Raw genomic sequence first — 72,089 nt, 5'->3', positions numbered from 1 at the left:
TCCAAACTTCCTTCGGTACATCAAAACACAAAAACTCATAATACTGATCGCCACCAAACTTTAAGCGTGCGGACCCTACGGGTTCGAGAACTATGTAGACATGAACGAGACACGTCTCCGGTTAATAACCAATAGCGGAACCTGGATGCTCATATTGGCTCCTACATATTCTACGAAGATCTTTATCAGTCAAACCGCATAACAACATACGTTGTTCCCTTTGTCATCGGTATGTTACTTGCCCGAGATTCGATCGTCGATATCTCAATACCTAGTTGAATCTCGTTACCGGCAAGTCTCTTTACTCGTTCTGTAATGCATCATCCCACAACTAACTCATTATTGCTTTCAAGGCTTATAGTGATGTGCATTACCGAGAGGGCCCAGAGATACCTCTCCGACAATCAGAGTGACAAATCCTAATCTTGAAATACCCCAACTCAACAAGTACCTTCGGAGACACCTGTAGAGCACCTTTATAATCACCCAGTTATGTTGTGACGTTTGGTAGCACACAAAGTGTTCCTCCGGTAAATGGGAGTTGCATAATCTCATAGTCATAAGAACATGTATAAGTCATGAAGAAAGCAATAGCAACATACTAAACGATCAAGTGCTAAGCTAACGGAATGGGTCAAGTCAATCACATCATTCTCCTAATGATGTGATCCCGTTAATCAAATGACAACTCGTGTCTATGCCTAGGAAACATAACCATCTTTGATCAACGAGCTAGTCAAGTAGAGGCATACTAGTGACACTTTGTTTGTCTATGTATTCACACATGTATTACGTTTCCAGTTAATACAATTCTAGCATGAACAATAAACATTTATCATGATATAAGGAAATAAATAATAACTTTATTATTGCCTCTAGGGCATATTTCCTTCAAAATTTCCATTAAGGAAAGTCGTTTTGACATCCATCTTCCATATCTCATAATCGAAATATGATGCTATAGCAGGAATGATCCGAATTGATTTAGGCATCGCTACCAGTGAGTAAGTCTCATCGTAGTCAACTCCTTGAACTTGTCGATAACCTTTAGCGACAAGTTGAGCCTTATGGACTGTGACATTTCCGTCCATATCAGTTTTCTTCTTAAAGATCCACTTGCACTCAATGGCTCTAACGCCATCTGGCAGATCCACCAAGTTCCAAACTTGATTGTCATCCATGGACTTTAATTCGGATCTCATGGCCTCAAGCCATAACTCGGAATCAGGACTCTCCATTGCTTCTGCACACGTAGTTGGCTCGTTATTCTCCAAGAACAACACATTGCAGTCATGCAAATTGCATAACCTTTCTGACCTCCATGGAACCGGCGTCGAGTCCACCACGGGTTCCCTGGCTAATTCCGTTGTGACAGAATCACCTACCGAAATGTCCCCGTGTGGTTCTCGAATTTCTTTGAGTCGGACCGTCCTCCCACTAGCCTTCCGATTGAGAAACTCTTTCTCAAGGAAAACTCCATGTCGAGCGACAAACCCTTTGCCCTCTTCATGGTTGTAGAACTAATATCCCAAGGTTTCCCTTGGATATCCCACGAATATGCACTTATCCGATTTGGGTGTGAGCTTGTCCGACTGGAGTCGCTTGACATATGCTTCACATCCCCAAATTTTTAGAGAAGACAAACTGTGACTCTTCGCAGTCCATATATTATATGGTGTCTTACGTACGGACTTAGATGGTACTCTGTTTAGTGTGAAAGCTGCAGTTTCTAGAGCGTATCCCCAAAATGACAAGGGCAAATCCGACTGGCTCATCATTGATCGGACCATGTCCAACAGGGTCCGACTTCTCCGTTCCGACACACCATTTCTCTGTGGCGTACCCAAAGGACTCAGTTGTGGTACTATTCCATGACTCTTCATATGATCATCAAACTCCTGGCTCATATACTCACCGCCACGATCTGATCGCAGAAGTTTGATTTTCTTGCCGAGTTGATTTTCCACTTCGTTCTGAAACTCTATGAACTTTTCAAAAGTTTCTGACTTGTGCCTCATCAAGTAGACATATCCATATCTACCCAAGTCGTCGGTAAAAGTCACAAAGTACTGGAAACCACCTCTGGCCGTTGTGCTCATTGGTCCACATACATCACTATGTATAAGTTCCAACAGCTCGGACGCTCTCTCGCAACTCTTTGCAAAAGGAGTCTTAGTCATCTTACCAAGTAGCCAAGACTCACATGTCTTGAATGATTCAAAATCAAACGAAGTTAGAATTCCATCATCATGGAGCTTCTTCATGCGCTTTTGACTAATGTGTCCTAGTCGGCAATGCCAGATGTAAGTCAGATTTATCTCATTAGGCTTATGCCTCCTGACATTTGTCGGCGTTTTGGGAACGGGGATCCCCAGACTTGCCTGCCTGCGGCCCATGGTGTGGCTGAGCTAGCACGTCTATATGGCCCATCTTCATCGATGAGGTATTCAAGACCCTCGTTAGGGGCCAAGCCTCGCAAGGCGGACGACACAAGACCACCTCAGGAGCGGCCTTGCCTGGCAGGCTCACGAGGGGCAGAGTGATAAAGGGAAGGCAAACCTTGCGAGGTACTCGTGATGTGAGCCATGACGATCGAGACCAGGCGGGCGCCAGGCGGGCACCAACGAGCAGTGTCTTTGCTTCCTCTTTGGTGCCAAGGGGGCAAGCGCAGGGGCGGAGTACCGGGGCATCAAGGAAAGGTTTCCATATCGGTGCAATGACACCAAGACCAGCAGGACGGCAAGATGGAGGTCACCATGGAGCCCAAGATAGTGTCACCACCAGAGCCTTTTGCAGGCGAAGACCACTTTTGTCAGGATAAGTTGTACTAGCTGTCCCCTTTCAAACTGGTCGTTGTTGGCTCCCTTCCCGCTCAATATTTGGGGAGAGGACCAGGGCCTATATAAGTAGAACTATCCACCACAGTAGAGGACAACGAAAAAGAGAGCACAAGAACACCTCAACCTCAGGAGGTTGTTCTTCCCCTTGTACTGTTCATCATCAGCCCAAGAGACAATCCACCACCACCACACTGGAGTAGGGTATTACACCACAATGGTGGCCCGAACCAGTATAAATCTTGTGTCTTTGTGTTGCAAGTTCATCGAGTTCATCCGCAAGATCTTAGTGAGCTAGGGCGTTGATCGATAGGGAGAAAACCTTCGCGTGCACCCCAGTGTTCCAACCTCGAGGGTTTTGCCGGAACCCGTGATCCGACATTTGGCACGCCGGGTAGGGGTGTGCCGAAGCTTCCTTCCATCGCTCCGCACCCCGTTGCTCCGTCGTCTCCATGGCAGACGCTGGCCGAGCTCGTGCTGTGCGCCGGGCTGCCCTCGCCGCCCACGTCGCTCAGACGGCTCCCGTTGGTAGGCCACCTCGCCGTTCCCCATCGCCTTCCGCCAACGCCGCCACCGGCCCAGCGGGGAATGAGCAGCAAGCGTCCTTGCTGCACCCCTCGGTGCGGCAGGACGGCCGCACCACCACTCCATCGCTGACCCCGGCCGGTTCTTCTTCCCATGCATGTTGCCCTCCCATGGACGCAGGGGCCGCGCTCCTCACGGCGCATGAGCTCCTGCGCTACCGCCCGGTCGACGACCTCTACGAGGACTGGCTCGACCGCATCGCCGAGCTTGTTCGCGCCATAGGGGGCTCCCCTACGCCGACCCTCTCTCCGCCTCGCCCTCCGCCAGCTACGGGCGATGTAGCTCATGGAGCGCCTCCACCACCTCTGCCCCAAGACGGCACCCTGGCACAAAACGCGCGGCTCCACGACGCGACCCGCCGCGCCCAGTGCCTGCGCGTGAAGAAAGAAGCCGTCAAGAAGTCCCTCAATTGCAAGCAAACGCTCTGTCGCTCCTCACGCCACCGCGCCAAGACCGGCTGCTGCGGCAAGACTGTGCGCCACCTGTAGCGGCAGGGCGCGGACCCCATCAAGATCAAGCTCCACCCCCAAGGCGGGCCCAAGTGACCACAGCCGACTGCCGCGCTTTCACCCCCGAGGTGCGTAGCATCGCCTGGCCGGGCAAGTTCAAGTCGGATCTGCCTCCTCACTACGACAGCACCCCCGACCCCGCGGAGTTCTTGCAGCTCTACGAGCTGAGCATCAAAGTGGCCAACAGTGACGAGAAAGTCATGGCGAACTGGTTTCCCATGGCTCTCAAGGAGGGCGCCCGCTCCTGGCTCCTGAACCTGCCTCCAGGCTCAATTTCCTCCTGGGACGAAATGCGCAACCGCTTCATCGCCAACTTCCAGGGCACTCGCGACCGCCCCCCCCCCCCCCCCCGGGTCACGGGTGACCTGCGCCGCATCAAGAAACAACCAGGAGAGACCCTGCATAAGTACATTCAGCACTTCAACAGCGCATGGGTCAAGATCCCCATGGTGACCGACAAGGTCATCATCTTAGCATTCTCTAATGGCGTCCCCGACATCAAGATGAAGGAGGAGCTCGCCATCCATGAAGAGTTGTGCACGACCCTGGAGTTGTTCAACATCGCGACCAAGTGTGCTAGAGCTAAGGAGGGGCGCCTCTCCCTCCTCGAGCTCCCTGCTGCGGACCCATAGGAGAAGAAGACCAAGGCCAAGGACGTGAAGCGCAAGGGAGCAGCCGTGCTCGCAGCGGAATCAGACACCAAGCGTGGCAGAGACCAACTAGAATCATCCAAGAGCAGCCGTCCGTCTGCGCCTTCCACAACCTGAATACCCACAACACCAGCGAATGTCAAGAGCTCAGAGCCATTCGCGAAGGTCGCTTCAGTCGACGCCCCGAGCGCGGTGACCGAGGCTATGGCCGAGGAGGAGGACGTGGTGGCAGACGCTGGGACGATCGTGGCCCAAGCCAGGAGTGGCGTGACCGGCCTCGTGAGGACTGCTGGCAGGATCAGCCTCGCGAGGGCGCCTGGAGGGATCAGCCTCGTGTGGATCGTCCTCAAGGCAACGCTGGGCTCCCTCCGCTGCCGCTGCCAAGAAGGAATGATGAACACCATCAAGACGAGGGGGCCGGGGCTTCCAAGAGTCGCGTGCTATCGCCTGCATCTTGGGCGGAGCCCAGGCCCCAGCCTCGCAGCGTATCTTCAAGCAGTTTGTTCGTGAAGTGAATGCAGTCCTCCCCAAGCTTGAAGCCACATGCCCACTTAGATGGTCCCAGTACCCCATCATGTTCAACTCGGCAGACCATCTCAAGTGTGCAGCTACAGCTGGCGCCCTCCCGATGCTTTGCCCCCCAGTCACCAGCAACATGCAAGTTACCAAGACCCTCATCGACGACGGCGCAGGGCTCAATGTCCTGTTCGTCGACATGTTCGACAGCCTCCAAGTGCCATATGACCAGCTTCAGCCCACCAAGCCTTTCTCAGGAGTGACCGACGGTTCCACCACACCGATAGGGCAGGTCCGCCTCCCTGTCACCTTCGGGAACGCAAGAACTACCGCACCGAGCTCATCGATTTCAATGTCGCGCACATCCGTTTTCCGTACAATGCCATCCTCGGGTATCCAGCCCTGGCAAAGTTCATGGTGGTGACCCATCATGGCTACAATGTCCTCAAGATGCCGGGAAGCAGCGGGGTCATCACGGTCCCATGTGAAGAAAGAGATGCGGTGTGCTCCCTCGAGCGTGCCTTCCAAGCTGCAGCAATCGACGACCCCGACAGCAAGGGCGAGGGCCCTCCTGAGGAACTCCCCAAGAAGAAGAAGAAGTAGTTGCGCCGTGCAGGACCTCAGGAGGGTGGCGTCGCAGCCGGAGCCTCGTCAGGATCAACGCCCGCTCCAGGGGCGCCTCCCTCCATCGCATAGGAAGGCGCCCCCAGCGCCTTCTCGGGCAGGGCTCGGGGGCTTTCTTCTGGAAGGCCTCAGACCTTGCCCACATCACGAGGGAGGCGCTTGGGCACCACCTAGAGGCGTGCTTCGTGGCACGTTTCCCTCAGGAGGGCACAGGGCAAGGATCGCCCACCGTTCAGGAGTTCATCACCAAGACCACCCAGGAATTGCAAGACGCAAGGGCCATGCGCGGCGACCGCCACTCACGAGGCGCAGCTTCCCATCCAGGCGAGGATGCCGGGCTACGCATCAGCATCGACGTTCCAGGGCTCAACAGGGCCGCTTCTCAGGAGCTTTTCTGGCCTTCATGCGTGGAACGCTGCAAGGGCCCACCACACAGCTACGTTCGCATGCCCTTTGGCCTGCCGAGTGTGTCGTCCGCCTACCAGCGCAACTTGCGGCGCATCCTAGCGGCTCAGGAGGCTAGGCACCACGCCGTCCTGATGGAGATGGGGACTGTCCTCAAGGAACCACCTGAGCCCCCAGAGCCTCCCGAGGCTCAGGGCTCCGGTGGCTCGTGAGGAGCAACTCCTTCGCTGCGCACCTTCAGCTGCCCCAACTCTCCTTCATCAACATGACTAGGTGACACCTTTCTAAGTTCATTTAGCTGGGAGCGCCCCTCGGGCTGCATCATTCCCAGGCCGCATGGGTCCGTCCCTGTGGCATGTATCCCTTTTTATGTCTTTAGCTTACCTTGTTGGGAGCGCCCCTCGGGCTGCATCATCCCCAAGCCGCTCGGGCCTGACGCAGTGGCACGTATCTCCCATGCACTTATTTAAGCCTGCTACACTCATGTTTGATCTACCTATGATTACTACCTGCTCAATCGTCGCCTCCCACGGGGCCTCCTCACGCCGGCACAGCGCTGGTGCACAAGTCCATCCCTACCACGTCGACAAACCTGAGAGGTCGATCTCTAGCTCGCGGCACGCCCCGCGCACGTCACCTCACCAGGCCCTCAGTGCCTTCACCCCCTCGCGGAGCAACCAGCGGCAGGCTGGCAACCATGACGACAGATCGTGTTCTTCCTTGTGCTGGCTCGCAGTAATCTCACGAGGATAACACCAGGCGGCACCGCGAGCTCCCACCTCTTCTAAGTAATCCGCTTGCACGTTAAAAGGGGGGCTCTTGAGCATCATGACTCAGGAGCTCTTACTGGCTCTCTATCCCTCACCCCCTGGCCTTGACCACGGCACGCGACCTGGCATACCAGCGGCGGCTGAGCTCGCTCGAGGGTCGGGACCTGAGGACGTAGAGCACAAAGGAGAGCATTGAAAGGGGGAGGACTCATATGGGCCTGACCTAGCTACGCTGCGGATGTTCACGCACAGGTCTGGCACATCACGAAGAATTGACCCCGGACCGCCAGTTAAGTCACGAGCTCAGATCAACTAATCATTGGAACCTAGGGGACATGCTCGCCGCACCCCTGTTGCGGCAACGTCGCCTCCCTTTCTTATCTTACCACGGCTGCTTGAGCGCTAAAGGGGACCCCCTGAGCATCGCGCCTCAGGAGCTCTTACTGGACCTCGGGCCGCTCACCTCCTAGCCTTGACCACAGCACGCAACCTGGCATACCAGCGACGGCTGAAGCCTGCCTGGGGACCGGGACCTGTCAGCGTAGGGCAACAAGCTGTCGCGAGATTGGAAAGGGAAGATCGAGCCTAAAGAGGACTTGCGCTCACAAGGCTTCCATAATTGAGATAATATCAACAAAAGACATTGCAGACTCTTTACACGCCCCCACGGGGTACTTCTTGATTCCTCGCAGGGAACAAAAGACAAAAACCTAGGAGAATCCTATCTACACACCCCCGCGGCCGACGCCATCATCAACAGTGGGCCGTGGGAGGCCGGCGCCAACCCCATCCAGATCAGCGACGGCGGCAGCCGGACTTTGCGGCCCTGCTCAGGGTGCGGCGAGAGCTCGGGGGCACGTAACTGTCGTCGCTCGTCTCCGGAGTCTCGTAGAGCTCGGGAGAACCGCTAGACTCCCAAGAATCGCTACTGCTGGAGAAGCCACGAGCGGGACGCGCCTCATCCTGGCGCTCCCCTTCGGGGCAACACTCCAAGCGGCGACTTTCCGCGTCGAAGACCTTGAAGAACAGCGCGGAGGCGCCGTCGTACTCGAAGTGGATCACGAGGGCGCCCTCCGCATGGCAAACCCGCGCGACCTTGCCCCAGCCACGGGTCATCAAGATCTTGCCGGTGGAGACTGCTTCAACCTCTGCTCCGGTCGCCGGAGCTTCGCAGTCGGCATGCTGCAGCCAGAGTTCAAGAGGCCCCCTTGGCGGCATCACATCAGAGAAGAAGCACGGGAAGCGGATCCAGGAGCTTGGGGGCATCGCCGCCCACAGCACGAGCTCACGTGAGGAGTCCGCAGCATGGACTCCAGGAGCGACGGCGCTCGTCGCCGCGGCGCGTCGACCTTGGCCGCGGTGCGCGCGCCGACGCTCATTGCGCCTTCCTCCCGAGCCCCGGCTTGGGCGTACAAGGGCAGTGGATACCCAGGAGGAGGCCGCTTGCACCAAGGCCTCGTCACCACCTGCATCGCCACAGCATCGCGACGGTGGACCAACCTCTTCTTCGGCGGAAGCGGCACCGGCACGTCGAGGGGAACCTTTCCCTTCTCCTCAGCCGAAAACCTATGGATCGGCGCCATTGAAGTTGCTGCTAGCAGTGGAGCAGAGGAGGAAGAAGCAGGCGGAATGGGAAGAAGTGGGGGACGGGGGCTTCGCCCCCTTCCTCATTAATAGCAGCAGAAGGCCAACCAGTGCCCCCCACGATCACAGGTAATGATGGTTTTCCTTGCATGTCGCAGGGACTTGTCAAGATGGGCAGTTGCCGAGATAGCGTGGGGAAGCGGAGACGCCCACGTCCAACCAACCGCCACGCGTCAATCGAGGCCGCAGGCTTTTAGGGCCCGCGGCGCTCTGTGCTTGACCTTTGGCTTCGCCTCAAAGCCAAGCCCGCGTGCGCCTTGGGCCCGGGGGCTACTGTCGGCGTTCTAGGAATGGGGGTCCCCAGACATGCGTGCCTGCGGCCCATGGCGTGGCTGAGCTAGCAGGTCTGTACGGCCCATCTTCATCGACGAGGTATTCAAGACCCTCGCGAGGGGCCAAGCCTCACGAGGCGGACGACGTAAGACCTCCTCAGGAGTGGCCTCGCCTGGCAGGCTCATGAGGGGCGGAGAGATCAAGGCAAGGCAAACCTCACGAGGTACTTGTGACGTGAGCCATGACGATCCAGACCAGGCGGGTGATATGTCTCCAACGTATCTATAATTTTTGATTGTTCCATGCTATATTATATTCTATTTTGGACATTATTGGGCTTTATTATACACTTATATATTATTTTTGGGACTAACCTATTAACTGGAGGCCCAACCCAGAATTGTTGTTTTTTGCCTATTTTAGGGTTTCGCAGAAAAAGAATATCAAACGGAGTCCAAACTGAATGAAACCTTCGGGAACGTGATTTTTGGAACGAACATGATCCAGAGGACTTGGACCCTACGTCAAGACATCAACCAGGAGGCCATGTGTTAGGGGGCGCGCCTACACCCCCACACCCCCAGGGCGCGCCCTCCACCCTCGTGGGCCCCCTGTTGCTCCACCGACGTACTCCTTCCTCCTATATATACCTATGTACCCCCAAACTATGAGATACGGAGCCAAAACCCTAATTCCACCGCCGTAACTTTCTGTATCCATGAGATCCCATCTTGGGGCCTGTTCCGGAGCACCGCCGGAGGGGACATCGATCACGGAGGGCTTCTACATCAACACCATTGCCCTTCCGATGAAGTGTGAGTAGTTTACCTCAGATCTACGGGTCCATAGTTATTAGCTAGATGGATTCTTCTCTCTTTTTGGATCTCAATACAAAGTTCTCCCCCTCTCTTGTGGAGATCTATTCGATGTAATCTTCTTTTGCGGTGTGTTTGTTGAGACCGATGAATTGTGGGTTTATGATCAAGTTTATCTATGAACAATTTTTGAATCTTCTCTGAATTCTATTATGTATGATTGGTTATCTTTGCAAGTCTCTTCGAATTATCAGTTTGGTTTGGCCTACTAGATTGATCTTTCTTGCAATGGGAGAAGTGCTTGGCTTTGGCTTCAATCTTGCAGTGTCCTTTCCCAGTGACGGTAGGGGCAGCAAGGCACGTATTGTATCATTTCCATCGAGGATAACAAGATGGGGTTTATTTCATATTGCATGAGTTTATCCCTCTACATCATGTCATCTTGCTTGAAGCGTTACTCTGTTCTCTTGAACTTAATACTCTAGATGCATGCTGGATAGCGGTCGATGTGTGGAGTAATAGTAGTAGATGCAGGTAGGAGTCGGTCTACTTGTCTCGGACGTGATTCCTATATACATGATCATACCTAGATATTCTCATAATTATGCTCAATTCCATCAATTGCTCAACAATAATTTGTTTACCCGTCGTGAATACTTATGCTCTCGAGAGAAGCCATAGTGAAACCTATGGCCCCCCGGGTCTATCTTCCATCATATTAATCTTCCAATACTTAGTTATTTTTATTGCCTTTTATTTTACTTTGCATCTTTATCATAAAAATACCAAAAATATTATCTTATCATATCTATCAGATCTCACTCTCGTAAGTGACACTGTAGGGATTGACAACCCCTTATCGCGTTGGTTGCGAGGATTTATTTGTTTGTGTAGGTACGAGGGACTCGTGCGTGGCCTCCTACTGGATTGATACCTTGGTTCTCAAAAATTGAGGGAAATACTTATGCTACTTTGCTGCACCACCCTTTCCTCTTCAAGGGAAAACCAACGAAGTGCTCAAGAGGTAGCAAGAAGGATTTCTGGCGCCGTTGCCGGGGAGGTCTACGCAAAAGTCAACATACCAAGTACCCATGACAACCCTTATCTCCCGCATTACATTATTTGCCATTTGCCTCTCGTTTTCCTCTGCCCCACTTCACCCTTGCCATTTTATTCGCCCTCTCTCTCTCTCTCTCTATCCTCCCTCTCTTTCTCTATTTGCCTCTTTTTGCCTGTTCCTCGTTTGCTTGTGTGTTGGATTGCTTGCTTGTCACGATGGCTCAAGATAACACTAAATTGTGTGATTTTACCAATACCAACAACAATGATTTTATTAGCACTCCAGTTGCTCCTCTTACCGATGTTGAATCTTGTGAAATTAATGTTGCCTTGCTGAATCTTGCCATGAAAGATCTGTTTTCCGGCCTTCCTAGTGAAGATGTCGCTACCCATCTAAATAGCTTCGTTGATTTGTGTGATATGCAAAAGAAGAAAGATGTGGATAATGATATTGTTAAACTGAAGCTATTTCCTTTTTCGCTTAGAAATCGTGCTAAAGCTTGGTTTTTGTCTTTGCCTAAAATAGTATTGATTCGTGGAATAAGTGCAAAGATGCTTTTATCTCTAAGTATTTTCCTCCTGCCAAGATCATCTCTCTTAGAAACGATATTATGAATTTTAAGCACCTTGATCACGAACATGTTGCACAGAGAGGATGAAATTAATGATACGTAATTGCCCTACGCATGGTTTGAATTTGTGGATGATTATACAAAAAATTTATGCCGGATTGAATTTTGCTTCTAGAAATCTTTTAGATTCGGCCGCGGGAGGCACTTTTATGGAAATCACTTTAGGAGAAGCCACTAAACTCCTAGATAATATTATGGTTAATTATTCTCAATGGCACACCGAAAGATCTACTAATAAGAAAGTGCATGCAATAGAAGAAATTAATGTTGTGAGTGGAAAGATGGATGAATTTATGAAATTATTTGCTAATAAAAGTGTTTCTTCTAATCCTAATGATATGCCATTGTCTACTTTGATTGAGAATGATAATGAATCTATGGATGTGAATTTTGTTGGTAGGAATAATTTTGGTAACAACGCATATAGAGGAAACTTTAACCCTAGGCCATATCCTAGTAATTCTTCTAATAATTATGGTAATTCCTACAACAATTCTTATGGAAATTATAATAATATGCCCTCTGATTTTGAATCCAATATTAAAGAATTTATTACTTTGCAAAAGAATTTCAATGCTTTGATCGAAGAAAAATTGCTTAAGATTGATGAGTTGGCTAGGAACGTTGATAGAATTTCTCTTGATGTTGATTCTTTGAAATTTAGATCTAATCCACCTAAGCACGATATCAATGAGTCTCTCAAAGCCATGAGAATTATCATTGATGAGTGCAAAGAAAGAACCGCTAGGATGCGTGCTAAGAAAGATTGCTTTATAAAAGTGTGTTATTCTAGTTTCCATGATAATAAAGATGAAGATCTAAAAGTTATTGATGTGTCCCCTATTAAATCTTTGTTTTGCAATATGAATCTTGATAATGATGGAACTAAATATGATCCACCTTTACCTAGACGGCGTTCCCAAAATTCGGAGTCTTTAGATCTTGATGCTAAAATTGTTAAAAGTGGGATTGAAGAAGTCAAAACTTTAAATATTGATGAACCCGCTATTTTGGATTTCAAGGAATTTAATTATGACAATTGCTCTTTGATAGATTGTATTTCCTTGTTGCAATCCGTGCTAAATTCTCCTCATGCTTATAGTCAAAATAAAGCTTTTACTAAACATATTGTTGATGATTAGATGCAATCTTATGAAGAAAAACTTGAGTTGGAAGTTTCTATCCCTAGAAAACTTTATGATGAGTGGGAAACTACTATTAAAATTAATATTAAAATTAAAGATCATGAATGTTCTGCTTTGTGTGATTTGGGTGCTAGTGTTTCCACGATTCCAAAGACTTTGTGTGATTTGTTAGGTTTCCGTGATTTTGATGATTGCTCTTTAAACTTGCACTTTGCGGATTCCACTATTAAGAAACCTATGGGAAGAATTAATGATGTTATTATTGTTGCAAATAGGAATTATGTGACCGTAGATTTTCTTGTTTTTGACATAGATTGCAATCCTTCATGTCCTATTATTCTTGGTAGACCTTTCCTTAGAACGATTGGTGCAATTATTGATATGAAGGAGGGGAATATTAGATTCCAATTTCTGTTAAGGAAAGGCATGGAACACTTCCCTAGAAAGAAAATTAAATTACCTTATGAAGCTATTATGAGAGCCACTTATGGATTGCCTACCAAAGATGGCAACACCTAGATCTATCCTTGCTTTTTATGCCTAGCTAGGGGCGTTAAACGATAGCGCTTGTTGGGACGCAACCCAATTTTATTTTTATTCCTTGCTTTTTGCTCCTGTTTAGTAATAAATAATTTATCTAGACTTTGTTTTGGTTGTGTTTTTGTGTTTAATTAGTGTTTGTGCCAAGTAGAACCATGGGGAAGACTTGGGGAAAGTCTTGTTAATCTTAATGAAAAAAACAGAAACTTTAGCGCTCACGAGAACTGCTACCATTTTTATTTGGAAAGTGATATTTAGTTAATTCTTTTTGAAGATGATTAACAGATAAATTCCTCACGTTCAGAAATTTATTTTAGAATTTTTGGGGTTCCAGATATTGCGTTAGCTACAGATTACTACAGACTGTTCTGTTTTTGACAGATTCTGTTTTTTCGTGTGTTGTTTGCTTATTTTGATGAATCTATGGCTAGTAAAATAGTTTATAAACCATAAAGAAGTTGGAATGCAGTATTTTTAACACCAATATAAATAAATAATGAGTTCATTACAGTACCTTGAAGTGGTGTTTTGTTTTCTTTCGCTAATGGAGCTCACGAGATTTTCTACTTTAAGTTTTGTGTTGTGAAGTTTTCAAGTTTTGGGTAAAGATTTGATGGATTATGGAACAAGGAGTGGCAAGAGCCTAAGCTTGGGGATGCCCATGGCACCCCCAAGATAATCTAACGACACCTAAAATCCAAAGCTTGGGGGTGCCCCGGAAGGCATCCCCTCTTTCGTCTACTTCTATCGGTAACTTTACTTGGAGCTATATTTTTATTTACCACATGATATGTGTTTTGCTTGGAGCGTCTTGTATTATTTGAGTATTTATTTGTTATTTTTCCACAATCATCCTTGCTGCACACACCTTTTTGAGAGATACACACATGATTCAGAAATTATTAGAATACTCTATGTGCTTCACTTATATCTTTTGAGTTATATAGTTTTTGCTCTAGTGCTTCACTTATATCTTTTAGAGCACGTCGGTGGATTTGTTTTATAGAAACCATTGGTCTGTCATGCTTCACTTAGATTATTTTGAGAGTCCTACAAAACAGCATGGTAATTTGCTTTAATTATTTGAGGCATTCAAGATTAAATAAATAAAATTTTCTTATGAGTGTGTTGAATACTATGAGAAGTTTGAAACTTGATAATTGTTTTGAGATATGGAGATGGTGATATTAGAGTCGTGCTAGTTGAGTAATTGTGAATTTGAGAAATGCTTGTTTTGAAGTTTGTGATTCCCATAGCATGCATGTATGGTGAACCGTTATGTTAAGAAGTCGGAGTATGATGTATTTATTGATTGTCCTCCTTATGAGTGGCGGTCGGGGATGAGCGATGGTCTTTTCCTACCAATCTATCCCCCTAGGAGCATGTGCGTAGTACTTTGCTTCGATAACTAATAGATTTTTGCAATAAGTATGTGAGTTCTTTATGACTAATGTTGAGTCCATGGATTATACGCACTCTCACCCTTCCACCATTGCTAGCCTCTCTAATACCGCGCACCTTTCGCCGGTATCATACAACCACCATATACCTTCCTCAAAACAGCCACCATACCTACCTATCATGTAATTTCCATAGCCATTCCGAGATATATTGCCATGCAACTTTCCACCGTTCCGTTTATCATGACACGCTCCATCATTGTCATATTGCTTTGCATGATCATGTAGTTGACATTTTATTTGTGGCAAAGCCACCATTCATAATTCTTTCATGTAAGTCACTCATGCATCATTGCTATCCTGGTACACCGCCGGAGGCATTCATATAGAGTCATACTTTGTTCTAAGTATCGAGTTGTAATCATTTAGTTGTAAATAAATAGAAGTGTGATGATCATCATTCATAGAGTATTGTCCCAAATAAAAAAAATAAAAAAAGAGGAAGGCCAAAGAAAAAAAGGAAGGCCCAAAAAAAAGGGGCAATACTACTATTCTTTTTTTCCACACTTGTGCTTCAAAGTAGCACCATGATCTTCATAATAGAGAGTCTCCTATGTTATCACTTTCATATACTAGTGGGAATTTTTCATTATAGAACTTGGCTTGTATATTCCAACGATGGGCTTCCTCAAAATGCCCTAGGTCTTTGTGAGCAAGCAAGTTGGATGCACACCCACTTAGTTTATTTTTGTTGAGCTTTCATATATTTATAGCTCTAGTGCATCCGTTGCATGGCAATCCCTACTCACTCACATTGATATCTATTGATGGGCATCTCCATAGCCCATTGATGCCTAGTTGATGTGAGACTATCTTCTCCCTTTTTGTGTTCTCCACAACCACCATTCTATTCCACCTATAGTGCTATGTCCATGGCTCACGATCATGTATTGCGTGAAGATTGAAAAAGATTGAGAACATTAAAAGTATGAAACAATTGCTTGGCTTGTCATTGGGGTTGTGCATTATTTGAATACTTTGTGTGGTGAAGATGGAGCATAGCCAGACTATATGATTTTGTAGGGATAACTTTCTTTGGCCATGTTATTTTGAAGAGACATAATTGCTTAGTTAGTATGCTTGAAGTATTATTATTTCTATGTCAATATTAAACTTTTGTCTTGAATCTTTCGGATCTGAATATTCATGCCACAATTAAGAGAATTACATTGAAATTATTCCAAGTAGCATTCCACATCAAAAATTCTGTTTTTATCATTTACCTACTCGAGGACGAGCAGGAATTAAGCTTAGGGATGCTTGATACGTCTCCAACGTATCTATAATTTTTTATTGTTCCATGCTATATTATATTCTGTTTTGGACATTATTGGGCTTTATTATACACTTCTATATTATTTTTGGGATTAACCTATTAACCGGAGGCCTAGCCCAGAATTGTTGTTTTTTGCCTATTTTAGGGTTTCGCGGAAAAAGAATATCAAACGGAGTCCAAACGGAATGAAACCTTCGGGAACGTGATTTTCGGAACGAACATGATCCAGAGGACTTGGACCCTACGTCAAGAAATCAACCAGGAGGACACGAGGTAGGGGGCGCACCCTCCACCCTCGTGGGCCCTGTCGGGGTCAAAACCGGCGGATCTCGGGTAGGGGGTCCCGACCTGTGCGTCTAGGCCGGATGGTAACAGGAGGCAAGGGACACGAAGTTTTACCCAGGTTCGGGCCCTCTTGATGGAGGTAAAACCCTATGTCCTACTTGATTAATATTGATGATATGGGTGTTACAAGAGTAGATCTACCACGAGATCAGAGAGGCTAAACCCTAGAAGCTAGCCTACGGTATGATTGTATGATGTGATTGTTGTCCTATGGGCTAAAACCCTTCGGTTTATATAGACACCGGAGAGGGTTAGGGTTACACAAGGTCGGTTACAAAGGAGGAGATATCCATATACGCATTGCCTAGCTTGCCTTCCATGCCAAGTAGTGTCCCATCCGGACACGAGACGAAGTATTCAATCTTGTATCTTCATAGTCTAACAGTCCGGCCAATGGAGATAGTCCGGCTGTCCGGAGACCCCCTAATCCAGGACTCCCTCAGTAGCCCCTGAACCAGGCTTCAATGATGATGAGTCCAGCGCACAGTTGTCTTCGGCATTGCAAGGCGGGTTCCTTCTCCGAATACATCACAGAAGAATTTGAATACGAGGATAATGTCCGACCCTGCAAAATAAGTCCCACATTTCACCGCAGAGAGAATAATCTTTTCGAAGATCTAATGATGTTACATCATGGCCCGGTGATTATTCGAACCGTTTCTTTTAACCAGCCCCGCACATAACGCGAGGCAGTTTTTCGACACGTCTTGTCAAAGCAGATATCGTGTCCCCTTATTACGGGATTCTCATCAATACGGGCGTGGGTAACCCAACCGCGCCATCAATCATGGCGCTTGGGGGATAAGCGAGTTTTACCAGGCAAGTGGGGACGCTTCATTTTGTCCGCCCATATAAAGGGATAAGGATTCACCTTTCTATCCACGCCTTCTTCCTCCTCTGCTCATCCGCTCCCGCACACTCGAGCTCTAGCGCCCAAGTCCTCACTTCCATCTCAACCTTCTCCAACCATGTCCGGAGCGGGAGGCAAGTGGATGGTCTCCTCTGTCATGGAGGGAGACGTCAAGAAACTGAGGAGAGTCGGATACCTGCCCGACGATATCGCACACCGGCTCCCAGATGAGGGACAGCTCATCCCCACCCCCGAGCCCCATGAGAGGGTGGTATTCCTCACCCATTTCCTCCGTGGACTGGGATTCCCTCTCCATCCCTTCGTCCGGGGGCTCATGTTTTATTACGGCCTGGATTTCCATGATCTGGCCGCGAACTTCATCCTCAACATCTCGGCGTTCATCGTCGTGTGCGAGGCCTTCCTCCGCATCAAGCCCCACTTCGGCTTATGGCTGAAGACCTTCAATGTCAAGCCGAAGGTAGTGAGCGGCCGCCAGGCGGAGTGCGGAGGCGCCATGGTGGGCAAGATGCCCAACATCACATGGCTTGAGGGCACCTTCGTGGACACCATAAAGGGGTGGCAATCGGAGTGGTTCTATATCACCGAGCCACGCGACCCTGCATGGGTAGCGGCCCCCGAGTTCCGATCTGGCATCCCCATGCGGCTCACCTCCTGGAAAGAGAAGGGCCTGTCCTGGGGTAATTCAAAAGAGCTGACCGGACTCCAGTCATGTATTCAGAACATGGTGGATAAGAAGCTCAAGCTTGTCAACATAGTCCAGGTTATGCTCGTCCGCCGGATACTCCCATGCCAACAACGGGAGTTTACCTTGTGGGAGTTCAATCCGGCGCAGCACCGAACTCTGAATAGGCTCTTCGACACGACACATGAAGATGCCTGGAGGGTGCTGTTCAAGGGCGCCGCGGTCCCTCCCCCCATTACTGAGGATCGCGGATTCAGCGCGAAGCGCCACGCCAGTGCGGTAAGTTGTTTTACCTTTCAGAGGATACTTGTTTTCTATATAGATTGATTCTATGCGGGATCTAAACTCCCGTGCCGTTAGCAGGACTGGCAGAAGATGGCCGGACAAATCGACTGTCCGGCTCCCTTGCCCGAAGACCCTGCAGACGCCCTCCTGGCGAAGATGTTGACTCCGGCCCCTTATAAGGTGCCGGAGAAGACCCAGAAGGCCAAGGGAGCTCGAAAGAGTTCCCGACGCCAGGCGTCGTTGGACTCACCGTCTGATGAGTCTGCGGTGCGCACTCTTCCCCCGAAGATGAGGAAGAGGAAGAAGAGGCTCCCCCACTGACTAGGGGAGACAAGAAAAGGAAGGCCGCCTCAGCTGGGGAGGCCGGAGGGTCCAAGAAGGGAAGGATACTTCGTCTGGACAGCTCTACCACCGCCGACAAAAGTGGAGACGAGTGGTTGCCCAGGGCCAAGCCCCAGGGGAGATCGTAAGTATTCGGATACCAAAGTAACCCATATGATTCCTTTGTCGCATTTCTTTCCCTAATGCCGAACTCAATTGTGCAGGCCGCCCCGAGCCAATATTGAGGTATCCTCGGACGGCTCCCTGGGCTCGTCAGACATGGATAGCGATCCAGTCCCGACCGCCACCTCCCCTCATCCAGCCGACGACGCCGAGGTGCTATCTCAATAGGCACCAGATCAAGGGGGGACAGTCCCGGAGGCGCCTCAAGGCGACCTTCTAGACTCCGGGAGCCGAGGGGACGGGGTCCCCGAGAGCTCCGAGTTCGGCCCTCAGCCGAACACCGACCGGACCCTCCAACGGCTCCGAGCTCGGGTAAGCGGTCCCCTTCTAAGGGGGGTGAAACGCCTGTGCCGGTGACCTCTGTCCATCCAGAGGCGCCGGACACTATGTTGGAAGCGCTTCACAGCGCTTCCATCGAGGAGGAGCACCGCACTATCATGAGTGCGGTGATCCAGAAGGTTCAGTCCGCCAAGAGAGGATTGACTGAAGCCTGTACTAGCCTTCTAACAGGCTTCGAGGTAAGTGTTTTAAAATGTAGTAGAAATATTACCGCATAGACAGTAGCCCCTGATGCTTTGTTCGGTGTTCACAAAGAAAAGCCGAACAGAGGATCAAATGATATCGCAGGAGTCTAATATAAGTATGTCGATATGCGTATGTAGGCTTCGCTGCTGGCGTCCGCAGCACTAACTGCGGAGGTCGCCGTACTGAAGGAGGCCCTCGAGGGGTCCCAGAAAGAGCTCGGCCTTGCTAAGAGGCAGCTCGAGGAGAACAAGGGTAAGTAATACCCCATCTATATATGAGAAAAAGGACGCGATTGCTAAATGACAGGATCGACCCTGAAGCAAGCATTGTCCCAGGCCGAAGAGAAGGCGGCCCAGGAGCGCACCGAGCGAGAGAGGCACGAGGCTCGGGTGGGCGAGGTGCAGCAAGAGCTCAGGCTCTCGTGACGAAGCACGAGGCGTTAGAGCTTGACTTGAAGACACGAGAGTCTGAGCTTGCCGCGGCCCGTGAGAGCGCGAAGAGTGCCAAGGCCGAGGCCCAGAAGGCCCTTTAGGAGATTGACGCGATGAAGAAGGTAGCAGCGGGTAAGGCTTTCTATATGCAAAGCGAGCATGTAAAGGTGAATTACCGATTACTTACCCGAATCCGGAGATCTTCAGGAGCATTCGCAGATTTGCCCCGCAGTGTGTCCGATGCCGCACAATTCTACTGGGCCGGGGACGGGAGCTCGACGGAGAAGCTGTTCTGGTCTCAGTACACTGAGGCCGAACATCCGGTGGCATTGAGCGACCAGCTGAAGTAGATGGCCGAGCTACATAAGGTGGCCGATCAGGACATGAAGGGATTCATAGTCCGGTTGTGGCCTGGCGATGCCCTTCCGAACAGCTTCTTCGGCCTGGTGAGACGGCTTGTGGATGCCTGCCCACGGCTGGAGGTCATCAAGCAATCCGTCTGCATTGAAGGTGCACGCCGGGCCTTCGCCCGTGTGAAAACGCAGTGGGTCAAGCTAGACGCCGTGAAGCTTATCAAGGAGGGGCCGCCGGAGGGTAAGGAGAACCGCCACCTCGAGATGTACTATGAGGGTGTTCTGCCGGGCGCCCGTCTTATCGTGGATGAGTGTTCACAAAATGTAATATTTGAATCATACTTGCTCATTTTTTATCCTGTGTGATGAAAACTTGTTTCATATGCGCTATGCAATGCTTGTGTGAATTTAAAATATTACCTTCTGTTTGGCTATTTATCCAATCTGAGAGATGGCTAGTCCTCGGCTTCTGCCCCCATACCACGAGTGCTAGGGTGTTTGGGATAAACCTGAGCACTCTTGTTCCCATGTTTGGGTCCTTTGAGGGAGTTGCTCAGCACAACGAACAAGGCAACCAGACTAATAATGCTTTATCACTCTCACTTAGCCATAGAATTCTATAATTTTAAATTTTGGCGAAGCCCCTGGTATTCAGAAGGCCAAATTCGGGGCGCGATACACGCCTGTAGGCCGGACGGAGCCGGCCCTTCGCCCTAAGCGGCATAAGTCTTTAGGGACTCGAAAAACCTCGCCGAACAGCGACCAGTCTCTCGCCTTATCATGATAGTCAGTTTTAGCTTTCTCTACTGAGGTGCTCAGCCCGGCAGAACCGGGGCACAATCGCAGTAGTTCTCCTAGCGCTACCTTAGCCGATAGAGCGGAACATAAGGTACCAAAACATAGGAGCCGGGCAAACCCAACATTTGACCAAAGACATGATTCGGAGCTGATGCATATAATGCTATAAGTTCGGGGTGCCGCACTTGTGAAAGTGTTCGGACTTTTCACACCATATTGTGGGTACGTAAGCCCCTGGTGCATTGGCCGTACCAGAGTGTACGGTTGCTAGGCATCATTAATGAACACATAGATATGTATACATATAACAAAAAATGCGATAATAGTCGTAATGTCATGCATTGTATATTAAAAAATTGCATTAAAGAAGAGTGATACAGATAGTGTAATAAGCAAAAGAGTAGGACTATGTCCCTTCCAAGGGCGAGCTGAGGAATTATATGAAATATGTAATCCACCTGGGAATTCCGTAGTTGTCGGCCTCCTTGGTTGATGTATCATGTGTTCGGCAATAGAGCTGTCGGACAGTGTTTCCAGAGATTGAAGTCCTGAAAGAAAAGGAAAAATAACCAAACGGGAAGCCCCTGGTGCGGTTTAGGCCGCGTTTTGGGGCGTGCCGTAGTTGTGCCCCCCCCTCCCCACCTGTGCCCATGGTATTTTTAATGGGTAATTATGTACGTGCAGCATGAACAACGCCGTTGGGCTGGGATTGGGGTGGCCGCCGTATTGCTACGCGAGCTCAGATCGCGCCAGGCGGTCTGTTTGCTGATTGCCCCGAGCGCGCTTGAAAGTGTCCGGGCTTTGAAACGCCGAACTGGTAGATTGCCTTGAGAGGCTGCTTTGCGCCTCTGCTGCAAGGGCCGCGGTGTGCTCCTCTGTTCGGAGAGAGCGCTCTGTGTTTCCGTTGACTGTAATAACTCCGTGAGGTCCTGGCATCTTGAGCTTGAGGTATGCATAATGTGGCACCGCATTGAATCTAGCGAATGCGGTTCGTCCGAGCAGCGCGTGATAACCACTGCGGAACGGGACTATATCGAAGATTAACTCTTCGCTTCAAAAGTTATCCGGGGATCCGAAGACCACTTCTAGTGTAATTGAGCCTGTGCAGTGGGCCTCTACGCCTGGAATGACACCTTTAAAGGTCGTCTTTGTGAGTTTGATCCTTGAGGGGTCTACGCCCATTTTGCGCACTGTGTCCTGATAAAGCAGGTTCAGGCTACTGCCGCCGTCCATAAGGACTCGAGTGAGGTGAAATCCGTCAATGATTGGGTCTAGGACCAGTGCGGCGAATCCACCGTGACGGATACTAGTGGGGTGGTCCCTGCGATCGAAGGTGATCGGACAGGAGGACCAAGGGTTGAACTTTGGGGCGACTGGCTCCAACGCATATACGTCCCTGAGTGCACGCTTCCACTCCCTCTTGGGGATGTGGGTTGCGTATATCATGTTCACCGTCCGCACTTGCGGGGGAAACCTCTTCTGTCCTCCAGTGTGCGGCTGCCGGGGATGTTCCTCGTCATCGCTATGCGGCCCCTTGTCCTTGTTTTCGGCAATTAACTTGCTGGCCTGCTTGAACACCCAACAATCCCTGTTGGTGTGATTGGTTGGCTTGTCTGGGGTGCCGTGTATTTGACACGAGCGATCGAGTATACGGTCCAAGTTGGACGGACCCGGCGTAGTTTGTTTGAATGGCTTTTTCCGCTGACCAGGTTTAGAGCCTTTGAATCCGGCATTGACTGCCGTATCCTCAGTACTTTCGCCGTTAATGCGGCGCTTATGCTTGTTGCGGCGTGACCTACTGTTGTCGTCCTTGGTATCTGAGGTACCATGGTTCTTTGATATGTTGTTACTGCGAGCCAACCAGCTATCTTCTCCCGCACAAAAGCGGGTCATGAGCATCGTGAGGGCTGCCATAGATTTCGGCTTTTCCTGACCAAGGTGCCGGGCTAGCCACTCATCTCAGATGTTGTGCTTGAAAGCCGCTAAGGCCTCCGCATCCGGACAGTCGACGATTTGATTTTTCTTTGTAAGGAACCGAGTCCAGAATTGCTTGGCCGACTCTTCTGGCTGCTGAATTATGTGGCTCAAGTCATCGGCGTCTGGTGGTCGCACATAAGTGCCCTGAAAGTTGTCGAGGAATGCGGCTTCCAGATCTTCCCAACCGCTAATGGAGTCCGCTGGCAAGCTATTAAGCCAATGTCGTGCTGGTCCTTTGAGTTTTAGTGGGAGGTATTTGATGGCATGTAAGTCATCACCGTGGGCCATGTGGATGTGGAGGAGGAAGTCCTCAATCCATACTGCGGGATCTGTTGTGCCGTCGTATGATTCAATGTTTACAGGTTTGAAACCTTCTGGGAATTGATGTTCCATTACTTCGTCTGGGAAGCATAAGGGGTGTGCGGAGCCTCTGTATTGGGCTATATCACGACGCGGCTCGTATGGGTCCTGCCCGCTGTGTTCGGCCCGGCCGGATTTGCTTTTACTATATCCGGCGTGACATTTACCGTCTCATAGAGTGGTGCGCCCTCGTGATCCGTAGATCGATCTTGAATGCTTTGCTTTGTCCTCCAATATGTCTCGTAGGTCTGGCATATCTCCCCATGCCTTTTTATTTGGATGGCGTTGGGGTGGAGGCTGAGCTTTTGGCTGGAATGCCTCTCTATCGCAGCCACGAGGTGGCCGATCTGCCGTATCATACGCTTCTTCCTCCAGTCGGGGTAGTAACCTGCGCCTTGGGTAACTCTTGGAGGGACGATCGAGTTTATATTCCTCGACCGCGAGGACATCAGTCATTTGTCAGCTAGCAGGTCTTGATCAGCATGAAGCTGCTGCTGCTTTTTCTTCAGGATATTTGCCATGGCCATAAGCCTGCGCTTGAAGCGCTCTTGTTCGACGGGATCCTCTGGTACGGCGAATTCATCGTCGCCGAGGCTTGCCTCGTCTTCAGAGGGGGGCATGTAATTGTCATCCTCCTCCTCTCTGCCAGCCGCCCTCTCAGGAGAGCTGGCTCCTTCATCCTCCTGCTCTAAATCTTGCTGGAGGGGATTGTTGTTGTCTTCAGCGCTATCCGGAGTGTTATTATCTCCTGTGCCAGTATCACCACTTTTGCTTTGGCGAGACTTAGAGCGGCGCCGCTGACGTCGGCGCTTGGGTTGCTTCTTGGAGGGGTCATCCTCCGCTATCTCATCGCCGTTGCCTTCATTGGGTGTATCCACCATGTATATGTCATATGACGAGGTGGCTTTCCAGTGCCCTATAGGTGCTGGTTCATGTTCGTCTCCTACATTGTCGTCCATACCGTCGATGTCTTCGGAGTCGAAGTCGAGCATGTCGGTTAAATCATCGACAGTGGCTACAAAGTGGGTGGTGGGTGGGCGTCAAATTTCTTCGTCGTCCGCATCCCAATCCTGTTGGCCATAATCCGGCCAGGGATCTCCTGACAAAGAGAGAGACCTTAGTGAATTCAGGATGTCACCGAAGGGCGAGTGCTGAAAGATATCCGCGGCGGTGAATTCCATGATCGGCGCCCAATCGGATTCGATTGGCAGGGGCGCGGATGGTTCGGGGTCCGGAAGAGAGTCCGGCACCTTGGAGTCATGGGCCGTGCGGAGGATTATGCTGGTGTTTGGCTCGATCGCCGTCAAGACTGCAGCCCCTGAGGTGGTTTCTAGCCACCCTTCCTCGATTGGCGCAGTTGGCTCCGAGCTAAGGGTCGGAGCTGATGCGGGCGCGGCCTCTGGGGTACCGTCCGGTGGTAGAGCTAGGTCATACCCATCGCGACAGTGTGGCGCACCCGGCTGTGGCACGAATCCGTCCAAGATCAAGTCCCCACGGATGTTGGCCGTGTAATTCAAACTTCCAAATCTGACCTGATGGCCAGGGGCGTAGCTTTCAACCTCCTCTAGATGGCCAAGCGAATCAGCCCGCAGTGCAAAGTCGCCGAATACGAAGATCTGTCCGGGGAGAAAAGTCTCACCCTGGACCGCATCGCTACCGATGATAGTAGGAGCCATCAAGCCTAACGACGAAGACACAGAGGAACTCTCAATGAAAGCACCAATGTCGGTGTCAAAACCGGCGGATCTCGGGTAGGGGGTCCCGAACTGTGCGTCTAGGCCGGATGGTAACAGGAGTCAAGGGACATGAAGTTTTACCCAGGTTCGGGCCCTCTTGATGGAGGTAAAACCCTACGTCCTGATTGATTAATATTGATGATATGGGTGTTACAAGAGTAGATCTACCACGAGATCAGAGAGGCTAAACCCTAGAAGCTAGCCTACGATATGATTGTATGTTGTGATTGTTGTCCTATGGACTAAAACCCTTCGGTTTATATAGACACCGGAGAGGGTTAGGGTTACACAAGGTCGGTTACAAAGGAGGAGATATCCATATATGCATTGCCTAGCTTGCCTTCCACGCCAAGTAGAGTCCCATCTAGACACGAGACGAAGTCTTCAATCTTGTATCTTCATAGTCTAACAGTCGGCCAGTGGAGATAGTCCGGCTATCCGGAGACCCCCTAATCCAGGACTCCCTCAGGCCCCCTGTTGCTCCACCGATGTACTCCTTCCTCCTATATATACCTACGTACCACCAAACTACCAGATACGGAGCCAAAACCCTAATTCCATCGCTGTAACTTTCTGTATCCACGAGATCCGATCTTGGGGCCTGTTCTAGAGCTCCGCCGGAGGGGGCATCTATCACGGAGGGCTTCTACATCAACACCATAGCCCTTCCGATGAAGTGTGAGTAGTTTACCTCAGACCTACGGGTCCATAGTTATTAGCTAGATGGCTTCTTCTCTCTTTTTGGATCTCAATATAAAGTTCTCCCCCTCTCTTGTGGAGATCTATTCGATGTAATCTTATTTTTGTGGTGTGTTTGTTGAGACCGATGAATTGTGGGTTTATGATCAAGTTTATCTATGAACAATATTTGAATCTTCTCTTAATTCTTTTATGTATGATTGGTTATCTTTGCAAGTCTCTTCGAATTATCAGTTTGGTTTGGCCTACTAGATTGATCTTTCTTGCAATGGGAGAAGTGCTTGGCTTTGGGTTCAATCTTGCGGTGTCCTTTCCCAGTGACAGTAGGGGCAGCAAGGCATGTATTGTATTGTTGCCATCGAGGATAACAAGATGGGGTTTATTTCATATTGCATGAGTTTATCCCTCTACGTCATGTCATCTTGCTTAAAGTGTTACTCTGTTCTCTTGAACTTAATACTCTAGATGCATGCTGGATAGCGGTCGATGTGTGGAGTAATAGTAGTAGATGCAGGCAGGAGTTGGTCTACTTGTCTCGGACGTGATGCCTATATACATGATCATACCTAGATATTCTCATAATTATGCTCAATTCTGTCAATAGCTCAACAGTAATTTGTTTACCCGCCGTGAATACTTATGCTCTCGAGAGAAGCCACTAGTGAAACCTATGGCCCCCGGGTCTATCTTCCATCATATTAATCTTCTAATACTTAGTTATTTTTATTGCCTTTTATTTTACTTTGCATCTTTATCATAAAAATACCAAAAATATTATCTTATCATATCTATCAGATCTCACTCTCGTAAGTGACCGTGTAGGGATTGACAACCCCTTATCGTGTTGGTTGCGAGGATTTATTTGTTTGTGTAGGTACGAGGGACTCGTGCGTGGCCTCCTACTGGATTGACACCTTGGTTCTCAAAAACTGAGGGAAATACTTACGCTACTTTGCTGCACCACCCTTTCCTCTTCAAGGGAAAACCAACGCAAGTGCTCAAGAGGTAGCAGTGGGCGCCAAGCGGGCGCCAGCGTGCGCAGTGTCCTTGCTTCCTCTTTGGTGCCAAGGGGGCAAGCGCAGGCGAGGAGTACAGAGGCATCAAGGAAAGGTTTCCATATCGGTGCAACGAGACCAAGACCAGCAGGACGGCCAGACGGAGGTCACCATGGAGCCCAAGACGGCGTCAGCACCAGAGCCTTTTGTAGGCGAAGACCACTTTTGTCAGGATAAGTTGTACTAGTTTTCCCCGTTCAAACTAGCCATTGTTGGCTCCCTTCCCGCTCAATATTTGGGGAGAGGACCAGGGCCTATATAAGTAGAACTAGCCACCACAGTAGAGGACAATGGAAAAGAGAGCACAAGAACACCTCAACCTCAGGAGGCTGTTCTTCCCCTTGTACTGTTCATCATCAGCCCAAGAGGCAATCCACCACCACCACACTGGAGTAGGGTATTACACCACAACGGTGGCCCGAACCAGTATAAATCTTGTGTCTTTGTGTTGCAAATTCATCGAGTTCATCCGCGAGATCTTAGTGAGCTAGGGCATGGATCGGTAGGGAGAAAACCTTCGCGCGCACCCCAGTGTTCGAACCTCGAGGGTTTTGTCGGAACCCGTGATCTGGCAACATTTATGTTATAGACTGATTCACCTTCAAGATCTATGATAAATAACATGCAAAGCAATGAAACATATTATTCAAGTAAATAGAACAACCATTGTTCTTAATACTGAATTCATAACCTTGTCTCATCAAACATGAGGCAGGAATAATGTTTCGACTCAAAGCAGGAACATAATAACAATTATCAAGTTCCATTACAAATCCTGAAGGTAAATTAAGTTGCATAGTGCCGACGGCCAATGCAGCAACTCTTGCTTTATTCCCGACACGTATGTCAACTTCTCCTCTTGCGACATTCCTAGTTCTGCTTAGCCATTGCATCGAGTTGCATATGTGAACAACCAATCCGGTATCATATACCCAAGAGCTACTAGAAACATCAGCAAGATAAATGTCTATAACATATACAACAAGTGTACCTGAAGAAGAAGTCATACTTCGAGTCTTCTTGCCCTTCTCGGCAAGCCACTTGCTGCAGTTCCTTTTCCAGTGTCTGGGTTCCTTGCAATGAAAGCAAACACTCCCCGAGGTTGTCCCTGACTTAGGCACAGTGGCGGCAGTTAGAGTTGCCTCCTTCTCCTTGCCTTTTGCCTTAGCCCTTTTCTTGGACCAGCTCTTCTTGAACTTAGCCGAATTCTGCACCATCACCACTTGACGATGCGTACCTTTCTTGATATCCTGCTCTGCCACTTTGAGCATCCCATGCAATTCAGTGAGCTACTTTTCCATCCCATGCATATGGTAGTTCGAGATGAACGGCCCATAGCTATCCGAAAGAGAACCCAAAATTGTATCTATGGACAACTCATCCCCAAGTGGGAAACCCAACCGATTCAGAGCTTGCATGTACCCGATCATCTTGATCACATGCGGGCTTAGTGGATCACCCTCTTTCATCTTACAATCCATCAAGGACCGCCAGACATTGAACCTTTCGGTCCTAGCCTGCATTTGAAACATGCTCTTGAGGTTCTCGATCATATAGAAAGCCTCAATATTTTCGAACTGCTGCTGCAGATCGAGCTCCATAGAAGTCAACATGAGACAGTTGATCTCATTTGATTCATCAACGAGTTTCTGGTAGGCATTTCTGGTTGTGGCATTAGCATTATCGGCAGGTTCCTCTGGAAGAGGATTCTCTAGAACTTGCTACTTTTTCTCATGCCTAAGAACAATTCTCAGGTTTCTATACCAGGTGGTAAAGTTTGTTCCATTCAATTTATCTTTTTCCAGGATTGATTTCAACACAAAAAGGGGTAACTTGAGAAGATGGTGCCATTGATCTACAACAGAAATATGCAAAAGACTAAGACATGTATTCATGAAGAGTAATTCATATTAAACATAAGATCATTACTCCCACTAAAATCAACATCCTTCGGTTGATTCTTAGTGATTCAAGATCCAAGATCAACATGTCAACTAGTGAGCTTTTGCATCACCGCTAGAAGACAAGATCACTCGGTAAGCAACTCTTGCTAATCGTATCTCCATACGACTCTTGTTGTTGGGGACAGCTCATGCCGTGCCAACTCCTATGCCTCATGGCCCAAAACTGTTTTGATAGCCATGACAAGTCAACCAATGCTTCGCATGTAAGTGTCTGACACAAACCCATCACTTCAAGGAGATCTAGTGGCACCCTAATTTTAAAGGCCCACCACTAAATATACTTGACATGTGAAGGTGCATCAATTGGGGAGGCATATAAACTTGACATTCTTTGAGGGATCACCCTACTTAAAACATCTACCATGCAAAAGAAGGGTGCATAAAAGGGATAAACTTTCACAGGCAGTTTATATATGTGTGATATGATATAGCCTCCTTTTCACAGCGCATGGTGATCTCTATCTCCACGTGCACGGTCTGCCCATGGTGATCTCCATCTCCATGCATGGTTCTCCTGTGGTGATCTCCATCTCCACGCCATGGTATCAACCACCAAGTGTTACATAAGATACTATTCTATTACAAACTAATAGCTACTGAAAGTAAATTACATTACATGGCTTCTCATGTTGATACGCAAGTCATTAATATAATAATGGGACAACCATATGGCTCCTGCCGGTTGCCTCACTCATGACACACAGGTCATGAAACAATAATGTACAAGAAACAATCATGGGCTATACCAAATCACAAGCATTCCCTGCAAAAACAAGTCAAACGTTCTACCACCGAAGATAAAACCTCCCGAAACTCTATTTTCCAAGCGGATTTTGGCCTATCCAGAAGCGCTGAAATCTCATTTTGAAATTTCGCTGCTAATCCAACTTTTCGTTAGGTTCAATTTGACAGGTCGTGGAGCAAAACGGAGTTCGTATGCAAAAGTTACAGCCGTTTTACCGAGACCGCTCCAACAGATTTCAGCACTGCGGAAATCACATTTCCACGGTGTTGATCTATGTTCCGATTCGATCAATCTCATTGATCTTCGCGTGATGCATCCGGATTTATGTTCCACTTTCTACCCCGATGGCGGAAACCGACCAGTAGGGGTAACTCATGTCACGACCTCTGCGTCACGATCACGGAAATAAGATCACGAAACCAACCTTCAACACTGACGTGCGCGGCCGATCTCATCAACCCGCACCTAAACCGATCTACATATCTCATATGCATATCATCGAATCTATCACCACATAGCGGAGGCTCCGATGCCACTGTGGGAACACGCAGTACGCTACGCTAGTGCCAAATAAAATTTTCTACCGCGCACCCAAGATCATGCTGCTGGAAATAGATCACGGGATCGAGTTTACCACTAGACGTGCAGTCACCATGGCGGAAGTAGAGTTGGTGATGGGTGTAGACGATCTCCGGGCCGTCTCCTCCTAGCGTCGCCAATCTCCCGCGAACAACGAAGACCCATGAACGGTGATCTCCCAAGAACAGCAAAGACCCGTGAACAATGATCTCCCGCGAACGGCACCTCGCGGTTCCCTCGAACGGTTCATCCAAACACCGCAGATGCGATGCCTCCAAGGTATCCACACGTGCGGGGTGCAGTGGCGGGCGGTGGACTGCTAGGTCCGGTCGCACGTCATGGACGTAGGGAGTGGCGGTGGCTAACCAGGGTTAGAAAGATTAACCCTAAGTGGTGCGCCCACTCCACTTTATATAGTCCTCCGAGGTGGGCTCAACACTTGAGCCCACTAGGAGTCCACATCCATTTTCCACTCGAATCGGATCTAAATGGGTTGCAGCCCCTTAAGTGTGCGACCATATAGGTTCACGTACGCATGGACATGACCAAGTCGATAGTTGGTAGCGGCTCCTAGCAGAACGTGCCAACTCCCATGTGAGCGTAAAGTCGTTTGATGAACCTCAACAATGTGTCATATGCAACATTCCTTTTGCCTCACGATATTTTTTGTCGATCTCAAGGCGAGTACTTGTCACCCTTGTGATAGATCGACCTCTCTTCTCGAAACCGTGATACAGATTCCCGAACTGGGTTAACACTTAACCCAAGTCGCATGGTCATGCTTTCTGAATCTGATCACTTGAGAGGGCCCAGAGAATATCTCTCCAAATAGGAGGGGCAAATCCCATCTTGGTCAACCATGTCTCACAGCATGTCTCACGACTCCCCCGAAAGCTACCTTTATAACTACCCAGAAACGGAGTAGCGCTTGATAGACCATAAGTGAGTCGATCCTCATCCCGAGAACATGTGAGGACCTCAGGTCTAGGACATGGCATAGACATTGTACTTGAGACTAAGGATGACTATATCTCGTTGCGTCTCAAAGTGGGTCTGTCCGACTCGGTGATCTCCATCCCCGAGTCCATACTATCGGTTTAGCATCTCCATGCACATGACTTGTGAAACATAGTCATTAACCGAGTCGTATACTAGTCAAGGATATGTGTCCGCATAACCTTATCAATTAAGGACAATTATAGCAATCATCATACAATACATAGTTCCACAAACAAGTCACATACTTATTGATACATATCATTGATGATGTTCAAGGACAATACAAAGGACTCATGAATACATATGGAAATTTCTTCATCACATGATTGCCTCTAGGGCATATATCCAACACGAACATGGGTATATTGTGCCCCATTGTACTTGTGGTCTAGATCTTGGAGACCTGTCATGACATTTCCACAACTATAAATTCACATTCCCTTACCACCGTTAGGACCCGACGAAAATCCCTAAACCAAGAGAACATGCACCAGCTTTGTCAGCGGGAGCCGCCACCTTGGCAAAGCCGTCGATAACAACATGTGCCGGTTAGCCGATGGGATAGGGCGGTGAGCGGTATGAAAGAAGGTTGGTCCTAATCGAAACTTTTTTCAGTGTAATTATTGAAGCAATTCAAGTGAGTTGTCTTTTCTTTTTGACAGGAAATTGTCTTTCCACATATGCATATAGATTTTCTTACAAGAAATACGTGTGTTTTCATTAGATTGGTTTAGGGTTTTGGTAGTCTTCTTCTTTAGAAATGGCATCGTCTATAATAAGAAATCTTCGTTTGACAAATCTTGCTTCGTCAGATCGGTTTTAGATTTATCCTTTGGTCGCAGATTGGTTTTAGATTTTTCCTATGGTTGCCATGAGGAGGATTGTCCTCGCAATATCTATCCCGGCCGCTAAATCCTCGAGAACGACGACCTGTCTGTTCAGGGTTTTGTCCCTGGAATATCCATGTTGGCACTTTTGCCGATGTTGATTGATTATTTTAATGATTGTGTGCTTGCATCATAGCATTGGCATTGCGTTTCAAATTAAAACTATGGGAGAACCCTCGTTGGTATTACAGGTCCATCATTTGATACCTTTATTATTTTCCTACCACCGCCTTCGGAAAAATATCAGATTGTGTCATGAAGGAAGAAAGAGTTTGAAGAGTTCAAAGATTTGCTCTTTTTTGGACTTTGTTGTTTATGTATAATCGATGTAGTCAACTCATGTTTACATGCGAAAGAAGAGTTCAAAGATTTGCTCTTTTTTTGGGACGGACGAAGCTACGGACGAAAATTTGGTGAGGGTAGCGAGTTTTTTTCCTTGAAACCCTAAACCCTCTGGCGGCGGCCGAGACAATCTAGGGTTTTGACGTGGAACTCGATGTCTGGTCGGAGATTCATCGCCGGCGCGAGGAGAGTCTGACGGCTGGTGCACCGGCGATGCTTGCTCCCTGTGCTGCAGCGGGGGACGGTTCTCAGGCGGGTAGCGACATGAGGAAGAAGCTGGAGGAAGCCTTGGGAAAGCTTGACATATCTGAGGAAGAGGTGACTCCGCTTGTGCTTGATGATCGGACTGAGGGAGGTCCGGCGAAGTGGCAAGTGGCTGGTAAAGTTCTGCATCGAAATCCTATTCATATTCAGACCATCACCAACGCACTCCGCTCGGCGTGGGGCAATCCACGTGGTTGCAGTTCCGTTCTACGGGCATGAACCTGTTTGTAGCGGAATTTGAGAATCAACGAGATCGAGATCGAGTTTGGGGAGGTTCACCATGGCATATCAACAAGCATGCTATCATATTGGCAGAGTTTGATGAGTGCATGAGGCTGGATGAGGTAAAGTTTGATAGGCTACATATTTGGGCTAGGGTTATTAACTTACCCTACAATTTGAGGGATGAGCTGTGGTGGATGTCCATTGCCAAACAGATGGATCGGCATGCACAGCAAGTCAAGTTTGATCACAATGGGGGGTTCCTGCGTGCACAGATCTCCATCAAGGTGAACAAACCACTTAGAAGGTGGATTTTGATAGACTCTGCACGGAGGAAGAAGGTTGATATGTATGACATCCAATATGAGCAGGTGCCATATTTCTGTTTCTCTTGTGGCAGATTGGGACACTCTGAACTTTACTGTCCAACACCAGGTTCTAGAGATGAGAAATTTGAACTTCCATTTGGTTCGTCGCTTCGTGCTCCGGACGAATCAAGGAAACAAGGCTATGATGGTTTTTCTAAGGAACCAAAGTCGCGAACAGTAAACAAACGACGAGAAACTCTAGCACCAACAAGGACACCGGAGAGGAAGTGACTTCTCCCCACAAGAGCAAGGTGCAACCGAAGCGCAAGGAAGGACCAAATCGGGTCTACAGACCAGTGGCGAAAACTTTGCTCCTTACTGGGGGAGTAACAGATGCAGATGAAGTTGGCACAAGTAAAACTGATGAGGATCCAACTTCAGCTAGCAATGACACTGACGGGGAGGATTTTATCCGCGAGCAGAAGAAGAAGAAACCCACTCCTGAAAATTCGGCAAAGATCGCTTCGCGATCCTGCCCGTCCCAATGAGCTGTCTGAGTTGGAACTGCCGGGGGCTTGGGAACCCGAGGCAGTTCGAGAGCTTCGCAGCATTGTGAAGCTAGAAGGACCCACCCTCCTCTTTGTTATGGAAACAAAAATCAGTGCGAAAAGAGTTGAGGATTTGAAGTACACTCTAGGTTTTGGAGGTTGTTTTGCTGTAGACAGTGCTGGCCTTAGTGGCGGTATTGGTCTTTTCTGGTCTCGAGATGTAATCGTTGAGTTAAAGAATTTTAGTCAGATGCATATTGATGTGGTTGTCCAAAGTAATGATCAAGCTACATCAACATGGCGTTTCACTGGTATTTACGGGGCACCAAGAGCTGAAAGTCGTCACCACAGCTGGCAGACTCTTTGTTCCCTTCATGCAATACCTCATGCGGCGTGGCTGTGTGCAGGTGATTTTAACGAAACTCTGTTTGCCTCTGAGCACTTTAGCAGAGCAGAGCGGCCGGAGAGACAAATGCGTGCTTTTAGGGAGGTCATCGATGAAGTTTCATTACAGGATCTCGGTTGGTCTGGGACAGCATATACGTGGGATAATCGTCAAGCTGGCGATGCAAATGTCAAGGCCAAATTGGATAGGTTTTTTGCAAACAAAGAGTTCAGACAACACTTTGCGCATATCAGAGTTAGACATCTCCCATCGGTGGAGTCGGATCATTGCTTTGTAATGGCAAAAATTAAGTTGCACTCGCCTGGTAGGTCACGGACAAAGAAACAATTCCGCTATGAGAATGTTTGGCAGACTCATGTGGATTATGACCGTCTGGTTCAGGAAACTTGGCGGGGCATACAAAGGGGACCTACGCTTCAAGGGATTTCGGTGGCGTTGGGCGCATTACATCAGACTCTTGAACCATGGGGTTCTAGAGAATTTGGTGGCCTCTCGCGCACTGTCAGACAATTGCAGAAGAGGCTAGATCGCATCCGGTGCAGATCTATTGGCTCGGGGCCAATGGATGAGGAGAAACATGTTGTCCAAAAACTGAAGGAGGCGTTGCACCAGGAAGAGGTGTGGCTTTAGACAGCGATCTTGAGTTCCTTGGCTTCGTGAAGGAGACCGCAACACAGCCTATTTTCAGGCTCAAGCGGCACATCGTAAACGGATTAACAAAATATCCTGTCTTCGGCGAGAGGATGGCTCGGTCTGTTCGTCTGAAGAGGAGGATAAGATGGAAGTGCAAGCCTTCTATCAAAACCTATATCAATCACAGGGTTTTGCGGATGCGAGCGATCTATTATCGCATGTGCCTGCTAAAGTTTCTCAGGCCATGAATGATGATCTTGATAAACCCTACACGGCCGAAGAAGTGAAGGTGGCACTATTTCAGATGGCGCCTTCCAAAGCCCCGGGTGTAGATGGTTTCAACGCAGGGTTTTATCAGCGACACTGGGACCTACTGGGCGCTGATGTTACACTTGCAGTGTTGGATTTTCTTAACGGAGGAGAGTTGCCAACGGGGTTGAATGATACTTCCATCACCTTAATTCCCAAGGTACGCCATCCGCAGTCGATCTCACAATATCGCCCTATTGCTTTGTGTCCGGTCTTGTACAAGATTGTGGCCAAGGCTATTACTAACCGGTTGAGAAGCTGGATGGATTCTGTTATCAGTGAAGAACAAAGTGCTTTCGTCCCGGGACGCCTCATTACAGATAACGTACTGGTTGCGTACGAGAGCATCCACACGATGAAAAGGAGGAAGAAGGGACAGAATTATTCGTGTGCGGTTAAGCTTGATATGATGAAGGCTTACGATCGCGTTGAGTGGCATTATCTTGAAGCAATATTGCAGCGGCTTGGCTTCAGCATGATCTTTATTAGATTAATCATGAAGTGTGTCTCATCGGTACGACTTTCAGTTCGTGTCAATGGAGAACTACTACCTTACTTCACACCAACGAGAGGGTTTCGTCAAGGTGACCCGGTTTCACCTTATTTATTCCTGTTGTGTGCAGAAGGATTTTCCTCTTTGCTAAAATATTACAATAGAGGAGTTGTTGATAGGGGGCTGCGAGTGAGTTACAGATCTCCTTGGGTCACCCATCTACTGTTCGTGGACGACAGTCTTATATTTATCAATGCAAACAGTCTGAGTGCTATCCGTTTGAATGAAATTCTTCGAGTTTATGGTGAGGCTTCGAGGCAAAGTGTTAACAGAGAGAAAAGTTCAATATATTTCAGCTCAAACTCGCCATCAGAACTAAGGCAATTATTGAAGGCTACCTTGCACATCCGGGTGGAGGCCTTCAGTGAAAAATATTTGGGCTTACCCATCGTTGTTGGACGGATCACAAGCGGTACTTTCGATCATGTCAGCGAAAGGGTGCGTTCCAAGATCCAAGGCTGGTCAGAGAGGTTATTAGCTTGTGCGGGGCGTGATGCTTTGTTGAAATCGGTAGCTCAAGCAATTCCTACCTTTCCTATGAGTACCTTTCTGCTTACTAAGAAAGTTTGTAAGAGTCTGACCTCACCCAGGGCCAAGTACTTTTGGAGCAGTTCTTTTGACAAAAAGTTATTGCATTGGGTGTCTTGGAAGGACTTGGTGACACCGAAGTGCAAGGGGGTATGGGATACCGAGATCCCCACTTATTTAACCTTGCAATGCTTGGAAAACATGGATGGCGTTTTCTGACGAGCCCAAATTCCCTCTGCACAAGTGTTTTGAAAGGAAGATTTTTCCCCGACACTGAGTTTATGCAGGCCCTGGCGCCCAAGTCGGCTTCTGCTACTTGGAAGGCGATTATTGCGGGGAAGAAAGCTCTCAGCACAGGTTTGATCAAACCGTGTTGGAGATGGCAGTACGATCTCGATCTGGACTGATAAATGGATTCCAGGGATGATCAGCATGACACATGTTTCACGACCACTGAACTCTGACATTTTGCTAGTGTCCGAGCTTATTGATCCTCATACTTGGTCGTGGAGATAGGATCTGGTCAGAAGTAACTTTATTGCCACAGACGCTGCGGCCATTCTTAACATACCTATTCGGTCGGGCGGTGGCAATGATTCTCTTGCTTGGGCATTTGAAAAAACAGGCAATTACACTGTCAAATCAGCGTACCGATCTCTTGTGACTCAGAACGAGCGTTTGGCTCTAGAGGAAGGGACGGCTACCGGAACTTCATTGAGTGATCAACAGTTGTGGAAAGCCTTGTGAACGTTGAATGTTATCCCAAAAGTTAGTGTTTTGGTGGAGAGTGCTTCGAGGGATTTTGCCTGATGAAGCAACACTCAATCATCGACATATTACGGATGCTCGGCAGTGCAAAGTTTGTCGTGCAACAGATCTGAAGCATGCATTATTACATTGCCCGCATGCTCAAAATTTCTGGGAAGAGGCATGTGCGTGGTTTGGTCTGCGGCTGTCACTCGGAGTGATGGGCGCGTGACATTACGTGCTCCCCATGTGTTCTCCTATGAGGACCGAGCAAAGATCATAACTATCATGTGGTCCATTTGGCATTCCAGGAATCGCATCAAGCATGGAGAAGAGGGTAGAGACCCGGTGTCTACTATGCGGGCTACAAAGGAGGCCATTGCGCTCCTTCATCTGCCGCGCAAAGAGGCACAAGTTTTGCCTGGATTTGGATGGCGTCCGCCTGATGAGGCTTTGTCAAAATCAACACACGGTGGACTTAATATTGAGGGGGGTCGAGCGGGTGCCGGTGGTGTTGCTCGATCTCCCTCGGCCTTGCTTGGTGCGTGGTGCAAACCTTATTCCGGGATCACAGATCCTCTCACTATGGAGGGTCTATCCTTACGTGATGGTGTTCGTTTTGCTACTCTCCGAGGCTTCTCCCATGTGATAATGGAAGTAGACTGCTTGGAGTTGGTGACACTTTGGAACTCTCGTCACAATTCACGATCTATTGTGGCCTATTTGTTAGATGAGATAGGAGAGCTCAGACTTACTTTACATCTTTCGATGTTCGTCATGTAAATAGATCAGCTAATCTTCCTGCACATCTATGTGCAAAGTGTGCTTGTGCACTTGATGTAACAGATAACTGGGTAGATGAAACTCTAAGCTTCCTGGTGACCAGCCTTTTGGATGACTCATCCATGAATACCTTTCGATGAATAAAGCTCTCCAATTAGTATGCAAAAAAAACTACATATATAGACGGGACAACTTTTCAACGCCACCAGTGTACGACAGCGGGAAGAGCCGACGTCGCACACCCACGGCACCGCCGCGTTCCGTCCGCTTTCTCTTCCTCCTGCGCGGTCCCCCCTCCGTCCGCAGCCGCGGCGCCCCGGGGCACACATCGGGCGCCCGCAGCCGGCTTCTCGGCGACGTCGGCGTCGAGTAACCCTCCTCGTAACCATTAGCGTCGCCGTTGTCCTCCACAGGTGAGGCGTCCACTCCGCAGTCGCCCGCTGCCAGAGGCATGGCGGGCACTTCCTCCGCCGCCGGCACACCGTCCGGGGTCATGTCCTGTGCTTCGCGGGCGGCGTAGCTGTTCCGGCGACCCATATGCATGCGTACGCGCGCGAGAGTTGCTCTGCGACCTGAGACCGATCGACGCGCGAGAGTAGCAAAGGAACCGGGCGCGGGGGCTCGATATTTATACAGGAGACGTCGTCATCCAGTTTGAACCGGTTACGGAAGGAAGCAAATCCGATTCGAGATCCTCGCGTGGCCCTTCAAGTCTCATGGGCCTCGCTTTAAAAAAAAATCTCATGGGCTTCTAACTCTAAGCCCGGGAGAAGAGAGGGAAAGAAAGGTGAGGAGGAGCGCGTTCCTCTCCGGCTCTCTCTCTCCTCTCTTGCGCTCAGGCTCAGTTTAGTTTGTTTAACCGCTAGGGATAGGGAAAGGGGGGAAACAACAGAGCGGAAATAGGCGTTAGTCCGTCAATGGAGGGGAGGAGCAGCAGCTCCATTTCCCTTCTCCCGCCGCACATCACGAGGAAGGAGCCCTTTTTCTCCACCCTGGTATGATGATCTCGCGCTGCTCCCCAAAAAGGTCTCAGCTGTTAGTATTAGAAACGAAACACTTTTTCCTTCAAGAAAATCGAGAGTCAAGACGGGCTATGCTATTTGATTTACTTGGAATACATGATTTTCTAAACAACTTGGAACACGTCATCATGTGTTCAATATAAGTTATACAGTACTCAATCTGTAAAGAAATATAAGAGCGTTTAGATCACTAAAGTAGCACCCAAGATCCAAATGCTCTTATATTTCTTTACGGAGGGAGTAGCATTTTCTATCTAATTCTCTCTCAGAAAGAAAAAACATATGATGGCACGTATATATAATACAGATATCTTTATTTGTGTGCGATGGAAAGTGATATATGGGATATCTCACCGTTTTGGATTAGCTGCAGGTGTTCAGGATCTAACTTCCTTCTGCATTGATTTCAGCTTTCACCAGAACAATGGCGGAGGGCAGGCGGCTCGATAGGCGGGGTCCAGGCTGCCTCGAGGGCTTGTTCAAATTTCTTGCCCTCAACCAAAAATTGCAAACGCCAAAACTGATTGCCTATCAAAAGCATGGGGAAGGAAATGACAACACACTCAGTAAGGTTCTGCATGCTTCCAGCAGCAATTTTGCAGTTTTCTGAAGACTTAGTGTCTTTACATGATTGTGTATGTTACTAGTCAAGCTCTTCACTTTGTTTTTCCTTGTCTTGGATAGGATCTTGCTATAGATTATGCATTGCTGCTCATTTGCCAAAGTTGGTTGCAAAAAGGCTTGACTCCGATAACCACATCTTTCTTGGCAATATAAAGTTGTAATGTGTTTGCTATTTCTTTTTATATATGATGCAGGAGTAAAAGTTCCGAAACCCATAAACGGCATAGAAAAAGAAGAAACTGTTCAGGTATGTGCTCAAATTCAATTTTGCATTTGCTTTAATGGTAAAGGCAGGCTTCAACCTCTCATAGGTATCTACTGATCATTGGTATATTAACATTAGAGAAAGCCAGAAATTTAAAATTGTTATGTTCTGAGTCCCAAGAAAACTAAGAGCCTACCTGTCAATTTTCAAGTCATTTTCTGATATTTATCTTAAGTTCCCGAGTGGAGCCTGTGGCTAAAATGACTCTACACACCGTATTAATCGCTAACTGCTTTCTAATACTCAGAAGGAGACTGACAGCGTTTCTCCAACGGCGAAGGCCAGCATGTTTACATGGAAGACACTCATGTTCAGGAAAAAAACACACAAGAAAGATCAAAAGAAGATTGAATCGCATTCCAATCCGCGTGACAGCTCCCCATCGTCCTCACGTTTGATACGCTCCGGCTCAATCCATCATTCAAAATGCTTCGAATATGTGGTTCCTGATGAGTTGGCTTTGGAGTACCAGCGAATGAACGAATCGAGCTCCAATGAGACAGGCTCTAGTCAGGGTGCACCCCAGTCATCACATCAGAGCCCTAGAGGTCCCGTTTTTCAGGAGTCGCGCAAGGCTTCTGGTAGCATTAGTGGCAAACATAACTTGATTGCAGAAGCACCCTGTGAGACCATACCTGAGAACCTTACTACTGAGAATGAGGTCTCCTCTAAGCAGAAAAGCCTTGATGATTCAACGCATCACTCGAAGGAGTTCTTGGATTTCCTTGAATTGTTCAATGCACACAGGGAACTGTTTCTCAAGATTCTTCACGATCCTTCCTTGTTAGTACCACCTGAACAGCAAGAGCAAGAAGCTTCCTCTAGCGGTGCAGTACCGCTGAGCAAATTAGAATCGTTCCCAAGACCAGGAGGATCATCAGGGAAGCGTAACCCTATATTTGATCGGAGCGACAGTGAGAAAAGCAGAAGGGTAGAAATCCAAAGGTCGCCGTCAAGGCCTAAATCTGACCTTGAAGGCGCAAAAGTCATCAGTACAAGACTGCCTTCTGGTGTCGAGGCATCAACAGTTTCTCTTGCAGAATCAAGAAGCCTAAAAAAAGCTGGAACCACTTCAAGTCGATTTAAAGCTATAAGTAAGAAGATCAAACATGTCGTAAAGGACGGAGTTTTTCATAAAATGCCTTATGGCCAAAAGATGGCTGAGTTAACCAAGAGCACCTCCACGAAGAAATATGCCCAGGAGGAGAAACAAATACGAAGATCATATTCTATTGCAGAATCAGTAGACAAGTACTCGACTCTCTATGATTCAATGTCAAGGGAGTCAAGGATTTCCTTAGAAAGACCAAGTACAGCAGTGGAAGACGATGCAAGCTTAAGAGACAAAAAGTCGCCGATGCACATCAAAAGAATAACTTCTCTTCCAGAAATGGAATTATATGCTCCTCAAAAAGATGCTCTAACTGAATTTCCTGGTTCTCAGATTGTGCCCAAGACATATGATGTGGAATCTGATCGGTTTTCTTCACATGAAAATGGCTCCTTCAGTATTGTCACAGAAGGAAATTTGTACCCTGATTATATCACAGAAAGAACAGCAGATATTTACAGTGAACAAAATGATGAAGGTATGAAAGGACAGGAAGATTATCTTAAGGTGAACTTTACATAAAACAGACTTAGTGTTGTTTCCGGTGATTTCTGCAGAAGGTGCTTTCCTTTGTTCCCTAGAAGAAGATTTACGTAGCATTCTCCGAACTCCCAGTTCGTCTTCTTTTGGCCAGTCTTTTTCCCATCGACGCATCAACAGTTTACCTTCCTTTGACCGGACATTTTTTCAAGATCACAGCCGCAGTTTTACTGAGCATTCTGTAGCAGGTGAAGTATAGTGAAACCTGAACCTCTGTAGACATCGGAACAAACAATTAGCAAAATTTGGTTGGTATATTTCCCCACTTAAACACAGAGTAGCTAACTTCTATCAAAACAGTCATGAAAATATGAAGCATCGGTTGTTGTCATAAACAATAACCCAAATACTTTCATAATATCACCTTTTGTATGGAAGTAGTAATTCTTCCTAATTTTCCATGCCATGGTAAACTAATATCTTGCACTTGCATGCATTTTACCATGATTATATCTATACGACTGTGAGGCATTATTCTATTTTTAAGGAAGATTATACACTTATATTCTTGACATATTCAGACTCAGAACCGACATTTGAAGATATGCAACTCGAGGATGATGAGTGGTTGGTCAAGCCATCACAGGCTTCAGGAGAATATGCTGCCAATTTCAAGGATGACCAGTGGCTAATTAGGCCACTGCAACCCTCGGGCATCGATGCTGCTGATCATGAGGATGAAGAGTGGGTTGTCGAGACACCACAGCTGCTAGGTACCAATGCTGTCGAGGATGAAGAGTGGCTGGTCAAGCCGGCACAGCCCTTGGGTGCCAATGATCCAAATTCAGAGTTCCAGTTTATACATGAATTCACTGAACAAAATGATGCAGGTTCCTTGCACATTTATGTCGATGACAAGAATGAGGCCGATTTCCAGTATGTGAAGGATATACTCAAGAAATCCGGGTTCAGCTGTGGCGAGGCCGATTGGTATGCATCCAACCAGCCACTCAGCCCAGTGATCTTCGAGGAGGCAGAATGCTCATGTCAGGATCTTGAGATGACCAACGACGAGCCCCACAGCATCATCAGGCGCATGCTCCTGTTTGATATCATCAACGAGGTCCTGATGCACATCTACGACTCCTCCCTTGTCAACGGTCCGTGGCATTCGCGCTTCGACCCGCGCACCAGGCCGATACCCATGGGGTCCCACGTCCTTGAGGAGGTGTGGGCAAACGTTAGCTGCTACCTGAGCCTTCAGTGGAAGCCCAACAAGACGGTGGACGACATTGTGGCGCATGATGTTATGAGGAAGGACAGCTGGATGAACCTGCTGTACGACGCAGAGTGTGTCGCGCTGGACCTGGAGGATCTTATGGTGGAGGACCTTCTGGATGATGTTGTTCTTCAGATAGTGTTAATATCTATCGATGAATGACTTCTAAGAGCTAATTGTCTCTGAACACTTAGCAATGCGTTGTTTCTAGACACAGAAAGCAGAATATACATGGAATTAGATAGCAGATGAATAGAATATTTGAAAGACAGGTCTTAGTTATGTGCTTGGTCTATACTTATACTGTATGCATTCTAATTGTACTCAAACTGCCAGGGAGCTCGTTGTAGTTCATATTGGTTGCCTGGTTGGTATACGCACAGTGTCTCGAGCAGTTGAGCTGACTGTCCTAAGTGATATCACGCCAGAGTTTATCCTCCAGTTTGAACATGTAAAATGCTCGTTTTTGAAAGCAGGAAAACGTTCTTACGTGAACGAATAGGAATTTTGGCTATATTCTCTGATGATCACTGTGGTCTTGACCCGCTGCTTTGGTCCTTGGAATTTGCATCTATACACTATCTTGATGTCTGTTAATCTAAAAAAGTAGTGTTGTTTCACAAACGTCAAGCCCGTCTAGCTCAGTTGGTAGAGCGCAAGGCTCTTAACCTTGTGGTCGTGGGTTCGAGCCCCACGGTGGGCGATTTAGTGTATACTTTTTTACATTGTAGATGGTTCATTTCAATGTATACTTGGCAGATGATTCAATTCTAACTTTTACAATTGTTGTTTGTGTCACACCATCTTTTTTTTAGCAATCACGCCTAACTGCTTTTCCCCTCTTTTTTTTTTGTGGGAATCACACCTGACTTTCACAGAAATTATCCATCACAGCAATACAACAATCCAATCAAGGACGTTTGAATAGAAAGTGACAAAATTAATCTTGATTATTAATACGGTGAAGAGCACATCATAGGATTACTTTGGAATATTAAAACACATGTTCTTTTTTTTAGCAATCACGCCTAACTGCTTTTCCCCTCTTTTTTTTTTGTGGGAATCACACCTGACTTTCACAGAAATTATCCATCACAGCAATACAACAATCCAATCAAGGACGTTTGAATAGAAAGTGACAAAATTAATCTTGATTATTAATACGGTGAAGAGCACATCATAGGATTACTTTGGAATATTAAAACACATGTTCCTTGTCACAATATTAGTCTATGTTTGATACAGATCGTGATGGAACTGAGGTTCTTCATCACAAGAGTTCAAATTCTAGCTCATGCTTTCCTTGCTTCTCTATGTGTTCTCTGGAAAAATACACCATAGGTTTGGACAAAAAAACATGTCGAAAATTTGGACCATATGTCCGACCTTTTACATTAAAACGAGAAAATGCCGATATCTACAGAAGAAACAGTTACTGAGCAATGCTCAAATTAGAAGCAACTAAATTTCACGCTCTTCCGAAGCTAGATAACAATAATAAGTCTCTCATATATAGATGAATAAAAACCCCATCATCAGAGATCTCAAATTATTTTTAAAATCAATCATTGGGGAAGCGGGGGTGGGGGAGAAATTCCCACCTATATTTTGATCTCAATCCAAAAAGAGATTGATCCGGTTTATGTGGGTTGAAAACCATTTCTCTAGTTTATGTGCGAAAGCAGATCGAAAATCTTAACGGTCGAAGGAGCAATACATCTCGTGAAGGGGCGCGCGCGCACACACACAGGAGACCAATACAGCTCATCGCAATGCCATGTACATGACAGAGGGTTGATGGACACGCGTAGGCTGGTGGCGTTTTCTGGTGTCATGGTGAAGTCGACATCAGATGGGTCTGGCAAGGTCTATGCAATTATCCCTCCTAAAGATTGAGCGGTGGATCCTAGAGCGTGTGCATGTGATGCGCGTTGTAGGACGCCTAGACCGATTGGTGCTCTCAGCTTGCCAGGCCGGCGGCTTCTTGAGGCCATTGGATTAGATGGTGCCCGATGATGCGGTCAGGGCACATCTTTATACTTGTAGGTATAGCGACTTTGTTCGTCTCGACAGTGGCTTTGGTTTGACATTTGTATTTATTTTGTCAGACTCTCTTGAATAACTTTATAAAGATGACTACATGCATCATTTTGATGCAGAGGTCCGGGGTAATCCTCCTTTTCGAAAAAAATGTACATGATAAAGGGTGAACTGCGAAGAACAACACATGGGTAATCCACCATAGGCAAAATACCGAAACCGCCAGCAAGGGAGGTGAAGGAAATATTCCCTAGAGGCAATAATAAAGATGTTATTTATATTTCCTTATATCATGATAAATGTTTATTGTTCATGCTAGAATTGTATTAACCGGAAACTTGATACATGTGTGAATACATAGACAAAACAAAGTGTCCCTAGTATGCCTCTACTTGACTAGCTCGTTCATCAAAGGTGGTTAAGTTTCCTGACCATAGACATGTGTTGTCATTTGATGAACGGGATCACATCATTAGGAGAATGATGTGATGGACAAGACCCATCCGTTAGCTTAGCATAATGATCGTTAAGTTTTATTGCTATTGCTTTCTTCATGACTTATACATGTTCCTATGACTATGAGATTATGCAACTCTTGCATACCGGAGAACACCTTGTGTGATATCAAACGTCACAACGTAACTAGATGGTTATAAAGATGCTCTATAAGTGTCTCGGATGGTGTTTGTTGAGTTGGCATAGATCGAGATTAGGATTTGTCACTCCGAGTATCGGAGAGGTATCTCTGGGCCCTCTCGATAATGCACATCACTATAAGCCTTGCAAGCAATGTGACTAATGAGTTAGTTATAGGATGATGCATTACGGAACGAGTAAAGAGACTTGCCGGTAACGAGATTGAACTAGGTATGATGATATCGACGATCGAATCCCGGGCAAGTAACATGCCGATGACAAAGGGAACAACGTATGTTGTTATGCGGTTTGACCGATAAAGATCTTCGTAGAATATGTAGGAACCAATATGAGCATCCAGGTTCCGCTATTGGTTATTGACCGAAGATGTGTCTCGGTCATGTCTACATAGTTCTCGAACCCGTAGGGTCCGCACGCTTAACGTTCGATGACAATTTGTATTATGAGTTATGTGATTTGTTGTACCGAAGGTTGTTCGGAGTCCCGGATGAGATCACGGACATGACGAGGAGTCTCGAAATGGCCGAGACATAAAGATTGATATATTGGACCATGTTATTCGGACACCGAAAGTGTTCCGGATAGTTTCGGATAAAAACAGAGTGCCGGAAGGGTTACCGGAACCCCCCGGTGAAGTAATGGGCCTTAGGGGAGAGAGAAGGCAGCATCCAGGAGGTGCCCCCCCCCAAGGGAAGTCTGAATAGGACTAGGGGAGGGGGGCGCGGCCCCTCTTTCCCTCTCCCTCTCCTTCCTTCTTCTCCTACTTGGACTAGGAAAGGGGGAGCCGATTCCTACTTGGAGTAGGACTCCCCCCTTGGGGCGCCCCCTAGGGCCGGCCGGCCTCCTCCTCCCCTCCTTTATATACGGGGGAGGGGGCACCCCATATACACACAAGTTGATCTTTAGCCGTGTGCAGTGCCCCCCTCCATAGTTTTACACCTCGGTCATATTGTCGTACTGCTTAGGCGAAGCCCTGCATCGGTAACTTCATCATCACCATAACCACGCCGTCGTGCTGATGGAACTCTCCCTCGGCCTCAACTAGATCAAGAGTTTGAGGGGCGTCACCGAGCTGAACGTGTGCTGATCGCGGAGGTGCCATGCGTTCAGTACTTGGATCGGTTGGATCACGAAGACGTTCGACTACATCAACTGCGTTACCAAACGCTTCTGCTTTCGGTCTACGAGGGTACGTAGACACACTCTCCCCCTCTCGTTGCTATGCATCTCCTAGATAGATCTTGCGTGATCATAGGTAATTTTTTTGAAATACTGCGTTCCCCAATAGTGGCTTCTGAGCCAGGTCTATGATTAGATGTTATATGCACGAGTAGAACACAAAGAGTTGTGGGCAATAATAGTCATACTGCTTACCAGCATGTCATACTTTGATTCGGCGGTATTGTTGGATGAAGTGGCCCAGACCAACATTACATGACTGCGTTCATGAGACTGGTTCTACCACCGTGCTCCGCACACAGGTGGCTAGTGGGTGTCTGTTTCTCCAGCTTTAGTTGAATCGAGTTTGACTACGCCCGGTCCTTGTTGAAGGTTAAAACAACACACTTGACGAAAAATCATTGTGGTTTTGATGCGTATGAAAGAACGATTCTTGCTAGAAGCCCGTAGCAGCCATGTAAAACTTGCAACAACAAAGTAGAGGATGTCTAACTTGTTTTTGCAGGGCATGTTGTGATGTGATATGGTCAATGTTGGGAAACACAATATTTCAAAAAAAATCCTATGATCATGCAAGATCTATCTAGGAGATTCATAGAAATGAGAGGGGAGAGTGTGTCTACGTACCCTCGTAGACCGAAAGCGGAAGCGTTTATCAACGCGGTTGATGTAGTCGTACACCTTCACGGTCCGTCCCGATCAAGTACCGAACGTACAACACCTCCGCGTTCAGCACATGTTCAGCTCGATGACGTCCTCGCCTTCTTGATCCAGCAAGAGGGGCAAAGTAGTAAATGATTTCCGGTAGCACGACGGCGTGGTGACGGTGTTGGTGAAGAACAATCTCCGCAGGGCTTCGCCTAAGCACTACGAAAACTATGACAGAGGATAAACTAGAGGGGACGGGGTTGCCGGCACACGGCTTGGTGTTTCTTGATGTGTCTTGGGTGCTAGCCCTACCCCTCTATTTATATGTTGAGCCTTGGGGTCAAAATTTGGAGCAAAAGCCTACACAAAGTCGGTTTCACCCGAAAGGCAAGAGTCCTTCTCGGACTCCAGGACCAGACGCCAGGGTTCCCGACTTCTGGACCCAAACACCAGGGACCCTGGCATCTGGCCCCTGGACTCCGCAAAACTTCCTTTTGTGCTTTCCAAAAACCTTGTGGGCTTTCCCCTTTGGCCCAAATAAAGTGTTCTCGTACCCAAACATTTCGGGAAACATCTGGAACCCCTTCCGGTGAATTCCGAAACCCTTCCGGAGATCAAACACTTATCCCATATATCAATCTTTATATCCGGACCATTCCGGAGTTCCTCGTCATGTCCGTGATCTCATCCGGGGCTCCTAACAACATTCGGTCACCAACATACATAACTCATATAATACTATATCGTCAACGAACGTTAAGCGTGCGGACCCTACGGGTTCGAGAACTATGTAGACATGACCAAGGCATCTCTCTGGTCAATAACCAATAGTGGAACCTGGATGCCCATATTGGCTCCTACATATTCTACGAAGATCTTTATCGGTCGAACCGCATAACAACATACGTTGTTCCCTTTGTCATCAGTGTGTTACTTTCCCGAGATTCGATCGTCGGTATCATCATACCTAGTTCAATCTCGTTACCGGCAAGTATCTTTACTCGTTCCTTAATGCAACATCCCTTAACTAACTCATTAGTCACATTACTTGCAAGGCTTATAGTGATGTGCATTACCGAGAGGGCCCAGAGATACCTCTCCGACAATCGGAGTGACAAATCCTAATCTCGATCTATGCCAACTCAACAAACACCAACGGAGACACCCAATTACGTTGTGACATTTGATAGCAAACTAAGTGTTCCTCCGGTATTTGGGAGTTGCATAATCTCACAGTCATAGGAACATGTATAAGTCATGAAGAAAGCAATAGCAATAAATTAAACGATCATAGTGCTAAGCTAACGGATGGGTCATGTCAATCACATCATTCTCTAATGATGTGATCATGTTCATCAAATGACAACTCATGTCTATGGCTAGGAAACTTAACCATCTTTGATTAATGAGCTAGTCAAGTAGATGCATACTAGTGACACTCTGTTTGTCTATGTATTCACCACACATGTACTAAGTTTCCGGTTAATACAATTCTAGCATGAATAATAAACATTTATCATGATATAAGGAAATATAAATAACAAGTTTATTATTGCCTCTAGGGCATATTTCCGTCAGTCAAGACATGATATAATTTGTTGTATGAGATGATCATGTTTTGTTAAAGTTATTGGCAACTGGTAGGAGCCTTATGGTTGTCTCTTTAATGCATAAGATGCAAGCGCTATATAATTGCTTTACTTTATTGCTATGCGATAGCACTAGTTGCAAAAGCAATAGTTGGCGAGACGACCATGTGACGACACGTCGATAGAGATCAAGATGATGGAGATCGTGGTATCATGCCAGTGACGATGGAGATCACGACATTACTTTGGAGATGGAGATCAAAGGCACAAGATGATGATGGCCATATCATGTCACATATTTTGATTGCATGTGATGTTTATCATTTATGCATCTTATTTTGCTTAGTACGGCGTTAGCATTATGAGATGATCCATCACTAAATTTCAAGGTATAAGTGTTCTCCTTGAGTATGCACCATTGCGACAGTTCGTCGTGCCGAGACACCACGTGATGATCGGGTGTGATAAGCTCTACGTTCACATACAACAGGTGCAAGCCAGTTTTGCACACGCGGAATACTTGGGTTAAACTTGACGGCCTAGCATATGCAGATATGGCCTCGGAACACTGAGACCGAAAGGTCGAATGTGAATCATATAGTAGATATGATCAACATAGTGATGTTCACCATTGGAAACTACTCCATCTCACGTGATGACCGAACATGGTTTAGTTGATATGGATCACACGATCATTTAGATAACTAGAGGGATGTCTATCTAAGTGGGAGTTCTTAATTAATATGATTAATTGAACTTTAATTTATCATGAACTTAGTCCTAATAATATTTGCAATTATGCTGTAGATCAATAGCTCGCGTTATAGCTCCCCGTTTATTTTTGATATGTTCCTAGAGAAAAAATAAGTTAAAAGATGATAGTAGCAATGATGCGGACTGGATCCGTGATCTGAGGATTATCCTCATTGCTGCACATAAGAATTATGTCCTTGATGCACCGCTAGGTGAAGGACCTTTTGCAGGAGCAAATGCAGACGTTATGAACGTTTGGCAAGCTCGGTATGATGACTACTTGATAGTTTAGTGCACCATCCTTTACGGCTTAGAACTGGGACTTCAAAAATGTTTTGAACAACACGGAGCATATGAGATGTTCCAAGAGATGAAATTGGTATTTCAGTCTCATGCACGTGTCAAGAGGTATGAGACCTCTAACAAGTACTTTGCCTACAAGATGGAGGAGAATAGCTCAACCAGTGAGCATGTGCTCAGAATGTCTGAGTACTACAATCGCTTGAATCAAGTGGGAGTTAATCTTCTAGATAAGATAGTGATTGACAGAGTTCTGTAGTCACTATCGCCAAGTTACTGGAACTTCGTGATGAACTATAATATGCAAGGGATGACGAAAACGATTCCCCAAGCTCTTCATGACGCTAAAATTGGCGAAGGTAGAAATCGAGAAAAGCATCAAGTGTTGATGGTTGACAAGACCACTAGTTTCAAGTAAAAGGTCAAGGGAAAGAAAGGGAACTTCAAGAAGAATGACAAGCAAGTTGCCACTCCCATGAAGAAGCCCAAAGCTAGACGCAAGCCTGAAACTGAGTGCTTCTACTGCAAAGGAAATGGTCACTAGAAGCGGAACTTCCCCAAATACTTGGTGGATAAGAAGGATGGCAAATTGAGCAAAAGTATATATGATATACATGTTATTGATGTCTACTTTACTAGTATTCATAGTAGCCCCTGGGTATTTGATACTGGTTCATTTGCTATGATTAGTAACTTGAAACAGGAGTTACAAGATAAACATAGACTAGTTAAGGATGAGGTGACAATGTGTGTTGGAAGTGATTCCATGGTTGATAAGATCACCATCGCACACTCCCTTTACCTTTGGGATTAGTGTTGAACCTAAAATAAATGTTGTTTGGTGTTTGCGTTAAGCATGAATATGATTGGATCATGTTTATTGCAATACGATTATTCATTTAAGTCAAAGAATAATTGTTGTTCTATTTACATGAATAAAACCTTCTATGGTCATACACTCAATGTAAATGGTTTACTGAATCTTGATCACAGTGATACACATAATATTGATGCCAAAAGATGCAAAGTTAATAATGATGGTGCAACTTATTTGTGGCACTGCCATTTAGGTCATATTGGTGTAAAGCGCATGAAGTAACTCCATGTTGATGGGCTTTTGGAATCACTTGATTATGAATCACTTGATGCTTGCGAACCATGCCTCATGGGCAAGATGACTAAGACTCCGTGCTCCGGAACAATGGAGCGAGCCACTGACTTATTGGAAATAATACATACTGATGTATGCGGTCCGATGAGTGTTGAGGCTCACGGCGGGTATCGTTATATTCCGACCTTCACAGATGATTTGCGCCGATATGGGTATATCTACTGAATGAAACACAAGTCTGAAACGTTTGAAAAGTTCAAAGAATTTCAGAGTGAAGTGGAGAATCATCATAACAAGAAAACAAAGTTTCTACGATCTAATCACGGAGATGAAATATTGAGTTACGAGTTTGGCCTTCAGTTGAAACAATGTCAAATAGTTTCGCAACTCACACCACCTAGAACACCACAGCGTAATGGTGCGTCCAAACGTCGTAACCGTACTTTATTAGATATGGTGTGATCTATGATGTCTCTTACCGATTTACCACTATCGTTTTGGGGGTTATGCATTAGAGACAGCTGCATTCACATTAAATAGGGCACCATCTAAATCCATTGAGACGACACCGTATGAACTATGGTTTGCCAAGAAACCAGAGCTGTCGTTTCTTAAAGTTTGGGGCTGCGATGCTTATGTGAAAAAGCTTCAACCTGATAAGCTCGAACCCAAATTGGAGAAATGTGTCTTCATAGGATACCCAAAGGAAACTGTTGGGTACACCTTCTATCATAGATCCGAAGGCAAGATATTCGTTGCTAAGAATGGATCCTTTCTAGAGAAGGAGTTTTCTCTCGAAAGAAGTGATTGGGAGGAAAGTAGAACTTGATGAGGTAATTGTACCTTCTCCCGAATTGGAAAGTAGTTCATCATAGAAATCTACTCTAGTGATTCCTACACCAATTAGTGAGGAAGATAATGATGATGATCATGAAACTTCAGATCAAGTTACTACCGAACCTCGTAGGTCAACCAGAGTAAGATCCGCACCAGAGTGGTACGGTAATCCTGTTTTGGAGGTCATGTTACTTGACCATGACGAACCTACAAACTATGAGGAAGTGATGATGAGCCAAGATTCCGCGAAATGGTTTGAGGCCATGAAATCTGAGATGGGATCCATGTATGAGAACAAAGTATGGACTTTGATTGACTTGCCCGATGATCGGTGAGCCATTGAGAATAAATGGATCTTCAATAGGAAGATGGGCGTTGATAGTAGTGTTACTATCTATAAAGCTCAAATTGTCGCAAAAGGTTTTCGACAAGTTCAAGGTGTTGACTACGATGAGATTTTCTCACTCGTATCGATGCTTAAAGTATGTCCGAATCATGTTAGCAATTGCCACATTTTATGAAATCTGGCAAATAGATGTCAAAACTGCATAACTTAATGGATTTCTTAAAGAAGAGTTGTATATGATGCAACCAGAAGGTTTTGTCGATCCTAAAGGTGCTAACAAAGTGTGCAAACTCCAGCGATCCATCTATGGACTGGTGCAAGCATCTCGGAGTTGGAATATACGATTTGATAAGGTGATCAAAGCATATGGTTTTATACAGACTTATTGTGAAGCCTGTATTTACAAGAAAGTGAGTGGGAGCACTACAGCCTTTCTGATAAGTATATGTGAATGACATATTGTTGATCGGAAATGATGTAGAATTTTCTGGAAAGCATAAAGGAGTGTTTGAAAGGAGTTTTTCAAAGAAAAACCTCAGTGAAGCAGCTTACATATTGAGCATCAAGATCTATAGAGATAGATCAAGACGCTTGATAAGTTTTTTCAATGACTACATACCTTGACAAGATTTTGATGTAGTTCAAACTGGAACAATCAAAGAAGGAGTTCTTGCCTGTGTTGCAAGGTGTGAAGTTGAGTAAAGACTCAAAACCCGACCATGACAGAAAATAGAAATAGAATGAATAGTCATTCCCTATGCCTCAGTCATAGGTTCTATAAAGTATGCTATGCTGTGTACCAAACCTATTGTGTACCTCACCATGAGTTTGTCAAGAGGGTACAATAGTGATCCAGGAGTGGATCACTGGAGAACGGTCAAAGTTATCCTTAGTGGAATAAGGATATGTTTCTCGGTTATGGAGGTAACAAAAAGTTTGTCGTAAAGGGTCACGTCGATGCAAGCTTTAACACTAATCCAGATGACTCAAAATCTCAATCTGGATACATATTGAAAGTGGGAGCAATTAGCTAGAGTAGCTCAATGCAGAGCATTGTAGACATAAAAATTTGTGAAATACAGACGGATCTGAATGTGGCAGAGCCATTGACTAAACTTCTATGACAAGCAAAACATGATCACACCTTAGTACTCTTTGGGTGTTAAATCACATGGCGATGTGAACTAGATTATTGACTCTAGTAAACCCTTTGGGTGTTGGTCACATGGCGATGTGAATTATTGGTGTTAAATCACAAGGCGATGTGAACTAGATTATTGACTCTAGTGCAAGTGGGAGACTGAAGGAAATATGCCCTAGAGGCAATAATAAAGATGTTATTTATATTTCCTTATATCATGATAAATCTTTATTATTCAGGCTAGAATTGTATTAACCGGAAACTTGATACATGTGTGAATACATAGACAAAACAAAGTCTCCCTAGTATGCCTCTACTTGACTAGCTCGTTCATCAAAGATGGTTAAGTTTCCTGACCATATACATGTGTTGTCATTTGATGAACGGGATCACATCATTAGGAGAATGATGTGATGGACAAGACCCATCCGTTAGCTTAGAAAAATGATAATTAAGTTTTATTGCTATTGCTTTCTTCATGACTTATACATGTTCCTATGACTATGAGATTACGCAACTCCCGAATACCGGAGGAACACCTTGTGTGCTATCAAACGTCACAACGTAACTAGGTGATTATAAAGATGCTCTACAGGTGTCTCCGATGGTGTTTGTTGAGTTGGCATAGATCGAGATTAGGATTTGTCACTCCGAGTATCGGAGAGGTATCTCTGGGCCCTCTTGCTAATGCACATCACTATAAGCCTTGCAAGCAATGCGACTAATTAATGAGTTAGTTACAGGATGATGCATTACAGAACGAGTAAAGAGACTAAGGATGGCAATGGGTCGGGTTTGGATCGGGTTGAACAATATGAAATCCATATTCATATCTATGAAGGCATTCTTTTCCCGCCCATGAAAAAATTCATGGATGAAATTTTGTGTCCATGTCCAAACCCGATGGATATCCATACCCACTGGATATCCATTGGGCCCTCTCAAGATATACAAATAAGATATAAGATAATGTTAACATAAGGTCTTGCATTCTTCAGCTCGTGGCAAGCTAGGCTCCACTTATTGTATATTTTTTGCGGGGAGGCTTCACTTATTGTAAACATCAACTTACCGTAAATGAACGTCCACTAGAAACCTAATATCATTTAGTATTTTCTAAAATATGAGAATGATGAGTCATTTAACAAGGAGAAAAAATAAGGGAAGGGGCACTGGAGTATGTTAGTGGGGATTGAATGTCAACTAATAAAAGTTACGGTGGGGATTGTTCAATTTCCTTTTGCATGCTTTACATAACAAAGTTTAAAATTGTAGTGGGACATGTGACTGTGGGGTAGGGATAGCATCTTTCGCCCCATTAATGCATACTATCAGGTCGGGTTTGGGTATATCCACGGGTACAAGATTATATCCATGCCCTACCCGCGAGCAATCGGGTCGGGTTTGGGCGCCACCCATGGGCACAAAAGCATATCCAAACCCTATCCATTCGGGTCGGATATCCATGGGTATCCATGTCTGTGAGTAAAATTGCCATACTTAAAAGAGACTTGCCGGTAACGAGATTGAACTAGGTATGATGATACCTACGATCGAATCTTGGGCAAGTAACATATCGATGACAAAGGGAACAACGTATGTTGTTATGCGGTTTGACCGATAAAGATCTTCGTAGAATATGTAGGAACCAATATGAGCATCCAGGTTCCGCTATTGGTTATTGACCGGAGATGTGTCTCGGTCATGTCTACTTAGTTCTCGAACCCCGTAGGGTCCGCATGCTTAACGTTCGATGGCGATTTGTATTATGAGTTATGTGAATTGATGTACCGAAGGTTGTTAGGAGTCCCGGATGAGATCACAGACATGACGAGGAGTCTCGAAATGGTCAAGACATAAATATTGATATACTGGACCATGTTATTCGGACACCGGAAGTGTTTCAGATAGTTTCGGATAAAACCGGAGTGCCGAAAGGGTTACCGGAACCCCCCGGGGAAGTAATGGGCCTTAGTGGGCCTTAGAGGAGAGAGAGGGCAACATCCATGAGGTGGCGCCCCCCAAGGGGAGTCCGAATAGGATTAGGGGAGGGGGGCGCGGCCCCTCTTTCCCTCTCCCTCTCCTTCGTTCTTCTCCTACTTGGACTAGGAAAGGGGGGAGCCAATTCCTACTTGGAGTAGGACTCCCCCCTTGGGAGCGCCCCCTAGGGCTGGCCGGCCTCTTCCTCCCTCCTTTATATACGGGGGAGGGGGCACCCCATAGGCACACAAGTTGATCTTTTGCCATGTGCGGTGCCCCCTCCACAGTTTTACACCTCGGTCATATTCTCGTAGTTCTTAGGCGAAGCCCTGCGTCGGTAACTTCATCATCACCGTCACCACGTCGTCGTGCTGATGGAACTCTCCCTCGGCCTCAACTGGATCAAGAGTTCGAGGGATGTCACCGAGTTGAACGTGTGCAGATCGTGGAGGTGTCGTACATTCGGTACTTGGATCGGTTGGATCGTGAAGACGTTCGACTACATCAACCGTGTTACTAAATGCTTCCTTTTCGGTCTACGAGGGTACGTAGACACACTCTCCCCCTCTCGTTGCTATGCATCTCCTAGATAGATCTTGCGTGATCGTAGGTAATTTTTTTTTTGAAATATTGCGTTCCCCAACAGGAGTTCCATGAGTAGTCGCCATCAGGTAGATATGCCATTGGCAACTCATGCCATCCAACACTCACAGGAGTGCGTGCACGGGAGGGGTGTCATTGCCAAGGGAGGAGTATGGATGGAAATGGGAAGGACTCCAACTCAAAAGCTTGCACTAGAGGATACCCAAAATCTCCACCGAGAGGGTGGTCATTTCCCATGGGATTGCAGAGAGGGATACTACAAAAAATACACTTCCATTATGATACATGTTTGTCACAGTAGGTCACGTTTTCTGTCATACATGTACACCCATGACAATTTTATGACAGAATCAAGATAGTCATACCTGTGCTGTCATAGAAGTGTTCCATGACATTACCAAAATTATCATCACGGAAGTGTCCACTTCCATGACGATAAATCGCGCGTCACAGAAGTGCTTTCGTCAAGGGTGACCGACACGTGGCATCCACCGTAACGGGTCGCCGTTAAGCTATCGTGTCCAATTTTGGATCCGATAACCGTTAACAGCCCAGACCAATGGGAAATTTACACGTGTAAAATTCTGATTGGCCGGAGGAAACACGTGTCAGCTCGTTAGTGGGTCAGAGAGGCGCCTATGATATGTCGACACGTGCGATGGCCCACCACTGGCCCATTTAGCTTACAAAGGCCGGCCGGTTTGACTTGGTCAAAAGTTAGCGGGTTGGACCATGAAAAGCATGTTAACGGTCTCTTCGCAAATAGCCCATTTTACGGCCCGGTAACTCACTGCCCGTTAGGGCCTACCCGAAGCCGGCCCAACAACGTCATGTGGTCCGTCGAATATAACACCAGCCCGTTTCACTTTTGGCCCATGTATAGCCCACGATGTCTTTCGGGCCATATGAGGCCTTCGTATCTTTAGGCCCTTTAGAGGCCCATGGTGACTCTAGCCCATAATGAACAATAAATTTCTTTCTACCCGTTAACGACCCATGATGCACATGGGCTGTTTCCAGCCCGTGTTAGATTTCGGCCTACTGACAGACCATACGTTCTTGGGCTCCTTTCCGGCCCTCGATTACTTCCGGCCCGTTACTGGCATGTTCCCCTAATGGGCCAAATTCAGCCCGTGGCAAGAGTCGGCCCGTTTCTGGCCTGTTAACCCGTTGCGCCATTTCCAGCCCGTCCTATATTCTGGCCCATTAACGACCCGTTATGCGTGTGACAGAATTAAGCCTTTGCTGTCCTCCGACCTGTTAATGCCCATTACCATGCTGGGCCGATTCCAATTACGCCCGTTTATGGCCCATGTAGACCCATTTATCCAACGGCCCGAGGCCCACCGATTCTAAGGCCTTGTTGGAGGCCCATTTATCGACGGCCCGTAGGAGGCCCATGGATCATACGGCCCGTAGTAGGGTCAAGGTTACCACGGTCCATATATGGCCCATGGTTGTTGCGACCACTAGCAAACCAGGGAAAAAGAAGACTAGGAAATAAATAAGCCCGAAACTAATGCTAGGCTATTAAGGCGATTGCACAGATTACATCCATTGGTCATCAAAGATCGCCACCAGTGCAAATATAGGGAACACCCTACACTATACAAAAATGGCTTGCTATTTTATTCAGCCGGTGGCTGCACTTTAAGAACAAATTTTGTATCGCAACAAAACAAATTACAACTATAAAACAAAAGGAAGGTTGGCATAAAAGTTAATGGTCTGGCAAATGAATGCACCACCAGAAGTTCAGAAGCTCAGTTCATTTGACCTGACTGTTATGTTTTCATGATGTATTATCCGATTGTAACGCCCTCGATGCGGCTATATCTCCCACGTGTCGAAGCACGACTTAGAGGCATAACCGCATTGAAAGCAATGTCGCAAGTGAGGTAATCTTTGCAAACAACCCATGTAATACAATAGGGGAAAAGATACATACCTGGCTTACAATCGCCACTTCACACAAATATATGAATAAAGCATTACAACATCCAAATACAATCAAGGTCTGACTACGGAACCAAAATAAAAGAAGAACCCCAAATGCGACACGGTCCCTGATCGACCCCAACTGGGCTCCACTACTGATCAACTAGAACGAAACAATACAAAGGACAAGATCTTCATCGAGCTCCTCCTTGAGCTTGGTTGCGTCATCTGCACGAGTCATCGGCACCTGCAAACTGGTTTTGGAAGTATCTGTGAGCCACGGGGACTCAGCAATCTCGCACCCTCGTGATCAAGACTATTTAAGCTTATGGGTAAGGTAAAGGTATGAGGTGGAACTGCAACAAGCGACTAGCATAATATGGTGGCTAACATACGCAAATGAGAGCGAGAAGAGAAAGCAAAGCACGGTCGATAAAAGTATGATCAAGAAGTGATCCTATAACAACCTACGTCAAGCATAACTCCAACACTGTGTTCACTTCCCGGACTCCGCCGGAAAGAGACCATCACGGTTACACACGCGGTTGATGTATTTTAATTAAGGTCAACTTCAGGTTTTCTACAACCGGACATTAACAAATTCCCATCTGCCCATAACCACGGGCACGGCTTTCGAAAGTTCAAATCCCTGCAGGGGTGTCCCAACTTAGCCCATTACAAGCTCTCACGGTCAACGAAGGAATAGACCTCCTCCCGAGACATTCCGATCAGACTCGGTATCCCGGTACAACAAGACATTTCGACAGGGTAAAACTAAACCAGCAACACCGCCCGAATGTGCCGACAAATCCCGATAGGAGTTGCACATATCTCTTTCTCAGGGCACACTCAGATGAGCGCTCCATACAACTAAAACCAAACCTCGAGTTTCCTCGAGGGGGCGCTGCACAGGACTCTAGTTTGGACCAACACTTAGAGGAGCACTGGCCCGGGGGGGTAAAATAATGATGACTCTCAGGAGCGCGACTCCCAAGGGAAAAGAAAAGGCTAGGTGGAAAATGGTAAAACCAATGTTGGGCATTGCTGGAAGAGCTTTACTTAAGGCGAACTGTCAAGGGGTTCCCATAATAGCCCAACCGCGTAAGGAACACAAAATCCGAGAACATAACACCGATATGACGGAAACTAGGGCGGCAAGAGTGGAACAAAACACCAGGCATAAGGCCGAGCCTTCCACCATTTACCAAGTATATAGATGCATTAATTAAATAAGATATATTGTGATATACCAACAAGTAAACATGTTCCAACAAGGAACAACATCTCCATGTTCCAACAAGGAACAAACTTCAATCTTCACCTGCAACTAACAACGCTATAAGAGGGGCTGAGAAAAGCGGTAACATAGCCAAACAATGGTTTGCTAGGACAAGGTGGGTTAGAGGCTTGGTTCAACAATATGGGAGGCATGATAAGCAAGTGGTAGGTATCGCAACATAGGCATAGCAAAAGAGCGAGCAACTAAGCAAGCAAAGATAGAAGTGATTTCGAGGGTATGATCATCTTGCCCGAAATTCCGCAAGGAAGAAGAACGATTCCATGAAGAAGACAAACGGACGTAGACGAACGGATCCTCACAACACGACGTTACCGGATCCAACCGGAAGAAGCAAACACCGGAAAGAAGCACACAACATAGTAAACAACCAACACATAAACATGGCAAGATGCACAACCAAGTATGATGCATGTCCGGTTTAATTAGGCATGGCATGGCAACGTGCACAAACAACACTACAAGTTAAGTGGAGCTCAATATGCAACGGGTTGCATATTGACGGAACACCACATCAATTATTTAGTTCTCTCTCGTTTATGTACCCCCAACAATATTAAATGTTCTTAACATGGCAAGGGTGAAGCAAAGTAAACTACCTATCTAGTCAAGTTTAAATGAGGCCGGAAGCAACGAACAACAATTCCGGTAAACCCCATATGCATATATTAGGGTTTGGTACTGTTCTGCCCTAATCATAATTTTAGAGTTATTAAACATGCAAAGTAAGTGAACCAAGTTAAACTAGGCATTTTTCTACCCCATTTACATATAAATATTATTAAATTCCGAGTTACGGTTATTTAGTTATGAATTAAACCATTTTAGCATGGCATAGGAGCAAATTTAACCAAACAGCATTTTAAACATTTTAAACATGGATGAAAGTGACATATTATGAAACTAGACACAATTTTAAGCATTTTTCATATATAAACTTTTTACATGTGATGCACCAGATGAGAGGAATGAAATGCATGAAGTTTAAGGGCTGATCTGCAAAAGTGCAAATCCCTGGAAATGGATAAAATCGCAGCTAAGGAAAAAAATACTACAGGCCGGATTAGCTGGATCTGGGCTGCTCACGTTGGGCCTTTGAGGCTGACTGGGGGTTGTAGAGGCATTGGGCCTTGGTGAAGAAGCAGGCTGAGCCTGGCGCTGGCTTGGTCAACGCGAGCGGGCACGGGACGAGCGACCTGCTCATTGTAACAGAGGCCGCAGCAGGGGATGGCGAGGCCGGGGACTTGGGCGCGACTCCGGCGAGGGTCTTGGAGCGGGATCCGGCCGGGAATAGGCAAGGGCGGCGGAGGCCGGCCGGATCTGGTGGTGGAGGCGAGGTTCCGACGGCAGCGCGAAGCAGCAGGGTGTCGGGCGGCCACGAGGATCCTGGGTCTTTTGCCGGCGGCGGGCGTGCGCGATGGAGCTGTTGGTCCGGTGATGCTCCGTTGAAGAAGGATGGCGATGAGGACGAGTGGAGGCACGCACGGGAGGACCTCGGGAGGGCGCCATGGGACTAGGCTGCATGCTCGAGCTCGAGCAGCGAGCTCCTCTCACTCGGACGTGGACGTAGAAGATGGAGCTCGGGCTCCTGGTGCTGCGGACGGAGAAAAGGAGCGGCTCTGGGCCTCCAATGGCTGCTGCTGCTTGCGGCAGCGCTCGAGACAAACCCTCGGCACGAGCAGGAGGGAGGAGGCTGCACGGGTGGAGGCCGAGAAGAATTTGGGTCGGGGGCGTGATCTCTGGATCGAGGAGGAGCAGTGGAGAGCGATGGTTGGCTGGTGGCTGAAATCGAGGAGGGGAGGATTTGGATCCGGGAAGATCCCGAGGTGGAAGGAGAGACCGGGTGGAGTGGCGGCGCGGTGATGGAATGGATGGGACATCTCCCTAGATTTTAGGGTTTGGTCTGGTTATATAGCAGGTAGGTGGGTTAGACTTAGGGGTATATCGTCCCTCTGATCGCAATCGAACGATCGCGAATAAAATAGCTAGGAAGTCCAAATAAGAAAACGGTGACGTTTTGTAGACGTTTGGGGATGATCCGGACACAACGGTGGCGACAGCCCGGGTCGGGTCCGGGACAACTTTCGGACGCTCATGTGAGGGGTTTGATGCACTGTGCAAAGAGGGTTTCGGACCGTCCGGTCGCATCGGACAACTCCGAAAGCAAAGAGGGGAAGGAGGATGGACTAGGTGGGCTGTGGCGAGACTGCGAGGGGGAGAAGGGAGAGAGAGGGCCCGGCATATGTTTCCGGAGACCGAAAACGTCCGACGTTAGACCAGCTATACTGCCGCTATAGTTAAACATTGGGGCGTCAAACCAGCTTCGAATGCGATGAAACTTGGCGGGCGACCTACTAACAACATAGCAACAACGCACGCCAACTTTCAACCCATTCCGAGAACATTTTCCGGCCACTTATAAAATAATATTTCGGACATGCCACGGGCGTGTGCAAGTGTGGTTGGGCTCAGAACGGACAACGGAGAGGACGAGGAGACCGGGACAGATGCAAGTTTTGAAAACATGATGATGCTATCCACATGATGACATGATGAAATGCAACACGCAAGAAAATGACAAGGCAACAACAACGAATAACTGGACGACACCTGGCACATCGGTCTCGGGGCATCACACCGATGGAGCACCATAACCTTCGCCTTCATTTCTCCTAGGCTGCTGAACAACATGGCATATGTGTGATAGTCTGGTTTCAAAACCATGCATATCTTGATGATATCGAACAATGTCTGTCGTGGTTTTGTCACGGCAGATGTCCTAGAGAAAGGACTTAGTCGTGGAGCCATCGCGACGGGTTAGCTTGAAGGGGTTAAAGCGGACACAGGGACGCAAGAGAGTTTATACTAGTTCGGCCCCTTCGATGAAGGTAAAAGCCTATGTCTAGTTGTGATGGAATTGATGGGGTTTCGATGACCAAGGAGCAAACAAGCTTCGCCTATGTCTCGAGTTGTTGTTTGTTGTCCTTGAACCGCCGGGTCGTCCCCTTATATACACGGGTGACGCCCGTCGGTTCACACAGTCCCAATACCGGCTCATAGATGTGTCCAGTTTGGCCTCTACTTATTCCTAACTTACAATACAAGTTAAATACTAACGCCATTTTACGGCTACAGGCTTTAAACCGGCTATGGGCCTTGAGCCCTCATCTGCCTTCTTGGGCTTTAACATACTTAACTACTGACAAAGTTAACCCGGCCCAGATAGGCCGGTTTACGCCTAGTAGTGATATCCCCAACATTAGGCCCCAGATTGATTTGAACATGTTCATGTCAATCCTTTGGCAAAAATCTTCATCTTCAATATCTTCTTGTAGTTTGTTGAACCGCCGTGACGTCATCTTCTCTGGTCGTTTGTAAACCGGCGTGACGTCACTTGTTATAAAGGATCTTAGTAGGTCTGCGACAATTATCTTCGTTTCCGAACCCACGGTCCCTTGATTTTCGCGCCTGACTCCTGTCCCTTGCCTTATAAATAGGACCGAAGGGTCATTTCTTTTTCCCCTCCGTGACCTTCTGCTTAGTCTTCCTCGCATCGCCCAGCTTCGGAGCTCTGCCGCCACCATCAACCTCTGCATCAACCTTGGCCGCTGCATCAACCTAGGCGCACCAGATCACCGCGGCAACCTTCCGTGTCTTTCTCATCTCCAGTAAGTCTTCTGTTCTTTTCAACACATATCTGCTCTAGGGTTTCATGTTCTTCTAGTGTTCATCGCCTGTTTCATGTTCATACGATAGCTCCTAGATGCATCTGTGAATCCTTGCTCTGCGTAGCGGTAGGTTTTGGCATCCGCCTTCAGTTTCATGCCTCAAGACCATAGATCTATATGTATCTCTGCCCATTGATTCAGTACTATTCTTTTTTGAACCTTGAATATTTTCCTTCTTTTCTGAACTTGCTTCAGATCCGTCACTGTAGAGAAGTCTTGTGAAATCTGTTTCTGTAAACTTACTCATCTGCTTCAATGTTTAGACCAGGCGGTTAAACTTTGTAGAAAAAATTGCCAAACCGGTATATACCATTAGTCCCCTTGTTGAACCGCCAGATGTTGTTGCTTCATAAAACTCCGGTTTAGATAGATCTGTCTCCGGTTTAACATTGCACATACCAATGTACCTTAATCAATGCATTTTTGAACCGGGATCACCTACCTTGTAGATTTCATCATGGCCAAGCAAGTATATGAGTGCAACTGGGTTCCTTCTCGCGTCACAGAGGCTCAACTGGACGATTTAGTCATGATCGGCGCCTTAGGCAGCAAAGATACCATCCATTGGAGGGCTCCTGGCAAAGAATGCCCTCCCACACCTCAAGAAGGAGAGGTCGTCGTTTTCGTAGATCACTTAGCCCGGGGCTTTAAGCCGCCTGGTTCTAAATTTTACCGGGACGTTTTAGCCGATTTTCAACTCCACCCACAAGACACTGGTCCCAACTCTGTTACAAATATGTGTCACTTCCAAGTGCTCTGTTAGGCGTTCTTTCAAGAGGAGCCCACAATGGAGTTGTTCAGAGACTGTTTCCATCTAAACCGCCGTACTGAGTTTTCTGATGGTTCCAATACGGAATTGGGCGGTGTGGCGATTCAGAAAAGGAAAGAAGTCACATACCCTCATGCCAAGCTGCATAGCCACCCCAAAGAGTGGAATCAAACATGGTTCTATTGCAAAGACACCTCCCCTGCTGGTGAAAATCCTTTGCCTGGCTTTCGTCCGGAGCGGCTTAGCAATACGCACCCCTTTCCGCAAAGGTTGACTGCCAAGGAGAGAAGCAAATACGCTCCTCAACTGTCCAAGCTCAGAGCCTTTATGGCCAATGGTTTAACAGGGGTTGATCTCGCTCGCTGTTGGATATCATGGAGCATACTACCCCTTACTCAGCGCTCCGGTTTGATGTGCGAGTATACTGGCAGTGTTGATGACCCACTGCGACATGCCAACATCCAGCTCACCGACGAAGAAATCACAGAGGCTGTGAATAAGATGCTGAATGAACCGGAACACATCTGTGCTAAAACCAGCCTGCTTCCCTTCTGTGCCACCAACAAACCGCCAGCTGTAAGAGTTTTATTTTTCTGTTTGCTGAATCTGTTATTGATATATCTGGTCATTGTTTAATATCAGTGTCTGTGTAACCAGGGCAATGATCCGTTTTGGAGCAAGAAACTGCCGCAGGAGAAACCAGAAAAACCAGACAAACCGGAAAGAGCAACCCGGCAAAAGACTAAAGCTGTGAAGAAGACTGCCCACAGGAAAAGAACCACTGCATCCTCTAATCCGGCCCCTGATGTTGATGTGGATAATACGGACCTTGAGGTAGGGCTTGACTCACTTGGCTTATTTTTCATGCATCTTATTGATGATGATATTTGTCACGATGATGCCGAAGCCAGCCATGCTGATGCTGTAGAGGTAATTATTCTCTCTTCCGATTCAGAACCTTTGCCTTCACTAAAAATCCATCAGGCAAACCGGAAAGTTAAATTTTCTCATCCTCTTGCTTACTTGGATCCCAAATTTCTTATGAAGACCCAACAGCACGAAGCTCGTCGCACAACCCGGCACAGCGGCCAGGTAGTTACCTCCGCCGGTTTACCGAACAGTCCGGTTCGGAAACACCGTTCAGAGGTCTCTAATTTGCTTGTTAGTGCTTGTCCTAAAGCAGGCTGTTTTCGTCAACCTCTTAATCCATCTGACTCCGATTATCAGGTTACTTCCCACTCATCCTCTGGCGAGTCATCGGCCACTCAGCTGCCACCGCTCAAACGGTGCTTGGGTAAACCATACTTATCTTAATATGTCCGGTACATCACCTTGGAACATATGTTGTATTTAATTTTGTTATTCCTTCCAGGGCCAAGCCTAGGCCGAGCAAAAAAGCTCGCCTGGATAAAGCGGCCGAGGAGGATGCCGTCCCTGAACCGGGCAAAACACCAGATCTTGAAGCAGTTATTCCTGAAGACATACCCAATGATCCACTGCAGCGAGATGACGATCTTATTGCTGAAGAGAGGCCTATTGATACCTCAAGTCCTGTCAATCACCCCACAAGCTCCATCCAGATTGAGAAATCCACCGGTCCGACGAAGCCTACTGATAAGCCAACAGCCCCAGTGCAAATCGGCGATGCCAAGGATGATGAGGTTGTCATTATTGGCATTGGCCATACAGAGCCAAGCAATCCTGTCGCTTTGTCCAAACATACTACCAAGGAAGAATTTGCTGCCTTTGGCAAAGGCAAGTGGAATGCTGATCTGGCGACTTACGCTGCTCTGAACGCCCAAGATATCCATTCCGGCTACCTGAACCGGCTGTATACCAGTCGTGATTATGAAGCCGGTCTGGTTAACATGATGAAAGATAAATATGAGGTAATTTCCATATGCTCTTTCCTTCTTGTATATTTCAATTCTTGTTGACGCTCCTAGCCCCCGAGGGCCGGTTTGTAATCTTCTTTCAAACCGGGACTTACTAATATAAATCTTAATGCTTTGAAATTTTCTGATGTAGTCCCCAAGGGCCGGTTCAACTTAGCGTAGTTAAACCGGGACTTTAAGTAATTGAAATCGCCGCATCAGAATATATACGAGCAAATAGCCATTAGCCCCCAAGTGCCAAGTTGAATACTTGTATTGATCTTGGGACTTTGTAAGATCGAATATGCATTAGCCCCCAAGTGCCAAGTGCATAACTTGTTATGTGGTTTGTACTTCAATCCTTGTACCGTTTTGCTAAATCATATAACTGTCTGCATGCAGGCTGAGCTGAAGACGAAAGAAAGCCAAGTCGCCGATCTCCAAGAAAATCTGAAATCCCAACAAGCTGAAACCTCCAAAGCAAAAGAGGAATTAACCAGCGCTTTAAGTGCCATGGAACAGCTTAAGGAGAGCTTCAAGAAGAAGCAGGCAGATTGGGCCACTGAAAATCCGCTTTAATCAAACGAGCAGAAGATGCCGAGGCTGCACTAAAACCGATGGCGGATGAACTGACCAGCATAAAGCGGCACGTGCATGCCATGACCACTGCTATCTTTGGTAAGCCGGTTTGACTTCTGAATTGATTCTGCCGTCTTACAGAGCTGCCGGTTTGTTAACCCTTTATGATATTTCACGGACACTCATTGGTCACCTGGGGTCAGATGTGTGGAAGAAATTGAAAGCCGCCTACATGTTGATCGAACAACTGTACACTGGTGCACAACGAATCATCTGTACTGCATCCCACAACAAGCCGGCGCCCACTTTGATTCAGGACACTCTGATGAAACTGTCGGTGCTTCCTGCCCGGGTTGAAGAGCTGAAGAAATCTGCTGCTCGAACCGGTGCAATCAATGCCTTAATCCGGGCAAAAGCTTGGATGCCGGATTTCGACCCTATGGAAGCGGCTCAGGGCTATCCCAGCTTGAAGGAAGATGGGTCAGAGTTTAGTGAAGCGGATCTGCGAGCAATAAACCGGGAGGTGCGTCCGCTAGCTTGTCAATTGGCTGAAGAAAGCAGACTTGTCTCATTATCATGCCCAATATGACAATCAAAACAAGCGAGTAGCTGCACCAATTCATGAAGCGGAAAATCTTATCCCTCCAATCCGTAAGCATACTTACGCTCCCGATATTGACCCGTCGTTGCTGATCCATGATGAAGCTGTCTTTCAAGCATTAATGGGAATCGACTGGACAACTGTTGATTTCCAGCCGCTGGGTAGAGAAACTGAAGCTGAAGCGGCACGAGATGACCCACAACCATCAGGCCGGGCTGGTGACCAAGCTTGAACCGGAAGCCGGTTTAAAACTGCTTCTCCCTTGCGAAAAACAATGATCTTATTGTGGGCACCGTGTTGCCTTGTAATAGGCTAGCTGATACTTTTGATGCTGATATGCCTTTGTGCATAATTACTGCAATTTGCTCTTCCTTTGGGTGATGAACTTTCCAAAGTACTTTATGCAATAAAAATCTTAAAGCGCCACCGTGGTTGTACCGTCAGGCGAAATATGATGTCAGCATACATGAAATCAAAACATCCGAATTTTTTAAGTATATGACCCAATTTTGAGATACATAATACCTGCCATCGTTGGACGTGAAGTTGGCTTGGCCAATCTTGAAGCGGAGTTTTATAAACCCACACTGTTGGAGGAGATAGCAGCTCCTGTACATATATGATGCCGGTTGACCATGTAAACCGTGTCGGGTTACAATAAACACCGTGTTACTCCGTAATAGGATGTTAACAAAAAATCAAACCGAGCAAATAGTCTCTGGATTAAAATGGACCATGTTCCGTCAATAGACAGTGTGAACCGGTTTAAAATTTTGTTGGTTTAAAAAAACACAATAAAAAGAAAGAAATATCTTGCAAAGAAAAGTGTAAAGCAAAGGCAATGACAAAACCGTTTGCAAAAAGAGGCTTATTTGAGCTGATCAGATGGCGTTACCATGGTCGAACACGACCAAGCTCCCGATAGGTGTAGCTATGGTTCAAGTCAGCCAGGTCCCCAAATGAAACCGTGGCATTTATGCCGATCAAGTGGCATGGCAATGGTTCAGGTTCGACCAAGCCCCCAAGTGATTCTGTGGCCTTAGGCCGATTAAGAGGCATGACTGGTTCAGACGTGACCAAGTCCCCAAGTGATCTGGTGGCTCTCACCTATCAAGAGGTATTGCATTGGTTCGGACATGACCAAGCCCCCAAGTGATATAACATGATGCTTTTGAAAAGCTAACTCAAGGGGTAAACTGGAGGCCGCTTTAGAACAACTCCGTGTAACCACACATGATGTAAAAGAACAGATACCCCGCTTTAGCTGAGGTTCCGGTTTATTATATTTAATCATAATATATACATCGTCGTAATATGTACATAAGTAGAGCCAATGGCTCAGGTATAGTAAGGCCGAAGATGAGCTATGTTCCACGGCCTGCTGGGCTCCTCCTCTGATGTACGTGAGTCTTTATGCTCTCGAATATTGATCAGATAGTATGACCCGTTGTGCAGATTCTTGCTAACCACGAAAGGCCCCTCCCAAGGTGGGGATAGCTTATGCATATCAGTCTGATCTTGGATGAGCCGAAGCACCAAATCTCCTTCCTGAAAGGTTCTAGTTCTGACTCGGTGACTGTGATAACGACAAAGATCCTGTTGGTAAATCACCGATCGGGCGGCTGCTATGTCACGCTCTTCATCCAACCGGTCCAAAGCATCTTGCCGTGCTGTCTCGTTGTCCGCTTCAACATAAGCCGTCACACGAGGTGAATCATGACGGATATCACTAGGGAGAACCGCCTCCGCTCCGTAAACCATGAAGAACGGTGTGTATCCTGTTGATCTGTTGGGTGTGGTATTGATGCTCCATAACACAGATGGTAATTCTTCTACCCAACAGCCCGGTGTTCTCTGCAAAGGAACCATAAGCCGGGGCTTGATGCCTCTCAAAATCTCTTGATTAGCCCTTTTTGCTTGACCATTGGACTATGGGTGTGCCACTGATGAAACATCAAGCCGGATGTGCTCCCGTTCGCAGAACTCCTTCATGGCACCCTTGGACAAATTGGTACCATTATTTGTGATGATATTGTGTGGAAAGCCAAACCGGAAAATCACTTTTTTGATAAATTGAACCGCTGTGGCTGCATCACACTTGCTAACCAGTTCTGCCTCCACCCACTTTGTGAACTTGTCAACCGCCACCAGAAGGCGGGTCTTCTTATCTTTGGACCTTTTGAAAGGCCCAACCATACCAGCCCCCAAGTCGCAAACGGCCAAGTAATTGGAATCATCCTCAATTCTTGAGCCGGCACATGAGCACGTCTTGAAAACTTTTGGCAACCGTCACTTGGCAACCGTCACATCGTCTGACCAGATCCTCCGCATCAGCATGAGCAGTTAACCAATAGAAGCCATGGCGAAACGCTTTAGCTACCAAAGATTTTGAACTAGCGTGGTGACCACAATCTCCTTCGTGGATCTCACGCAAAATTTCACAGCCTTCTTCAGGAGACACACAACGTTGAAACGCCCCTGATATACTGCAATGATGCAACTCGCCATTGACAATAGTCATGGACTTGGACCACCGGACTATTTGTCGGGCCAGAATCTCATCCTCTGGTAACTCGCCCCGGTTCATGTACGCCAGGTAAGGAAGCGTCCAATCCGGAATGACATGAAGAGCTGCCACCAATTGAGCCTCCGGATCAGGAATAGCCAAATCCGCTTCACCAGGGAGCTTGACCGACGGGTTGTGCAGCACATCCAGAAAAACATTGGGCGGGACCGGTTTGCGCTGAGAGCCCAGCCGGCTTAAAGCGTCCGCCACTTCATTCTTCAGTCGGTCCACGTGGTCCACCTGATAGCCTTTAAAATGACCTGCAACAATATCCACCTCACGACGATATGCTGCCATGAGTGGGTCCTTGGAGTCCCAAGTGCCAGACACTTGTTGAGCCACGAGGTCCGAGTCACCGAAGCACTTAACTCGACTTAGGTTCATCTCCTTAGCCATCCGGAGACCATGGAGCAAGGCTTCATACTCAGCTGCATTGTTAGTACAAGGAAACATTAAGCGGAGAACGTAACAAAACTTATCACCTCGTGGGGAAGTTAATATGACTCCAGCCCCCGAGCCTTCCAATTGCCTGGATCCGTCAAAATGGATGGTCCAATATGTGTGATCCGGCTTTTCCTCAGGTGCTTGCATTTCCGTCCAATCATTGATGAAATCAACCAGTGCTTGAGACTTCACCGCCGTCCGAGGCATATACTTCAATCCGTGCGGCCCAAGCTCTATAGCCCACTTGGCAATCCGTCCAGTCGCTTCCCGGTTCTGGATGATATCCCCCAAAGGAGTAGAACTGACCACCGTAATTGGGTGCCCTTGGAAGTATTGCTTAAGCTTCCGGCTTGCCATAAAAACTCCGTACACCAGCTTCTGCCAATGCAGATACCTTTGCTTGGACTCAATGAGTACCTCGCTGATATAATAGACCGGACGTTGAACTGGATGCTCCTTACCTGCTTCCTTTCGCTCCACCACAATAGCCATGCTGACCGCACGAGCATTAGCAGCAACATATAGGAGTAACGGCTCCTTGTCAATGGGAGCGGCGAGCACATGCGGATTGGCCAATTGCCACTTTAAGTCCTCCAATGCTTCATCAGCAGCAGAACTCTAGACGAACTGATCCGTCTTCTTCAACATCTGATACAAAGGGATTGCCTTCTCACCAAGGCGGCTAATAAACCGGCTTAACGCGGCAATCCGTCCTGCCAGGCGTTGAACATCATTGATACACTTAGGTTTAGCCAGGGAGGTGATGGATGTGATCTTCTCCGGATTAGCCTCAATTCCCCTGTTGGACACCAGAAAACCCAATAACTTGCCCGCCGGTACACCAAAGACACACTTGTCTGGATTAAGCATCATCTTGTACGTCCTTAGGTTATCAAAGGTTTCCTTCAAATCGTCAACCAGAGTCTCCTTCTCCCTAGACTTAACCACGATATCATCCACGTAAGCATGCACATTACGACCAATCTGCTTGTGAAGACAATTTTGTACACACCATTGATAAGTTGCCTGGGAACTTTTGAGCCCAAAGGGCATAGACACATAGGAGAAGGCTCCAAAGGGAGTTATGAATGCCGTCTTCTCCTGGTCCTTAACTGCCATTTTGATCTGATGATAGCCAGAATATGCATCCAAAAAACTTAAACGCTCACAACCTGCTGTAGCATCAATGATTTGATCAATACGGGGGAGGGCAAAAGGATCTGCTGGACAAGCCTTATTAAGATCTGTGTAATCCACACACATGCGCCAGGTGCTGTTTTTCTTAAGGACTAGCACCGGATTGGCAAGCCACTCAGGGTGAAAAACTTCAACAATAAAACCAGCTGCTAAGAGCCTGGCTACCTCTTCTCCAATCGCCTTGCGTCTTTCTTCGTTAAACTGGTGGAGGAACTGTTTCACCGGTTTGTATTTAGGATCCACATTAAGGGTGTTCTCAGCGAGTTGCCTCGGTACACCTGGCATGTCAGAGGGCTTCCATGCAAAAATGTCCCGATTCTCACGGATGAACTCGATGAGCGTGCTTTCCTATTTCAGATCCAAGTTGGCACTGATGCTGAACTGCTTGGACGAATCGCCAGGTACGAAGTCAACAAGCTTAGTTTCTGCTACCGATTTGAACTTTAGGGTCGGATCATGCTCCGTAGTTGGCTTTTTTAATGGAGTCATGTTCGCCGGATCAACACTGTCCTTATAATACTTCAGCTCCTCGGTGGCACAAACCGACTCTGCGTAAGCCGCATCTCCTTCCTTGCACTCCAAAGAGATTTTACGGCTTCCGTGAACCGTTATTGTCCCCTTGTAACCCGGCATCTTGAGCTGCAAATACACATAACAGGGCCGTGCCATAAACTTGGCGTAGGCCGGTCGCCCAAACAGGGCGTGATATGGACTTTGGATTTTCTCCACTTCAAACGTCAATGTCTCCGACCTAGAATCATGATCATCTCCAAAGGCCACTTCCAGAGCTATCTTACCAACAGGATATGCTGACTTGCCAGGCACTACACCGTGGAACACCGTATTAGACGGTTTGATATTTTTATCTGTTAGTCCCATACGACAGAAGGTCTCATAGTATAAGATATTAATGCTGCTCCCTCTATCCATGAGCACTTTGGTGAACTTGTAACCTCCCACCTGAGGTGCCACCACTAGAGCCAACTGACCCGGATTATCAACCTGGGGAGGGTGATCCTCTCTGCTCCATATGATTGGCTGTTCAGACCGGCGTAGATAACGGGGCACAGCCGGTTCAACAGAGTTGACTGCCTGCCTCTGAACCTTCCGGTCTCGCTTGTCCAAGCTAGTGGTGAAGACATGGTACTGCCCACTATTCAACTGCTTTGGGCTGCTCTGGTAACCTAACTGTTGCTGCTGCTGGTTATAACCACCCTGGTTGTTCTGATTATTTTGATTGTTATGTCCGCCCGGATTACCAATAAATCCTGAACCGGAATTTCCTCCACCGTAACCTGGCCCGGATCCTGAGCCATCGCCGGAGCCGTGATCATACTGGAAAGCATTAGAATTCTTGAACTCCTGCATAATAAAGCAATCCTTCCAAAGGTGGTTTGCTGGCACCTCCTTCGTCCCATGTCTTGGACAGGGCTGGCTCAGTAGATAATTTAGGCGATCCGGGTTAGGGTTGGGTGCCCCACTGCGATTTTTCAGTTTACCCTTGTGTCGCTGGCCATTGTCCTGCGCGTTGGTATTAGCTACCAAGTCCATGTTACCATCCGCTTTACGCTTGCCTCCACCACCATTGCCTGCCCAGTGATGCTGCTGACCTTTGGAGTTGCTGTTCCTCTTTCCCTTCCCTGCCTTGTCATCATCAGATTCGGGATCCTTGGTACTATCAGAATCAGCATACTTTACCAAAGCAGCCATGAGGGTCCCCATGTCAATGCAATGGCGCTTCATCCATCCCAACTTCAGCTTTAGGGGCCTAAATCGGCAGTTGCCTTCTAGGGTTAAGACTGTGGTGTCAGCGTTGATGCGGTCTGACGAATGCAACACTTGTGAGACCCGGCGCACCCAATGAGTCGTCGATTCTCCTTCCTCCTGGACACAGGCAGCTAAGTCTACTATCGACATGGGCTGCTTACATGTATCCTTGAAATTATTGATAAA

The 72,089-nt window shown here is 47.2% G+C and overlaps 1 protein-coding gene and 1 non-coding gene across 5 annotated transcripts; both read left to right on the top strand.

The window, feature by feature from the left end:
- Positions 1-38,014: 38,014 nt before the first annotated feature.
- On the top strand, positions 38,015-42,483 carry LOC125555730 (uncharacterized). Of its 4 annotated transcripts, XM_087525616.1 has the most exons (7): positions 38,015-38,173; positions 38,611-38,766; positions 39,019-39,071; positions 39,337-40,678; positions 40,758-40,928; positions 41,262-41,453; positions 41,571-42,483. In XM_087525616.1, exons 2-7 carry the CDS (start codon positions 38,625-38,627, stop codon positions 42,119-42,121), a joined length of 2,451 nt encoding a protein of 816 aa, XP_087381742.1. In that variant the 5' UTR covers positions 38,015-38,173; positions 38,611-38,624; the 3' UTR covers positions 42,122-42,483. The 4 variants fall into 4 exon arrangements, with proteins under 4 accessions (XP_087381742.1, XP_048574548.2, XP_087381741.1 ...); XM_048718591.2 differs by having other exon boundaries at positions 41,262-42,483; XM_087525615.1 differs by having other exon boundaries at positions 38,065-38,204; positions 41,262-42,483.
- A 106-nt stretch (positions 42,484-42,589) lies between these two features.
- TRNAK-CUU (transfer RNA lysine (anticodon CUU)) lies at positions 42,590-42,662 on the top strand. The gene has a single exon. It is a non-coding gene; the product is annotated as a tRNA-Lys (tRNA).
- The last annotated feature ends 29,427 nt before the right edge of the window (positions 42,663-72,089 follow it).

This window comes from Triticum urartu, chromosome 5A, assembly GCF_056163025.1.
Source record: "Triticum urartu cultivar PI428250 chromosome 5A, HENAU_Tu73, whole genome shotgun sequence".
In the NCBI taxonomy this organism is placed as follows: Eukaryota; Viridiplantae; Streptophyta; class Magnoliopsida; order Poales; family Poaceae; genus Triticum; species Triticum urartu.
The sequence above is the reverse complement of the archived record's forward strand: the minus strand, read 5'-3'. Positions and strand labels throughout refer to the sequence as shown.

Excerpts from the sequence above, each read along its gene's own strand:
- LOC125555730 (XM_048718591.2), top strand. The coding sequence starts at position 38,625 with ATGGCGGAGGGCAGGCGGCTCGATAGGCGGGGTCCAGGCTGCCTCGAG. Across the intron at positions 39,072-39,336 it reads AAAAAGAAGAAACTGTTCAG|AAGGAGACTGACAGCGTTTC; the intron begins GTATGTGCTCAA and ends TCTAATACTCAG. Across the intron at positions 40,679-40,757 it reads CAGTGAACAAAATGATGAAG|AAGGTGCTTTCCTTTGTTCC; the intron begins GTATGAAAGGAC and ends TGATTTCTGCAG.